Source organism: Pollachius pollachius, assembly GCF_949987615.1.
Source record: "Pollachius pollachius genome assembly, chromosome: 2".
Taxonomy (NCBI): domain Eukaryota; kingdom Metazoa; phylum Chordata; class Actinopteri; order Gadiformes; family Gadidae; genus Pollachius; species Pollachius pollachius.
In genome coordinates this window covers 27,373,861-27,445,949 of record NC_136935.1, presented here as the reverse complement: position 1 = coordinate 27,445,949, position 72,089 = coordinate 27,373,861, and the positions used below count along the sequence as shown (strand labels likewise).

Genomic DNA, 72,089 nt, shown 5'->3' with positions numbered 1-72,089 from the left:
CTGCATGGCCTTATACAACCAGTAAGCCATTAACTAAGAGTTTTCCCTCAATAACCTCAGAATTATTGCTTATTAGCAGTAAGTAAGGAAGTTGTTGCATACGAATTATGATCTTAATATGCTTTGCTTAGTATGGACTTTATAAGGTGGTAGTACCACAAGAATAGTTATTCTCCCTTAATAACACTTAATGAATATGGTCTGTTCTTACATAAAAAATACACAAAACTACAAGTGTTAATGGTGTCCAAATAACTCTAAATTAAGTCTTTGTTACTTAGAATATGTTCCCCATACTAAAGTGACATCTTGATCATTACTAACTCACTAGTAATTGAACACTTATTAACCAACACATGTTCCCTAATCTAAAGTTGCCTCCTTTTTACACTTAGTTAATATATTATAGCACATAACTACTGCAATGAACAAGCGATGGGTTACACCTTTGAAAAAAATGGATCTATCTATAGGTTCCCTCTCATTCAGTGGTAGAATAACAAAGACAGCACAAGTACAAATACCTCATTTATTAAACCACTGGTTCAGGTTTTCCCAAGGCTGACAACAAATACTGCCTGAAAATTCAAACACTGACAAGTATCAATGTTTATAAACATGTCATACAATATGGTATCAAATGTATAAGCAGGTCATACTGTATGATAATACAGGTACTCTATTGTTGAACATCTGTGTGATCCTTTAACCAAAATCTGCCTGCTTAAAAAAAACACAATATAAAATACTGCACAATATTAAGTACAAAAATACAATAAATTGCACAATCTACAAAATATAAAACCTGCACAGCTCAACATGAACTTGCTCTTCATCAGCTAAACTACACATGTCAAAGCTTAGAACAAATGTACTGAACTGTACAAACATTGCACTTTCACAGCCTAAACTTGCTCTATAATTACTGCATCAGGTTGATTTATTTCCCGTGCACAAATATTTCACTTTTCCAATACAATATAACAGAATTTTAACTGAACAAAGAAGCTCACTTGCATTTTAATACTTTAACAAGGGAAGGAGTTGGCCTTTGGCCTTCATGTCCATGATAATAGTATTTTTCTCAGAGGTAACAGTACATTTAGTGTGTCGAAACTTTTGACTGGTAGTATAAATATCAACTTGATATCTGCATCTACATTTCAGACAGGTTTCATACTGGATATTTTTTCCTAATGTCATGCAAAAGCATTCCAAGTGTTCCGTTATTGTGATGTTTTCCACGCCAATAAGCCCACTCAATTACATCTAAGTGATCCCTCAACAGTTTTTGTGTGCGGTTCCCTCTTTGTCTCCAGATAGTTGACTTGCAAATAACCCAAAATCTCTCCAGGTTTTGTGTATGTGCACCTGTAACAGGGTCGACAAAAAAATCTTGATGGTTGATAGTCAGGTGATTGTACCCTTCATCCTGAAGACAGCGGTAAGACCTCCACCCATCTGAAATGACAGAGCTTCAACGACGAACATACTTCTTTATTAGAGGCAAGAGATGCCTGACTGAACGGTGATGCACAATCTTAAGAATGGGTCTCCTCCTGTCATTCTTAATCCCTAGCATTCCGAACACCCAGGAACTCCTGTTGCTTGCCCATCCTCTGTTGTACTGAAATTCACAAGAGCAAATATTTCAAAATGAGGACAATGGCACTCACAATACAATGATTCTGCAATAATGGTGGGAAATGGGAGAGAATAAATCATAAGTCAAAAATTCAAAAGTTCTCTCTAGCTTTGGAGTAGTGGTGCATGTTTACAAATATTGAACTGTTCTGGGGTGTAGGAATAATGTGGTTTCTTAAAACTGACATTCCCCTCTATTGCATCATTGAACTACAATGTATCTTATTTCATAATGCAATTACTTCTCGAGATACAGCAGATACACCTCCAAGCACCTCAGGCAAAAACAGGTTTTAAATGTATGTATTGTCTCTACTTTCAGTAGCAGAGTTTAGCTCAGACTTAACCAACATCGAATACATGTTTTTAGACACAAAATCATGTATTTGGCATCAAAGTAATACTCATAATTGTTTAAGTAACTGCTCTTTGTCAGTTCTGCTTGCCTCTTCTTCTCATTCTTTTCATTCCTGATTTGCAAACTCTCCGCAGCTTGTCTGCAAGTTTACTCAGAGTTGCAGAACTCCGAGTAATTCCTTCCTGCAGCATGTCCACTTGTCTCAGTCGAAGGCCTTGGGCGAATCTGTAATAGATCAACCAGATAAATATTTCAATGACACAATTTAGAAGTGGGGGGTTAAAACCAATTTCTTAAGTTGTCATAATTATAACCATAATTTCTCATTTGCAGTCCCACTTGCAGACACAGCAGATACTCATAGCCTGAATACAAGAGTGTATTTAACCGGAAACAACAAATCTCAAAAGCAAAGTAGGGTGAAGAACATTCCCTGTATGAGGGGAGGAATGGAATAAAATCCCAAAACAAATTAAATCTGCTGTATCTTTGAAGAGTTTTAAGAAACAACCGAAAAAATGGATACTGAGTAAATTAGCACAGTTTAGAAAAGTTAAGTTCTTTTGAACTTGTGTGGGTTTTTTTCTCGCCAATGAATTAAGTTATTTTGAGACAATTTCCGGGAACCACCTAAAACCTAAAAATCCACAAGACCTTTGTACTACATTGGACTCTTCACAACCCAGTACTTATACAATTACACATAGTTGATAAATTCGACCAATGTTCAGAATTCTTCCCATATAATGTATAAACTCATGTCTCGTAAGCACTGGCTCTTATAGGACCCATCCCAACCAACAGTATAGTGAGAACATTCAAAGAAAACAATATGGTCCGAGTTTGTCTTTGATGGCTTTTGTTATTATACAATGTAAAACCACGCACCTGTAGATGTAATGCATCCACGTATGCAGTCGAATGTGAGAATTCTCAAACATTGAGCCACTTCGGATGGACCTCGACACCGTTTTCCCTTTGTGACAGGAATCTCGGCATGTCCTGATGATTAAATCCAAAGGTTAATGTAACAAAATAAAAACCTATGATACTGTGCTGATTTCACTTAATAAAAATGTAACATAAATGAAGATGGAGAGGGGGACATAGATGTTTATGTATAAGTGTTGAAACAGCTAAGATTGGGATTGAACAAGGTAGTAGTCCTTGTGATTCCCTCCCCCCATGCAATCTCAAAGCACAACAGAACAGTCCCATTTCTAGGCCTACTTGACAAGTAATATCTACAACTGTTACACCTTAAATTGGGACATTTGAGTAAATTTAGCTGTGTCTACTCTACTCTACTTGTCACCACTTGTGCTTACGTGCCACGCAGCATGAAAAGGGTGATATCAATCAATTAATCCCTGTGCATGTACAAGTTTAAAGTCAAGCTGATTGGTGGCATGTATTGTTAAATAGGTGAACAATATGACCAGGAATGTGATCTAAAATTGGTAAAAAGGCATTTTTCATTTCAGATTTTGTACACATATAGAACTTTGTGGAAACATTAACACCCCTATCTCTACCAAATAAAAAGTAGCTAACTTAAAAATTAAAATTTGCAGCTGTGTGTGTGATTTGTATTGTGACTGTCTAGATGTGACTTAGCATATTTTGTGTGTACACCACTCATAACTTCTGTATTAAAAAAATTGTCGTAAAATATAGGATTTGCCACTGAATTCTAGCAGATATAATTGGATGGCTGCATGCTGCACACTCCCCTATGCTTACACACAAAGAAAGAATTAATAAATAAGGCACATGTCTAGTTGTTCTACTCACCATGCTGCCTCCTTTTTGCCGTAGGACCGTTTCAACTTCATAACATGAGAGCAAGAGGGGCATTTCATCCATTTTCGAAGTAGGCCTTCTTTCATTAACCATCTGGTGAACTTGTAGTTTTCCTTGGGGCACCGTCAAATGTATTCGACTCAAAAACTCGTAACCCAACAACATATTTGTTAAACCTATACCTATGGAATAATATTAGATTCAAAGCTCATAATATTGCCCCGCGCACCCATCTTCTTTGATGTCTAAATGTGTAAACAGTCTCGCAGTCCTGCATCAAAGAATGGCGCGAAGTGCCATTACAGTAATTGACATAACAATCTACCAATCCGTAGGCGTGTTCGCCGTTGCTCTCATCCAATCATTGACTGTTACTATGCTGTCATGTGACATCCTCATCCAATCATCCAAAGGGAGCCACCAGTCACGTCAAAGATTCGGAGAAGGTGGGTATTTGCCGTTTCGTTCACAGTTTGGAGAGTGAAGAGGGAAATTCATGTAACAAAAATGGTAAGTTAAGCGCTAGCCTGTTAATTGAAACTCCCCCTGAGTTTTGTAAGCACATCATAACGCCCGTCCTCGGGCCGTTGACATAGTTAAAGAGTATTAAACCCTCCTATTTATCTGCAGTGTGTAGGCTAATTAGCTAATGTAACGTTAAGATAGCTGAGTGCGTGAGTGTGCACGTGAGCTGGGTGAATATTAGGAAAGAAACTGTAACATTAACATAAAATGTGAATGTAGGTGCATATGTAATGCTTTAGTATGAACCATATTTTTTAATGAAAAATAAATTATGCACTATGCAGTCATTCGAACAAGAAGAGCTTTTGAATCTTGTGTAGATTATTTAAGTTACATTTTGCCGGTTATAGTGACATGAATTTATTTATATTTTTACAGCCTAAGGCCAAGAAGAAAATGTCCCTAAAAGTCCCTAAAAATGACTCGATGACAGAGGTGACCAAAAATGATTTGGATGGTAAATTTTTCTTTGTCAACTTTCAAGTAACTTTAATACCTAAATAATTAGCTTGTCCGAATGTGTTTAAACATTGAAAGTCCTCTATTCATATGTTGATTTTGTTGTACCTATGCCATACTGTAGGTCCTGAAGTTGAAGGAAGCTCTGCTCCAAGTCGCAGCAGCATAAGCAGCATTGGATCAGGTAATGATTTCTCATTTTCTAGCAGTGTATCTTAGCAGAGTTTCATTTTTTGCTAGGGATTTTTCCTGCCTGAGATTAAAGTTGTTGGCAGATTTTGTCAGTATACATGTGCTTACAAATCAAGTTGAGGCAGCCGCACACACCATATCTGGTCCACTACCTTTGTTACATGCATGTCATTCTCTCTTTCTCTCTCACTCACTCACTCACTCACTCAATACTGTCAAATCATAATATTTTTTGTATCCTGCTCTCATTTTTGTTTTTAAGGATCAATCTCCAAAGTGGAGTTCCTAGAAGCAAGGATCCAATGGCAAGAAAAAATAATAAAGGATCTTGAGCAAGAGCGCAATTTCTTGCGTGAGCAAATCATGGGAAAGAAGAAATCATGTGAGTGATTTGGGAGCAACTTGTATCTGCAAAATGTAATGTAATTGTAATGAAAGGTGTGATATGTCTTCATAACAATCTGATCTTTGTCTCATCTATCCTCCTATTTGATCAAAGCTCAACCAAAAGTATTTACTTTGGAGGACGACGACGAGGATGACGATGGTAACATGGATGAAGATGACGTCATTCCCCCATCTTCTCCAAACATCAGTGAGTCCTCGGACAGTGATGTTGTCATCCAAAGACGGAAGAAACGTTGGACACAGCCACCTGCATCTGCAACTGTGGCTGTGCTTGGAAAAGCTCATGTGAGAGGTAAGAATGGCATAACTTGAACCACCTGCCCTGTTAGCAACAAGTGGTCATGAAAAGTAATTATTAATAAAAGCATTGGAAGAGCTGTTAAAAATATATGTTCTGAAGTAATTATGAGGCAAAAATACAGATCTTCAGTTCTAGAGTCTGAATATACTAGGAATTTGATGATAAATAAAAATTAAATGTCTAAAGTAAAAAATGTGGCTTTCATCAAGAATAAAGCTTCATTTTATTTTGCAGCATTCACACTAATTATTATTCAACATCAAATGTATTGCTAGAAAGATTTGTCTCTCAGAAGTAAACATAATTCTGAACCGTAAGACTTACCAACTAAACAGATCTTAGAGTATCATTTTTAGCTACACCCATTTATGAAAGGTTTATTCGATTTACCTCAGAAATTACGAAATTGTTTTTATTTAAGTTGAAAAATTACATGTTTTTCACTTGTTAGTTTCCATGGTATTACCAGGCTCTTATCATATCTATCTATCTATCTATCTATCTATCTATCTATCTATCTATCTCTATCTCTATCTCCCTTTTCCATGCAATCAACACAAACTTGTACCCAGTGGTGGATGAAGTACTCAGTCCACGTACTTGAGTAGTAGTTGAGATACCTAGTGTTAACTATTGCTCCAGTAAAAGTGGAAGGACTCCCTTTAAACGTCGACATGAGTAAAAGTATAAAAGAACTTGGCTTCAAATGTACTCAAGTATCAAAAGTAAAAGTAATTTGGTGTAATGTAGTTACAATGTCTTGCTATGTCCTTTATACACTCAGTCAAATCATTAAAGGTTAAAAAAACACCAACAACACTCTAAATACAATGTTTTCTATTTGTGATATCTGATATTGATATCATTTGAAACTTGAAAATGCATTTCATGCAGAAAAAGCGGTGAGTGCTGTAGTGCAAAGTGAGGTTGAAAATATGTTTTAGTAAAGCCACATAGATGTAAAGAAATATTAAAGTGTGTGTGTGTGCGCTTGCAGGGACACAGCCACAGAAAATATATGTTTGGTACATGAGCTAAAATAAAACAACCCTCAAAATAGCCATGCAAAAAATAATCTTACATTTATGTAGCACTTCAACTTGAAATAATCATACACAAACTTAAAGAACATCAACCTTACAGTCAACACCAGCTCGGCTAAACATCATGAATCAAATCTCCTTACGACTGGCGCAAGGTTTGAGTGACAGATCTGATGGCCCTCCCTCGCCCTAATTACTATTGGACAGGCAAGTATTGTTTTTCACATTTAGCTTCTACCGGGAGTACACCTGTGCCGTGTTCCAATATCCATACTTCCATTAGTACACTTAAACGTAGTACACTATCCGTACTCACTAAGTGCACTAATTTTCAGATGTCAGTGTTGTTTCAAATCGAATACTCCGTGGTGCACTAACCGGAAATTATGATCACGATCTCCGCCGCGGCTCCTCCCCCACAATAAACATCCCGCTTTGTACGGTGAACTCTTTACGCCTAGCAGCTATAGAAAGCTATAAAAGCTATAAAAACTACAAAATTACTATTAATGCAGGCTATGTGGAAAATGAGCAGACTTTGGCTCAGCCTGGCTCCACCATCTTCCGCTACGTAGCTAAGATGGCTGCCGTTGAGTACGAAAAGTGTACATCAATCCACACTTCGCGATTTGACAGTTTTTAGTACACCATCCGGGTCCTTTCAGTACATTTATTTTCGCCCGATCTGAATTGGAACGCCCTATGTACTCAAACTAAGGCTAGTAAGTACGGATAGTATGGATATTGGAACACGGCACTGGATATGTAGAAAGCACCTATCCTCTAGCCATATAAAGGGGGGTCCCCACAGACAAACATCCGATATATCACAATCATATTTCCAATCTATTAATAATTTTAACGTATAACGTAACCGTTTAGGCTTGACATGGTGTTTCTAGGTTGAATATTGACGTTGTTTAGGCTCCGCGACGTCCGCAATGGTTAGCTGTGTCTATGGTCATGCATGCATGTTGTGGAAAGGAACGTTGAAAGGAATGACAGGTTTTTGGAATGTCGTGGCGTAAACAGTAAGACCCCCCTACGAAATGCAGTCGAGTAAAAGTATAGAGTCTCACAAAATAATAATACTCAAGCAAAGTACAGATACGCTAAAAATTTACTTAAGTACAGTAACGAATTACTTGTACTCCGTTACTGTCCATCACTGCTTGTACCATATATGTTTTGCAACGTCGTTCACCAGTAGTTAAGCACTTTAATTTTAGCTATAAAACCCCAAACCACTGTTGATGAAAGCCATATTAAAATGAAACAAAAACAAAAGCTTATCTTTCAAACAATGCATTTCCCACAAACAGGCACTGAAGCTGTCCGCATCAACTCAATTTTAATGTTACTGATGCTGTTTTGATCAAACACTGTTGTGTTTGATAAAAACACTAGATGACAGTGTTATGGCAAGTGACCAAAATGCAGACTGCTTCAACCTCTTGTGGCATCCCGACCCTTAAACCTCGGCCCGGGCGGGTCCGAAGATCAGTGGTGGACGGGGTATACCGCCGCCACCCACTAACCGGCGACAGAGGGCACCACTTCTCTCTCCCCAATCAGCGAGATAGGGGACACCTGGCCGGATTGAGGAGAAAGCCCAGGAGCCATCTTAAAAGGGACCACAGAACGGGAGACGGCAGAAGAGCGACACGCGGAGACTACTCGACACGCCAATGGATTAGAGGCTCTCGGAGACCCTAGATCGAGTACTTGTGTTCTGACTCTTGTTAAAAAAACGCTGTGTGTGGCTTCAACACTGACTCCGCCGTGAACTCTGTCCTTGACCCCGAGACATCGGGGAGCGGGTACCACACTCTACAATTTGAATAAGTGGCGAATGCCATGCAGCAATCTGCCTAGGGGAGCATCTTTGTGGTAATTCGCCAACCAATGAGTCCAATCGATGAATGAGAGATGGCTCTTTAGTGTCCTCTCTGTGCGGTTTCCCCGCAATCTCCACAGCTGGGATTTGAAGGCTAGCCTAAAGTAGTAGAAGACAAGAAAATTAACATTAGGACTGTCAATTAATGAACATTTCTAGAATATGTAAAACTCAAAGATTATTTTGTTTGCCAGTTAAGAAAGGATGCTGGTCCTTTGCGGAATCTAGGGCATTGTGTTTGGTCATATAAAAAAGAACCTGGACAGACCTGTTAGCTCCAGTTAGCACTTTAGCATTGAGCTAGCGGAGCTTCTGTCATTCAAAAAACTCGGACATGTTGTTTAAAACCTATAACACCCAACTTATTAAAATATCCAGATTTAATCGGGCTCTGTACCATAAATACAGTTAATAGGACGGGAAGGGACAGGCTCTGTTAGCCCCGGTTAACGTGTTGCTAAAGAGCAGCTCTACCGGAGTTAGCTGCCTCAGCAGGTACAAGTTAGCAGCCGGCTTGATATTCGCCGGATATTCGGTTTTGATTTTCCACGCAATCGGATTCAGAAAAATGAGCCTTGATGAATGAAGTTCTCCACCGGGATTTGATGTTGGATCTCCTGCTCTGGTGTGCACTAGAGATGACTCGTTCGCGAACGAATCAGTTCGACTGAACGAATCGTTAAGACGAACGAACTGAACTGCTTCCTCTCTCTCGTTCGTCTAGTTCGTCTCGTTCGTTCTCAGACTCGACTCCTCCCAGACCCACTTAGTCGCTGACTCGCTGACAGTTCGTTCACTCACTGTGTGAGTGGTGAGGAGGGACCGACTGAGAGACGTCACGACTCACGAGAGCCAGCCAATCGTATGCTGTTCTAGGACTGAGTCTAGGACGCTCTCGTTGAATTTTAGCCAATGAGAGGCAGAAATCAACCGATTTCTTGGGGAAAAAAAACAAATAGGTTTAGTGAGCGAGCGTACGATAATACGATTAAATATCAGTGAAATGGTAAATGCATGTTGTCTTTGTATTTTCTGTGTCATGCCAGATTAATAAAATATTTCAATGTCTCGTCAATTTGTCTCATTCTTTCATGGTTCGTTCTGCCGCACGCGACCCGGCCGGGACCCCCACCATGGGGGATCTTGATCGATTCTTGAGTGGGGGTGGCCAATGCCATCTTCACAAGAGTGTTGTTACTGTTAACCCAATAATATTCAAATATGCCCAGAATAAACACAACTGTACGTAAATTACTTTTCAACTCCATCATTGCTAAATCAAGTCTATTATCTTGCTGATATGTTAAACATCCGATATTCAACTACACCCCCCCACCCCCTGTTTGGTTTGTCTAAGCCAAACTTCACCTTGAATTGGGGGAAGGGGGCATTTTGACCCATAACCTATTAATTTAAGGACATGTTATTATGCATACATTAAATAAAGCTGTTGAATAACTCAAAGGCCATTAAATACAGATGCTAACATATTTAACCAGACACAATGTTGTATTTGCTAGTTTCACACATTTATTAACACCCATCAACCCCCCCACCCCCCACCCCCACCAGTTGGTTGGTCTGTGTTGAACTGTAACTTGATCTCTGAACTGTAACTTTCTTTCGACTCGAGTCGACCTTCACCTGCAAAGATAAGGAAAGATAGCAGATCAACAAGCACTGACAGGACGAAAGAAGAGCGCTGTGTGGACTTATTTTACAACAATTGTGGGTTCAATAGGTACCTGTAATATTTGCAAGTCAAAGATTTCATTTAAAGGAGGGTCCACTGCCAATTTGCACCGGCACATCAAGACAAGGCACCCTGGGGTCCGGCTTTGCGAGGTGAGGAGAGAGCGATCGTCACACAGCTGACAATTTGTCTGAACATCTGCTGAGGATCACGCGGGAGTGGGAGATCCAGGACAAGGTGGTGGCCTGCGTTACCGATGGAGCGTCCAACATCACCCTGGCGATTCAGAAGTGTCGATGGAAACACCTGCATTGTTTCGCCCATACGCTCAATTTGATTGTCAAGGGGGGGTTAAAAAAGCTGGCCGAAACCGTGGAAAAGGTCAAACATATAGTTGACCACTTCCATCGAAGCTCCTTGTCGGCAGAGAAGCTAAGGGCCACCCTCCTACAAATGGGTCTGCCAGACCTGAAGGTTCTGCAGGATTGTCCCACCCGGTGGAACTCAACCTTCTACATGCTGAAGCGTTTTGTTAAGCTGAGGGATGCAATCAGCACCACCCTGGCTTTGGTGATTCCAGCAGTGACCACCTTGACCCATGAGGAGTGGGAGGCCATTGAAGGGGCATGCGAGGTTCTGCAGCCATATGACGAGGTGACAGTGGAGAAGGGTATGTATTTAATTAATTAATTAATTTAATTTATGCAATTAAATTTATTGGGGCATAATAAATGACATGACATATATTGCATGACAATACATGGTAAATAAATAGATAAATGTATTTCAATAAATAGATACATGGTCAATAGATAAAAACATGGTCAATGAATAGATAAAAACATGGTCAATAAATAGATATACATAGTATTTAAATAAATAGATGAATACATGGTAAATAAATAGAGTAACAAATTCTTAAATATTTTATTTCAAACACATTTAAAAAAGGTTCCACATAACAAAGATGACCCACTGTAACTGTGTCCTTTCTGTGTCCTATCTGTAGCTACGTGTCTGCCTCCAAAATAATTATTTTGGCACAGGGTCTGCAGAGGCTCATTGCAAATCACCTGAGGACCGGCCGCTTCAAGCAGCCTATGGTGGTGTCCAGGGCTCTAAATTAACTTTTTTGATCACCAGCCAATGTGGCTGGTAAGTTTCTGAAGTTACCAGCCAATCAGAATTTCCACTAGCCACATTTTTCCCGTGCAAAAAAGACAGATTATGAGAGCCACTGAATTCATTTGATCATTTTATTAACTAAAGCTTTAAATTCATCTTACAGTGAAGTTGGGAATGTATTTCCAATTAAAATTAAATCCTAACCGCCAGAAGGTGGGGCTGGGGCCAGCGTTTTTAAACTTAAAACTTTAAACAACTCTAAACATGTTTTAGTGCAGATAATGTACAAAATTACACAAATGTATTATGTACAAAGAGACAGGTTAAACATCATCAGAGGCAGAGCTCTCTGAGGACTCTGACTCAGAGCCCCCATCTACATCAGTTCCATTTTTCTTCCTCACAAAGTGTGGCCGGCGTGTGCGCACACTGTCACCATGCCAGATTTCTATGGCTTTGCGTGGGTCGAAGTCTTTGATGTCCGGTGAGCACAACTGTGTTTTCAAAAGGTCAGCTAGTGTCTCCCCTTTCAGGCTTGAGCGCCAGTCACTCTTAACCTGCTTCATGACACTAAACCCCCTCTCACAGTCAGCTGTACTTGTCGGAATGGTGAGCAGGGCATCAAACAGGTGTAGGACATCAGGACACTCATGGCGCAGCATTCTGTTTACTGCAGGCCATGTCTTCTCAATGGTCCCTGTTGCAGGGTCAGACAGACAATACAAAATGAGATGTTACGGTATGCACTTTCAGTGACTTTCAAGCACATGGAAAACAAATGCAAATTTAGTTAGTAAAAGATGGCATCACATTTGGATTGTACCTTTAACAAATGACCTACTCAAGACTATTTTTAAAGAGTCACATCAGACTTCATTTTCTTAAACTTCATTCAACAGTACCTTGGCTGAAACCTGCAGTGTAAAGTTGTGTTTTCAGAATGGTCCATTGATCTGGAATCAAGTCAATATCCACTCCAGCTGTCAGTAGAAGAGGTCGGAAGTGACTAATAACCTGGTCTACATCATCATCACCAAAATCTGAGAACAAAGGGGAAAAACATTGATACAAAGTTAAAGCTGCAGCCTATAACTATTTTTGTGTTATATTTGTTATATTTATATCTGTGGAGAGGGTCTTAGAAAGCAGAGCTGCAGCACAGCAGAGAGGAAGGAGGAGGGACCTGGAGGTTGTACTCATTCAAATTTTCTGGCTAAGTCCACTTTTTTCTCCAAACTACAGACTGCAGCTTTAAGGAGTTGTCTTAAAACATAAAATGGGAATATATTTGTTCATTACATTTTAATTATTACTGACCTGCACTTGTGTCTGTCTCTGGCCAGCACTGGAAATTTATCAGTCGCATTGCCTTCAGGACACCACTGTTTACATCGGCAAACCTAGAAGTGATGCACTGGCACATGGCATCTATGAGATCATTCTTGGACTTGTCATGCTGGTCAGGCTTTGTCGGTTTCAGAAGGACTCCCTCATAGATGTCCGTCTCCAGTGCTGCTCTCAGCTTAGGCCCGGGTCTACAGTTGTGCAGAGATGAATGGATGGATTTGATTAATTATCTATCTTTACATACATATTGTGAAAAAAGTGTGAAAACACACTAACACAACCTAAAATCAAATAATGAATTGTATGACATATGATACATATCTTATACATACATATACATAATACATACTCAACATATTTTAGATGGTGATTTTAATTAGTATTTATTGTTTTTATTTATCATTATACCGAGACCTGAGTTCTGCATTTTGTTCTTTTCATGTCTCATGGGCAGAATGAAAAAAAGTATTCTATTCTATACCTTGACTTGTACTTTTCTATGACAGCCTGAGTGGAGGACAGGCAGCTATGAGCCTCAGCCAGGGTTACTGCTGACTTCTGCAGTGACTTGGAAAGGTTGCTCAATTGAAAGATGATGTCATGGAGAAGACAGCAAAACCGTAGGACTCCGCCATCCTTTGCTATGTTAAGGAAGCCCTTGGCCTTTGCCCTCTGAACACTGACAGTGGTCTCCTCCTGGGCCTACAAACAAAACAACAGCATTAAATCACAGACAACATTTACACTGAATTCCAAATTATTATGCAAATATGATTTTAGTCTCATATTTATTTTGTTTTTCCAATGCAATTCTTGGCTTGTATTGTGTCTCCTACCTGTTTATATCACTGAAAGACATGTGTTTGACATGTAAATGTATTAAGCAAGGCACAAATATTAAATTATCCACCTACACTGTTGGTTTTAGTAGGCTATAAATTATCATACCTTTTCCTGTAAGTGGCGTACAACAGCAGCATAGCCCCTGAGGAAATGGTCTAGTGCTTTGAGGAGATGTGGCAGCCACCTGGTTCCACCTACTCTGGTTGGCATCAAAGCCTTCATGTGGAGCTCCCCGAAGTGTTGCTTTAGGCTGGCCCTGTTTACTCCACTCTTGTGATACAAGGTGTAGAGTCCACTCAATAGGTCCTCAACCTTCTTGGCCATCACATTTTTCCTCACTGCATCTGAAAAGGCGAGCTCAAGTCTATGGGCCATGCAATGGATCCCCAGCACATACGATCGGTCTGCACGCAGCTTGGTAACTACACCATTGTTGACTCCTGTCATTACAGCTGCTCCATCTGTGGTGATGGCCACCAGCTTGCTCTTCCAATCAGTGCTGACTTCACTCTCCATTACATTACACACAGCTTCAGCTATGCTTGTAGCATCTGGCTTTGAAACAGCTTTTATCCCGACAAAATCAACTTTGATCTTCCCCTCACTGGCACTCCTGGCATAGACCATCTCTTCTTCAATCACTGCACTGTCCAGGGATCCGTCTGACATGACAGAGATGAACTTGACATCTGACAATCTTGCCCTCATCTTTCTCCTCACATCCTCCGCTATGTAGTGAATGAACTCTTTTGCCTGATAGTCATTTGTGTATGTCTCTCCTATCTTCAAGCCTTTCTTTCTATCAACCCTGAAATAAATAATAACCAAAAACACATACATAAAAATGCTTGTATTAGGGCAATCGTGGTGGCCACATGATATATTCATGTTAAACCTTTGCATGTTATGTGACTGATAAAGTGTTAGGCTGAACTTTAAAATAGTTACTAAAATAGTACTGTCAATATACCGTATAAAATGAAACATGTAAATAATAAAGTTAATCCACTTACTGACACATCCATGCGAAGTTGGTGAAAGGCCTGCCTTTTTTCCCGATGGCGTGGGCATTGCGAAAAAGTAGCTCCATCTTCTCGAACTCGGACGTCTTCATTAAGGCAAGGCTCCTTCCAGCTTCACTCTCTTCGATACGACACGTCTTGGCGGTTTTCGTCCTCAGGCTCTCCTGATGACTTCGGGCACTCTCATGATCCTTTACTGCTTCTACTTTGAAATTATTGGTTCCTACCACGAAATTATTCGTTTTGTGTTTTTCTTTAGCATACATTCGGCAATCCTGACAGAACATTACGCTGTTTTCGTGATCATACACGAGCCACTCACGACCAGTTAGCCATTTACAGTTAAATTTCCTTCTTTTTTTTTCGCGAGGTCCAATATCCTCCTCCTCCCCTACCTCTTTGGTAGGAATATCCTTTCTCTTGATGGCCGGCTGTCCCAACCATCGCCACATCTTGTTTGTGTTTGTGTCTGTATTTGTATTTGTACCGGCGTCTATCGTTTTTTCCAACCCAAGAGTGACCTACGCCCCCTCCCCTAGTACGGCAGCCTCGACGGATGCGTTCCCATAAAAACCGTGCTCACGCGTCCCGCGAAATAGATGGTAAAGTAACTCATTTATCACCGGCTAAGCCGGCTAGTGAGTTTTTTTTAATACATGCCAAAATGAATTTTCACCCGCATTTGGCGGGTTGGCGGGTGTTAATTTAGAGCCCTGGTGGTGTCCCTTTTGACAGCACTGAGCGCTGTGATGGCCAAGCGTTTCCACAGGATTGAGTTCAACTCCTTGCTGTCTGAATCCTCAGTCCTTGACCCCAGATTCAAGAGGAAGACTTTCTCTGATGACCAGGCAGCTACCGAGGCCTTCCAAAGGCTCACAAATGCTGCCACACAGGCGACCATCTCCAATCCATCCCAGCAGGAAGCTCTGGTGGAACAAGGAGCTGCGGGGGGACGACCCACAGAGGAGAGCATGATCTGGGGTGACTTTGACGAGCAGGTCTCAGGGCTCGTCAGTCACATCAGTGCAGGTGCGGAAGCGACCCTCAAGATCCGGTCCTTCCTGCAAGAGGCACTGATCCCTAGGTCCTCCAACCCGCTGACCTGGTGGAAAAGTAGATTGTTGATCTATCCGCGGCTCACTCAGCTGATGATGGAGACATTGTGTGTGGTCGCCACGTCAGTGCCATCTGAACGCGTGTTCAGCAAAATGGGGCTGATCATTTCGGAGAGGCGCAGCCGTCTGTCTCCTTCCAAGGCGCAACAAGTGATGTTCCTGAATGCAAACCTGAAGTGAACATTCAGGCTTCTCCAGTTTCCCAGAGGTTCCTGGGTTTTCTTTCTGCCATCACTGTTGGTCAAAGAACCAAAATGTTAAATGGCAATGTTCAGTTTTATTTATTTTTCTATGTTTGTGTGTGTGTGAATTATTTCATTATTTCATTATTTAGATATTATTAAAACATTTCTTTGTTCAAATCTATTTGATCTCAGAATGATTTCATAGTCAAAAAGAGATGTTAAAGTCTGTGTGTTCCACAGTTGACACAGTAGCTCATTCAGTGTTGAGGGATAGGCCTATTGTAGCCTAAGGTTCAAAAGGAAAACTCAAATGTATTATATTGGCTTTGATAAAATAATACACATACATACTATTACGTTCTTAATAGGGTAACTAACTTGTAACCTTATCGAATTAAATTTCCAAAGTAACCTTCCCATACTGGAGCTGAATAAATGGCACACACTGTTGCATGCACTGCACCAGGAGTAGGTTACATATTAGTTATTAATACTTATTTAGCTTCAACGATACACGAAGTCAACATAATTGGAACGTCCATGTAGGCCTACGCAGCAGCAATACGCACAGGTGATGCCGCATGATATGCCGCATGGCATATCATTATTAACTATCGTATTATCTCTGAGGTAAAGTAAAACGTCAGGTGGTTACATCGTTTCCACCAAGAACTACATTTTTTGCAATAGGCCTACAGCTGGGCATTTTCTTGTCGAGTAGCCTGGTCTTAATACATTTTGGGGTTAGGGTTGACGCATTGTTCCTTTATCTCTGGTAATTTTCCATATATAAAATGAACGATATTGACTCACCTTTCATGATAGTCAGCAGCTGACGTACGGGGCCTGGGCAACAACATCCCGATCCTGAACATGAAGCTCTCCTACTCAGCTGAAAGGAATTGAGTTGTAATGTTGTTATGTTGATGGCTGACTTCCATGATCGTTTGAGAGTCTGAGTCTGACTGACTCAGCTGAGAACCGTGCATTCCATGATTCCATTCACCGCTAACGGAAACTCGACTGAACGAACGAACGAATGAGGGAGGGAGGAGCTGAGTCCTACTGACTCAAAGAACCGTAGATGATTCGATTCACTGCTACCGGAAACTCGACTGAACGAACGAACGAACGAACGATTCGCGAACAACTCCTCTTGCCGAACTGAATCACGCAAACTGGTTCGCGGAAACGAATCAATACATCCATCTCTAGTGTGCACCATTGCCGGTCGGCTGGTCAGCCCCCGCCTCTGAACGCTGCTCTGAGGGCACTTTAACTCTCATATCTCAAGCTCAACAGAACGGTGTCTCACGTCCGCTGTCCTGTCTCCTCAGTGCCTCACCTCCTCTGTCCTTTCTCTCCTCGTGTCTCAACTCCTCTGTCCTCTGTCTCCTTGGTGTCTCACCTCCTCTCTCCTCGGTGTCTCACCTCCTCTGTCCTCTGTGTCTCACCTCCTCTGTCTCCTCTGTGTCTCACCTCCTCCGTCTCCTTGGTGTCTCACCTCTCTCCTCGGTGTCTCACCTCCTCTGTCCTCTGTGTCTCACCTCCTATCTTGTATGTGTCTCACCTCCTCTGTCTCCTCTGTGTCTCACCTCATGTCTCACCTTGTGTCTCACCTCCTATGTCTCCTCGTGTCTCACCTCCTCTGTCTCCTCTGTGTCTCACCTCCTCTGTCTCCTCCTGTCTCACCTCCTCTGTCTTCTCCTGTCTCACCTCCTCTGTCTCCTCGTGTCTCACCTCCTCTGTCCCCTTGGTGCCTCAACTCCTCTGTCTCCTCAATGTCTCACGTCCTCTGTCTCCACGGTGTCTCACGTCCTCTTTCTCCTCAGTCTCTCACCTCCTCTGTCCTCAGTCTCCTTGGTGTCTCACCTCCTCTGTGTCTTATGTCCTCTGTCCCCTTGGTCATGTCCTCTGGCTCCTCAGTGTCCTCTGTCTCCTTGGTGTCTCACGTCCTCTGTCTCCTCAGTGTCTCACTTCATCTGTCTTCTCTGTCTCCTCAGTGTCTCACGTCCTCTGCCCTCTGTCTCCTCTGTGTCCTCTGTCTCCCCGGTGTCTGTGTGCCTAATTGACTCCATCTGCAGCTTTCTTACTCTTAAATGGCCTTGGTCAGACTTGCAGGAAACAGGGCTGAACGTGTGGACTTTGTCTTCCCATATACTGCGGCAAGCTGCATCCAAAGCTGTAGCCTATTTTCCCTGCAGGGTGCTCTATTGACTTTCCGCCATTGAGATTGAATCAGTCCAATTAGCGTGCTTTCAATGCCCCTTAAGAGGAAGATGACTTGGTGTGAGGTTAGCAATGAGATGATATTTCACAACTTAATATGCTTTTCGTCACACTCCATTAATGTCTGCCTTCTTGTCATAAAGTGACTGGCGGTTAATGGAGGCATGCCAGGCCTGCATTGGATTAGGAGGAAATCTGATCCTTCAGATGTGCGTGCGTGTGTATGTGTGTGTTTGTGTATCTTTGTGTGTACAAATGTGCATTCTTACACATTTGTACGTGTGTGTGTGTGTGTGTATGCGCACTTGTGTGTGTGTGTTATTTCTAGATAACGGTCAAATGCAATTTGCTGAGTACATATAATAAGAAAAAGAAAGCTAGGGCTGATGTTTGTGCCTGATGATCTAATTCTGTACATTTCATCAATCATGCTCCATCGTTCCCTGCTGTCACTCCTGCCATTAGCCATGGTTTTGCCATGGTGAACAATTGTGTAGATAGAATTAGCAAGGAAGCAATTGTCATTGGAGTCGACTGAAATGTTATACCACGGATATGGCTTGTGGTTGGTGTGTGTGTCTGGGGTGTTCGTGTCTGTGAGTGTGTCTGTGTGTGTGTGTTTGTGTCCGTGTGTGCGTGTGTGTGTCTGTGTTTGCGTGTGTGTGTCTATTAGAGTGTTTGTGTGTCTGTGAGTGCATGTGTGTGTCTGTGAGAGGAGGAGGAGATAAAAGTGTTTGAAGGTACAAAGCTCCCTAAGTTACAGAGAGGGTTTCACTCTCTTGCAGTCCAGCCCTTGAAACTGGAGCAGGAATTTGAAAGAAACAGCGGCTGGTATTTGGACACAGGGACAAACAATATATTTTTTCCAGCTCTATTTTACCGTTGGACCCTATTGAAATCCCCTTTTAAGGCAGAAAGTAACACAGGATTGCAAGAATTTATCTATTTTTTATCTTCTTTAAAAGAAATAAAGGGAGTCCTCACCTAGAGGAAGGAAAGTTTCTTGCAGACCAGAATGCAACGCCTCTCTGACTCGACCCTCCAACAGGCTGGATTTCTGCATCACTAAGCCGCGCGTTGGCAATTGATTCCTTCAGCCCTGCAGATACAGACAGACAGGCAGACAGCCCACAGAGAGACAGCCCACAGACGGACAGCCCACAGACGGACAGCCCACAGACGGACAGCACACTGACAGACAGCACACTGACAGACAGCACACTGACAGACAGCACACTGACAGACAGACAGGGGCATACCATGTGGTCCTGCATCACAGACTTCTTCACCTACGAAACCACCAAGTCGGTGGTGGTGAAGAGCTGGACCATCGGCATCATCAACCGCGTGGTTCAGCTGCTGATCATCGCCTACTTTATTGGGTCAGTGCTGATGATAACACATCATATTATATTATTTTACTGGAATATGATGATAATGTGTGTGTGTGCATGCGTGTGTATGTGTTTCTGTGTGCGTATGTCTGAGTATATGTGTGTGTTTATAGCATTGGTCTGAGAGGCTGTGCTTGTGGTATAAGGAAATTAAAAATGTCATTTTCTGATAGAAAGTAGAGTTACAGAGGTGGTTTGAGAACATTGGTTCAACAAGCAAAACCAGGTTAATAACCAAGATCTGCCTGTCAGCACGATCAGGTAAATGTACATAAATAGAGCTCTTTAAATTGTTATGGTGTCAACAAGGAACTTTACAACTTAACGTTGAAACAGAGTCCATGCTGATGTCAGAGATAATAGCATGACGCGCACACACACACACACATACATACATACATACATACATACATACATACATACATACATACATACATACATACAGTGGGGCAAAAAAGTATTTAGTCAGCCACCAATTGTGCATGTTCTCCCACTTAAAAAGACGAGAGAGGCCTGTAATTTTCATCATAGGTAAACCTCAGCTATGAGAGACAAAATGAAAAAAAAAATCTAGAAAATCACATTGTCTGATTTTTTAAGAATTTATTTGCAAATTATGGTGGAAAATAAGTATTTGGTCACCTACAAACCAGCAAGATTTCTGGCTGTCACAGACCTGTAACTTCTTCTTTAAGAGGCTCCTCTGTCCTCCACTCGTTACCCGTATTAATGGCACCTGCTGAACTCCTTATCAGTATAAAAGACACCTGTCCACAACCTCAAACAGTCACACTCCAAACTCCACTATGGCCAAGACCAAAGAGCTGTCAAAGGACACCAGAAACACAATTGTAGACCTGCACCAGGCTGGGAAGTCTGAATCTGCAATAGGTAAGAAGCTTGGTGTGAAGAAATCAACTGTGGGAGCAATTATTAGGAAATGGAATACATACAAGACCACTGATAATCTCCCTCGATCTGGGGCTCCACGCAAGATCTCAACCTGTGGGGTCAAAATGATCACAAGAACGGTGAACAAAAATCCCAGAACCACACGGGGGGACCTAGTGAATGACCTCCAGAGAGCTGGGACCAAAGTAACAAAGGCTACCATCACTAACACAGTACGCCGTCAGGGACTCAAATCCTGCAGTGCCAGACGTGTCCCCCTGCTAAAGCCAGTGCATGTCCGGGCCCGTTTGAAGTTTGCTAGAGAGCATTTGGATGATCCAGAACAGGATTGGGACAATGTCATATGGTCAGATGAAACCAAAATAGAGGTATAATATAGGTAAAAACTCAACTCGTCGTGTTTGGAGGAGAAAGAATGCTGAGTTGCATCCAAAGAACACCATACCTACAGTGAAGCATGGGGGTGGAAACATCATGCTTTGGGGCTGTTTTTCTGCCAAGGGACCAGGACGTCTGATCCGTGTGACGGAAAGAATGAATGGGGCCATTTATTGTGAGATTTTGAGTGAAAACCTCCTTCCATCAGCAAGGGCACTGAAGATGAAACGTGGCTGGGTCTTTCAGCATGACAATGACCCCAAACACACCGCCCGGGCAACGAAGGAGTGGCTTCGTAAGAAGCATTTCAAGGTCCTGGAGTGGCCTAGCCAGTCTCCAGATCTCAACCCCATAGAAAATCTTTGGAGGGAGTTGAAAGTCTGTGTTGCCCAGCGAAGGCCCAAAAACATCACTGCTCTAGAGGAGATCTGCAAGGAGGAATGGGCCAAAATACCAGCAGCAGTGTGTGAAAACCTTGTAAAGACTTACAGAAAACGTTTGACCTGTCATTGCCAACAAAGGGCATGTAACAAAGTATTGAGATGACCTTTTGTTATTGACCAAATACTTATTTTCCACCGTAATTTGCAAATAAATTCTTTAAAAATCAGACAATGTGATTTTCTAGATTTTTTTTTTTCATTTTGTCTCTCATAGCTGAGGTATACCTATGATGAAAATAACAGGCCTCTCTCATCTTTTTAAGTGGGAGAACTTGCACAATTGGTGGCTGACTAAATACTTTTTTGCCCCACTGTACATACAGAACAGAGAAGGACAGTTGTGTTCCCTGGCTTATCCATCCTACAAAATAGTCAAACAAGTGGTACAATATCTTTAATGTTTACAGAAACACCAAGCTGCCTGAGCCCTATCCCACGAGCCATGCCCCCGTGTTCCTTAACAACTGCTTCGGTACCAGTTAGCTCAATGCTCATGTTTAAGGGACCCGCCATCTCACCGCTGAATAAACACTGAGCCACGCGGCGTCCCTAAGGGCCTACAGAGCTGCTTCAGAGCGGGAAACAGAAGCATTAGTGCGCATTAAAAGCAAGATGGGAACTGGTTGCAATAACGTTCAAAGAGCTTTTTCACTTGTGGGTGAGACCAACTCTGTGGTGAGGGCTCCTGATCCACACGGAGCTCCTTCTGGTGCTGATGTGTGTGTGACCCTGCAGCTGGGTGTTAGTCTAGAGAAGGCCTAACAGGTGCTGATGTGTGTGTGTGAGCCTGAAGCTGGGTGTTCGTCCATGAGAAGGCCTACCAGCTGCTTAAGTGTGTGTGACCCTGCAGCTGGGTGTTGGTCTAGAGAAGGTGCTGATGTGTGTGTGACCCTGCAGCTGGGTGTTGGTCTAGAGAAGGTGCTGATGTGTGTATGACCCTGCAGCTGGGTGTTGGTCTAGAGAAGGTGCTGATGTGTGGGTGACCCTGCAGCTGGGTGTTCGTCCACGAGAAGGCCTACCAGGTGCGGGACACGGCCGTGGAGTCGTCGGTGATGACCAAGGTGAAAGGATTCGGCATCTACAACAACCGGGTGATGGATGTGGCTGACTACGTCACCCCCACCCAGGTAAAACCCCACCAGGGCCGACAGGGAGGAGGGGGGGGGGGGGGAAACAAAACGGTTTCCCCGTTTTGTTTCCCCCCCAGTGGAGTGTGGAAAGAACACTAGAAAGTTGGCCAGGAGGAAACAGAAAAATAATAATTTTAAATCAAATGTATCCCAGTGGATGGATTGTAACATTCAGAGGGCAGCCAAGTCATCAAGTTTGAAGGAGAACCCAACCCCCTGAGCTTCTTCAGTCTGGGGACTCAGGGCTGCCGGCTCCCCTGTTACCCTCCAATCTGGTTCAACAAGCGAGGAAAGGTGTGTCCAATCAGCACTTAATCATCAGAGGCTGGGTCACCATATCAGCCAATCCCAGGCTCTGCATGCATGTGTTCAGCATAGAGAGGGAGTCATCTTATGCTAGTTGTCCTTTAAGTCTACCTGGAGGAGCGTACCCTGAGACACTGTGTGACAAACCACCTGTCTCCCCCAGGGGGCCTCTGTGTTCTGCATCATCACCAAGCTGATCACTACAGAGAACCAGGTCCAAGGCTTCTGCCCAGAGGTTTGCTTCCCTTGTGCATGTAGTTCTGTCATCACAGCTTGTGTGCCTGTACAAACTGTGATTACCATACCATGCCAGGGGTACCATAATATCCTACCAGTAATGCAATCAGATACTGCCACTATCCCTCATGCAGATACTCAACACTCCTAGGTGTGTGTGTGTGTGTGTGTGTGTGTGTGTGTGCGCGTGAACTTGTGCTTGTCCCTTGACCAGAGTGAGCCCAAATACCAGTGCGTCCACGACAACAACTGCACCAAGTACCTGAACAAGCCAGGAGGCTATGGTGAGCACTGCCCCCTGCTGGCCTCTCCCTCCTGTCCACTCTGAGGCTCCAGGGAGCCGCTCTTAGCTGCTACACCGTGCAGCATTCACTATATCGTTATTACAATATGTGTTTGTATACGTGTGTTTTTCTGAGGGTGTGTGTATGTATGTGTGTGATTTGTATTTGTGCCTGTGTGTGTGTGTTTGTTTTACATTACTTCCACGTCCATTGCAGGGATTCCGACGGGGAAGTGTGTTCGTTTCAACGACACCATGAAGACATGCCAGATCCAGGGCTGGTGCCCGGCAGAGATAGACTACATCAAGACGTAAGATGGTTGACCTGTCTTTCCTTCTGCCTTGTCCCGCTGCAGTGTCTCCCACCTCAATCCTTCCCTCTCCCGTCCTCGTTTCTCTCTTTCAGCGAACCGATGAAGGAGGTGGAGAATTTCACCATCTTTATCAAGAACAGCATACGTTTCCCACTGTTTGACTACACCAAGTAGGACCCGTTCCAACCTCCATCCCAACCTCCATCACTCAGCATACCCATGCCTCGAGCTGTTTCATTCTTGTGTGTGTGTGTGTGTGTGTGTGTGTGTGTGTGTGTGTGTGTGTGTGTGTGTGTGCAACAAAAACGGTAGTTGTAGTTTATGTCAAATTGCATAATACACAGTCAAATCAGTGTATTTTATATGGAAAGAATGTTGCTTATTTCGTGTGTGTGTGTGTGTGTGTGTGTGTGTGTGTATGCACGCCATAGGGGGAACTTTCTCCCTACGATCAATAAGAGCTACATCTCTTCCTGTAACTTCGACATGGTCCACCACACGTACTGCCCCATCTTCAGGGTCGGAGACGTGATCCAATACGCTCAGCAGGACTTCATGAAACTGGCGCATAAAGTAAATATTATGGGCACATAAATCATAACATAGCTCTCTCTCTCTCTCTCTCTCTCTCTCTCTCTCTCCCTCTAATATGTATTGTATCAGTAGCTCTCTCCCCTCCTCACATGCATCCCCCTCTCTCCAGGGAGGGGTTATAGGGATCAAGATCGCATGGATGTGTGACCTGGACCGGGGAGACGAACACTGCAGCCCGTCTTACTCCTTCACCCGCCTGGATGCCATGTCCCAGAATAACCCTGTCTCCCCCGGTTACAACTTCAGGTTAGTACTCTCCAGTGGTGGCTGGTGATGAAAAATGTTGGTTGGGCGCATTAATAGAGGGGTGGTCCGGGGGTCCTCCCCCAGAAAAAAATATTTTGGTAGATTAGATTTCCTGTATTCAGGTGCATTTTGGGCATGGCCAGTACCTATTACCTATTACCTACTATTAATTCAGATTCATAGCCTACATCCTGACTTGCAGGCCCTGGACAAGCTTACACTGCATATACAGACCTTCTTTATCGCCCTTCCACCAGCCATTCCTATTTGACCTATTGTTGTTATTCTGATATTGAGACAAATCATGATTACTGTCCTATAGCGTCCATTTTTTGTGAGTCTCAAAATGCAGTTAGGAATATGGGACAGTTGCTTCATTTTGTTTATAGGCTACAGGCTGAAAGACTAAATGAATATGTAACTTACTTGCTCCTTTTAAAGGAGACATATTATACCACAAGGTGTAGCCTTACAAGCCCTTTCGAAAATCTGCCCCATATGACATCACTAGTGGGCGTGTCCACCTAGATCTGTGCTGGATAGATCAGTCTACCAGCCTACCCAATGGACTGAAGTAAACGTTGCTCATCTATCCAGATGTTTTCGGAACAGCTTGTAAGGCTAATCACACTCACACCTGGTTGTATATAATGTCTCCTTTAAGTATAACATTGCTTGGGGAGTCCAAATCCTCCACTGAAATGGGTGTAAAGTGCTTACCACTCTCTGCCAGTTAGCGATCTATCTCTTCTCTACATGTAGTTGTGTTGCGCGAATGCTGCTTAGGAAGGTAGCCTATTTGATTGATTTGCTGAATTGTCCAATCATGTGGTGATAACAAAAAAGAAAAGCTATACCATTGGCCTAGGGCACACACTGGTGCGACCCGACGGCACATTTTCTTGCGCCAATGAAAAGCTGTCTCTGCTTGGTAGACAGCAAAAAGTTTGCAAACTTACATTGACTTCAACGTGGCCGGCGCCCCTGGATTGGAGGAGGGCTTTATTTTGAATGACCAATAACTAGCCTAGCCCAAATCATTGACGTTCAGACGCATTTAAATGGTTGCTGGCAGTGGCAAGTAGCCTACGGTCTCTCACACAATTAAACAAGGATAAACATTATGTATTTTTGTTTAACTTTTTCATATTTATAATAGTTGATTCATAGTTGGCAGATATATTCAAGTGAATATTTCAGGGGCGGCGGCGCCCTAGTGCCCTCTATTGACCCACTGCCACTGGTACTCTCCAACCCAGATCAGGGATATTGGCCTTTTATTAATATATATATGTGTAGATAAATACTTATTAGGTAAGTGCTGCAAGCAGCGCTCAACTATTCTTTACAAAATTTCTAGTATATATGTCCCTACTCCTTCCACAATTTTCCACCTAGACACTACATTCCACTTTTAAAATGTTCATATTAACTTGGAATACTGCGCTAGCGTTGATTTTTTTTTCTTTTTTTATCTCTGACAATTCAACTACTTAAGACTTTGCAACTTGGCTGATCTTCAAATATATCAAAACAGATTTTCAGTATTGATTATTTCAGAATCAACTAATTAATTTTAAACCCGCTTCGTATATTTTCAGTTGGTCTCATACGTTGAGGCTAGAGCTAGTTATGACGTCACCCGCTCTAGCCAAAGGTAGCTATAACAAAATCGTACCATTTTGGACATTGCGGAGCCTATCAACGTCACCCTTGACTCACACGGTTACAGTATTTCTTCTATTTCTTGTTTGACTGGCGCTATGACGATTAATTGATTGGGAATACGATATTTCTACATTGGGTGTTTGTGTGTGGGGACCCCCGTTTATATAGCTAGAGGCTAAGTGCATCTTACATATCCGGTGTACTTCCGGTAGAAGCTAAATGCTAACGCAAACCATCTTTTGCAAGGCATGCTATCTAGACAAACAATATGTCGATGAAAGAGACTCCAAGGAGTCTAACGGTACAAGCCTTATTATTTAGTGAGCTTATCTCGATTAACTAGATGCAAAAGAATAACGTCAATAACACAAGTGATGACCCACCAACACACACACACACCCCATACCACACCACACCCGCACACTTACTTACACTTGACCGTAACACTGACTTGACTCAACCATTTCAAACTTATCATAACAGCTCAGCTATTCTATATTTGATCTAAAAAAAAGTTATTTTACTTCAGTGTTTACCAATGCATCATTTATGCAAAGTAATGGCTCTGCTCACTCTAATTGTCTTTTTGTATGTTAAGGTTTGCCAAGTATTACAAAATGGACAATGGGACCGACTATCGTACATTAGTCAAAGCCTATGCTATCAGGTTTGATGTGCTGGTCAATGGAAATGTGAGTGAATGTTTGTGCGTCTGTGTGTGCGTTGGTCTAAGTTTGTTTGTGACTGTGTGTGACTGTGGATGCGTGCATATGTGTGTGGGTCTGAGTTTGTGTGTGTTTGTTTCTGTGTGTGTGTGTGTGTCTGTCTGAGTGTCTGTATGTGTGTGGATGTGTGCATGTGTTTTTTTGTGTGGGTCTGAGTTTGTCTGTGTGTGGGGGTTTGTGTTTGACTGTTTTCTTGTTAAACCTTTCTTTAGGGTAGGAGGCATGCTGACCTTATTAAGTGATCGTAAACCTTATCATTCATATGAAATTAAACTAATGCTAAATTAAAAAGAAGGATTCAACTGACTATAAACGAATGGGCACTGGGTCACTAGCGCTCATGTAATAAACTAACTGTATTAATCCACAGGCTGGGAAGTTCAACATGATCCCCACACTCATAAACATGGTGGCGGCCTTCACCTCTGTTGGCGTGGTGAGTCTCTTTTCAGTGTCACATGACCGCGATGCCAGGTTACACCCTTCCTACTGCCTTCTGGTTGGCCACAGGTGTCAGTATCTCGATTCAATATGTAAGCAATATCACACAAGCGGAAGTTCTGATATTCAGTGTAACAGCCCGACCTCCAGTGGGATGTTGCGTTCATACAACAGTTACACAATTTTAGCCATTTATTAGTTAACAGTAATGAGCGACAACAGATTATGATTTGTTTGTTAAATCATTTAATTGCCGCCATCCACACAAGTTATTCCGCAACTGGATGGGGACTGGACTGTTGCCAAGCAACACATAAACATTTTCCTCCACACTAGCTTCTACCTTACCGCAGGTCGCTTTAGTAACATATACAAGGAACAACATAAAGTGTGGGCTAACAGTCTTTTCTGGCTCTTGATTTCAGTCTTGGCCTGCTCTCTGTCGGTGAAATGTGGCAGAGCAGTACGAAGCCAGATCCATTCCTGGGTTTAACTTTATTTCTCTCTCTCTCTGTGCCACCCAGGGCACGGTCCTCTGTGACATCATCCTGCTCAACTTCCTGAAAGGGGCCGATCAGTATAAAGCCAAGAAGTTTGAAGAGGTAAGTCCAGACCACAGCAAGTAGGCGACCATAGCTCTGTCACGTCTCATCAGAACACAATTAACATACACACAACCCTGCACTGCAGCCATCGTTTTTCTTCAACCTTTGAAACGATGTGTCATACTAAATATAACCCATCCACAGCTTTGAACCATTTGGCAGTTCAAAAGCTAGCGGCGGCTTTACGTCCCTTCCTTTCCAGCTCTTAGGTAATGCCCTCTGCCAATATGACCTTCTCTCCTTTTTCTCCACCAACCCATATTGATTCAGATCGAAGAAGTGTTTGAATGAACCCCATCTAGATTGGGGTAGCTGGGTCTCGTTGTTTGGTGGCACTCCCTCTAGTTTTGAACAAAATAGATTTCTGCAGTGAAGTAGTTCCATAGTACAATCATATCGTAATGAACTATCAGCTAAACATAATGATGAGCTTTGCATTCACCATCTGTCTGTTATTTAAGGCAGCACAATGCAGGTGAGGAGTGCAATATTTATCTTGATATTCTTAAACTAAGGTCACATTCCACTGATCATACATGCATGATGCAAAATAAGAGTGTTATGAAATGTTCCAACGTTTTTCTTGAATCTTTTTTTAGGTGTCAGACACCGAGATCGACTCCCAAATCAACGGCTTGTATCGCTCCCAGCTGTCGCTGAGACATGATGAGAAACAATCCACTGACTCATTCTCCTTTGGACATTTTGGATAATGGATTAGGGCAACAGCCAATGCCAGAAGTGGTAAAAGCAAAAGGGCGGGACAAGGGCAGTAAAATGAGATGATTTACGGATCTTTCAAAAGCATCTCATTAGAGGAGAAATTAATAATACAGGCATATATACTTTTACCTTCCTCTAAAAATGTATTCATTAGTTAAGTTATTCCATGAAATATGTAATTGGACGTTATCATTAATTGCAAAATAACGTAGCATTTATGGGAAAAAAAAGTTCCAGCTCTGGGAAAACCTTATTTTTCCATCATATAGCATTAGAAAACAATGTCCATACACATGGGTTGTCAGCATTACGGACTAATATTGTGGTTGCAACAATTATTCTCTGAGAAAAGGGAAAGGAATGAGCCCTGTTTTAGAACTAATTACCGTATTTCCCGCACTATAACGCGCACCGGATTATAAGGCGCACCTTCAATGAATGACCTATTTTAGAACTTTTTTCATAAATAGGGCGCACCGGATTATAAGGCGCATAGCATAGAAGATACTGCAGTCAAACGTTTGACTGGGGATGCGTTATGCATCCACTAGATGGAGCTGTGCTAATTGTATAGCTCGTCACGCGCAACGCAACTGTGAGGACGAGTTGCTGCATTTAGCAGATATAAAACTGGAACCTTTATGACAAAAAAGTAAAACACAATTACGCAGTTCCAAACCTTCGATTTTTAAAATATCTTGCAAACGTGAATGATACAAAGTAGAGCATCGCACCCTCGAATCTTGTAGTGTGGCCAGTCTTCCGCCCGATTTCCTGGCTCTGTGATCGTATAGTGTGACCTTCCTAATAGTGGAGGAATATCTGTCGTGTGGTCTGAACCAGCCATAAAGGGAATGTCAACAAAACAGTCAGACAAAGTCAAACTTTATTAAGCGTTCTGACAACTTTGTTCATTTGTAAACAAGAATTGATCCATATATAAGGCGCTCCGGATTATAAGGCGCACTGTTGTCTTTTGAGAAAATTACCGGCTTTTAAGTGCGCCTTATAGTGCGGAAAATACGGTACTAATGCATTCTAGGAAATTACTAGACTAGACTGACATAATATATAGAACTGAGTAATTACCCAAAGGATTCTGAAAACTGGAAGTGCCTTGAAAAACTCAAAAATTGGCTAACTGAGTTTCCTCTTCTGCAATAAACTAAACATTTGTTTCCATTAAAACAAGTGCCAGAGACAAAGCATGTTTAAAAAGCATGTCAACTATCTAACAAGCCATTTGTCACCATAAATTAGGCAATATCTTGCCTGGTGAACACCCAAATGCTGACTAGTAAGCTGGAGGAATGCCTTTCACATTGGGCAGGAGTACGAGAAACAGTTGTTCACAAATAATGCATGGTCAGAGGCATGTTAATGCCTGGCGTGCCTTCCAACGGTCTCAGAAAGTATCCTGGTGGGTTCAGGTCAAATGACTTATACTAGTTCCATCCCTTTTGGCGTCACATGATAGAGGCCACTGGCTGGCAGGACAGGGCTGAGGAACTGAACCCATGGGTAGACTTGGGTTGACGGGTCCATTATACAGATACTGGTCACTCACACATGCTATGCCAAAATGGATACATTTCTCTTGTCTTGATGAAAATGATGATGATTGGCGACTGATAATTTAGCACATTTAACAGCATCCCTCTTCCATAACCATGTTCTCTCCCTGACAACTTGTCAGGATGGTTTTAAATGAGCTCAACGTGCATCACAATGCCTCTTTATTGTTTCACGTCCTAAATAAAATCTTGAAAAGAAACTTACCATTTCTGGAAAGGGTAATGTTTTTCTGTGTTTATTTTTAATAATGTGCACAACGACTGCATAAAAGGAACCAGTGCCTCATGAATGTGTTTGGATGTGCTGACTTACATGTCTGAGAGCCAACCTCTTCAGAATCATAATCTTGTTAGAAAGGTCTACTCAAACACATTCCACCAAGTCCCCTCAAAAGGCCATGTGCTCTGTTCTATGGGAATATAACGGTTGCTTGTGTGGCTGGAATTTTGAGCCAAGTCAATCATAACCTGACCGAACTGGGTAGAATAAAGAGTCATACCGAACTTATAACAATTACGATCATATAGTTGGGTAATAACAGTACAGTGACATACAACGATCATACAACAAACTAACAACAATCCATAAAAAACACAAACAATGATCCGAGGCCTATCATAAGGGGTCTAGATGGGAGTCCTCGCAAGATGGGAAATCAGCCTGTCGCTCGAAGAGCTCCGCAGGCTGAAGACCCCTGGATGGGAAATCACCCTGTGCCCCTCCAAGAGGTACACAAGCTGAAGACCGATGTTTTGACTTAGGCCCCGTCCACACGGAGCCAAAACGGGCGAAACGATACGGTTTCGTTTTTTGCTGTTCAGGAATATCTCCGTAAAGACGGAGTCATTGCGAAACCGCATCGAGCTATAGAAACGCTGTAGTAAATATTCAAGGCGCTGGTTCTCCACAGAAAAATTGGAGCGCATCAAGCCTGCGCGCTGTATACAAACATTCAGTCACGAGGAGATTCAACCTTTTAAATTGAGCAGAAATACTTTTTAATGTACAGTTAGTAATTAAATTTATGAAGGGGCTTTATTTAAAGCTACAAAAATAACACAAATAAAATAATAAATAAAAAATTCAACGCAACTCTGACGTCCCCCAGCTGGTGGGGGGCTAATGAAATCATCGTTTGCGTCTCAGGCGTCCCACGAATCCTAACACGAAACCGCATAGGTCCGGATAGATTTGAAACCACCTCCGAGGGTGGTTTCAGAAATGTGCGGTTTCAGGCACCGGATTCGCCGGCTCAGTCTGGACGGTCGGCCGAAACGCACAAGACTTATGCGGTTTCACCAAAAAAAATCGGCTTCGTGTGGACGGGGCCTTAAACACAGACTTCTTATACACTTCTGTCAGGACCCTGAGAGCAGCTGTCCCCCAACAAAACTAAACCCTTTGTTAACCAGACGGTAAACTATTGATGAACCTCCTTAGGATGTCATAAAGGGGGTTGACGCCGTGCCTTATGTTACGTATTTTAAGCACATGGGCTACCATACATAGCCACTAGGAAGGTGGATCGAACACATAAGCTGTAATTACTATACATAGCCACAAGGGGGGCAGGACATATAAGCTGCAATAACTATTCCAGCCACAGATGGCAGCACCTTTAGACAGGTGAGGAGGGTGGAGCCAATATGACACATAGGACACACCTACTCGGTATTAAAGCAGGGCCTGGAGCCAACGAAATCAGAAACATCCGGCAGTCCATACTAGGGAGTTAGGTAGAGAGGCTGTTTGTCGCTCACACGCGTGTCCATACAATTCCCCTCCTTTTGCTTCATAGTTACCATACCGAAAAACTTTAACAAATAAAGTGAGTTCAAAGCGATCAAAGCGATTAGACTACTTTCTTCAAGAACGCAACACTTATCAGATGGAACCCTCCGCTTCTCGATGGTCCCCAGGGGGTCAAGAATACAGGCCCAAACCAACAAAAGGCAGCTAGGGAAACGGAATATGAAAATATAATTTTCCCACTACACTTGACCCTCTGTATTTCACCCAGATTTGGCAGATTGAGAATTAGTTGCATATAAATGAGCTTTGAAGTTCTTGCCTTGTGGACATTGCAAGGAACACACAAAACATGGCGATTTGGTTGTGTCACTATCGACTTTCCAATTAGTTTGGCATGCCATGGACCTCTTATCTGGGAAGAAAACGTACATCTATAATCAAAATTTAAATATTTGTTTTTAAGATTATTGAAAAAGTGGATGAAAAGAGACAGTAGCTCAGATAATTATTGGATCAAATACAGAAGTGTTTGGTTGTGTATCAAAAATATTGCAACTGGATGCATAAATATGGAGGCAGGGGCATGGTGAAAGGTGATGGTTAAATATGGAGGCAGAGGCATGGTGAAAGGTGATGGTTAAATATGGAGGCAGGGGCATGGTGAAAGGTGATGATTAAATATGGAGGCAGGGGCATGGTGAAAGGTGATGATTAAATATGGAGGCAGGGGCATAAGGAAAGCTGATGGTTAAATATGGAGGCAGTGGCACGGGGAAAGCTGATGGTTAAGAGCAGGGGCATGGTGGAAGGTGATGATAATTCAGGGGGCCCGAGAGGGACTGGGCCCCATACAGTTCCCTGGAACTTAGATCACTTACTCACTACTTAGCATTGTGTAGCATCTTATCCTAGCTATCTTTGTTGCATACGGGGAATGGGTTAAACTAACAATTGTTGGTGCTTGGCACTTGTTTTTATGAACATCCTTACTGTACCGACAGTGATATATTGTTGTTTCACCTTCTTCTGACAAATGTACTGATTGTAAGTTTCTTTGGATAAAAGTGTCTGCTAAATGCCCTAAATGTAAATGTTAATGTAGATAATATCTGATTCATCAGAAGGACATGAAGTATGGCCCTTAACATTGTAAACAAAAAAATTTCCTATACCGTGATGAAAATAATAAATTCTATGTAGATTGTAATTACTTTTAATAAATATGTTGAGAAAACGTATTGGGCTGCCTGCCATATCTAAGGGTCCATATGTATTTACTTATATAGGGGCCTATTCCCCTATTCACCAATGAAAATGTATACAAATATTTGTTTTAATAAATATAGGTTGATATAAATAAAACAAGCTCATTTAAAATTGAGTCCAGGATTATACGATGAAGAGATAACCTTTTTTGTCGATATTTAAGGCGGTAACTTGGCGAGGGGTGACAGGGAACCAATCAACACTCTCCATCCATCACCACGTGACGTATATTGCGGAAATCCTCCTAGCAGCGGCTGAAGTCCAGTTCCTAGGCCCTATCAATAAACACACGAACATTGCATTAAACAAACCTGTAGGAATGACTGAAGCATTTTGCTCATTATCATCATGAAGTATGCACTGCTTCACGTTTCGCTGCCTTTTTTGGTTTGTGTCGCCGTGGCAAACACAAGTTTATTCAACAACGTCATGGTAGACCTGTCCTATGAACATTACGCAGAACAAGTGGTCGACTCTCTGCCAGGTTTCCTGGCAATGCCTTTTAACTCTATAGTCAATGTGGGTTACGTAGTCATGGGGTTGTACTGGTTGTTCAGGAAGAACTCGAGTGAAGAAACCAAGGAAAGTCGCTACGTAAGACAAGTTTTCGCCCTGATGGCGATCTTTTACGCACCTGTGCAGTGGACGCGCCTGGCCACTATGCGCCGCGCGCCGGCTGTGCTGGACCAGTGGGTCACCCTGCCCATCTTCGCCTGGGTCCCAGTGTGGTGCAGCTTCATTGAAGGGGGGGCTTCATGGCGCCCGTGGTTCGCCCTGACGACCCAGCTGGGCTCCGTGCTGAGCTACGGCCTGGCGCTTGTGCACGCACGGGGATTCGAGGTGGCCCTCGGGGGCCACATCGTTTACGCCGTGCACAAAGGAGTGCGCGTGCACCGTCTGTGCGGAGACCACCTCTCCCAGAGACACCTGGTACTGGCTCTGGTGTCCTGCGGCGGATTCGTCGGCCTGAAGCTGCTGGACCACTGGCTTGCCCGGTACGCGCTCTTCCAGTGTGTGACGGGACATTTCTGGTCCAAAGTGTGCGATGTCCTTCAGTTCCATTTTAGTTTTTGTCTTCTTACTTGCCTCTCTGAACGAGCGCAAGCACGCCAAAAGGCAAGATAAAATGATATATTACAGATTGATAATACGATACAAAGCTTCGTTGACTATGTCATCATTGATTAACTACTGAACGACTTTCTATTTTCTATTATCATGAGAGAAAATATGATTTTTGCAATTCTGTTGCACAATTTGAATAGGACACAAGCTACTTTTTATAGATCAGACATTTTGTGTCAATTTGCTATAAGATTTCTACTGCTATTCAAGTCACAAATAAAATAAATACACAATGTATTTGATCAATTTCATTGTTAGATAAGACAACATTGAATTTGTCACACTACAGTCACACTTATATGTAATAACAATACAATGAATACAATTGAATAGCCCCCGGTCACACAAAATGTATTATATGTATATTACACATAAATGGTTTCATGAATTTAGTGGAGCATCAATATTTTATGAAATCATCCTCGTGAAATTATCTAATGGTTTTGTCCTTATGTGTTTACTATAGCTACCAAACAATTGGCATATTACATTGGCAGATGTGAGCTAATGCAAATTCTTGGTTTGGTGATATTCTTTTTCGGGGGCCCGGACAGGCGTTAAGCACATTCTGAGGCCCCTGGCCATGTCCTATAGGTTTAACTGTGTTATGCCTGTGAGAATGGGATCTGAGAAGGACTTTCTACTGGTCCACAGCAGGGATAGTCCCGCCTCCCTGAAGTCTCGGTGAGAGCAGTAGATGAGGGGGTTCAGCCCACAGTCCAGGTAGGACATGACAGATGAAAAGGTCCTCAGCCAATAAGGAGCCGGGGACAGATCCTGCTTGCCCAGGAGAATCAGCTGAAGGAAAACATGAAACAGAAATGACAACTTTTACTTAGATGGTAGATTTCGGTAGATGTTCCTCATCAAATCATTAATGAGGGCTATTCATTTTCCTGTATTATCAGGATTCCTCAAGTTACTTGAATCTATAACCTTTAAAGATGAATCCGATGGTTTTCTGAGATATCTGACCCTCGCTGATGCTGGACAATGGAAAGGCCAGATCCTGTACAGTCTGGACCTTAGTTGAATTATTTGGTTTGTTTGTGTTTTGTGTAGCATAGAGGACATCCTTTCTGGCTTCCTGCTGACATACTCTCCAACAGTGTGTGTGTGTGTGGTCTTACCCCGGATACGATGAAGGGGTTGGTCTTACCTCAGTCACGATGAAGTGGGTGGTCTTACCTCGGACACGATGAAGGGGGTGGTCTTCCCTCGGACATGATGAAGGGGGTGGTCTTACCTTGGACAGGGCGAAGGGGGTGGTCTTACCTCGGACACGACGAAGGGGGTGGTCTTACCTCAGATATGATGAAGGGGGTGGTCTTACCTCGGACACGACGAAGGGGGTGGTCTTACCTCAGATATGATGTATGATGAAGGGGGTGGTCTTACCTCGGACACGACGAACAAAGGGGGTGGTCCTACCTCGGATAAGATGAAGGGGGTGGTCTTACCTCGGACACGACGAAGGGGGTGTAGCAGAGCAGGTAGAAGGCCACCAGCAGTGGCGTGACCAACGACATATCGTCCTCCTCGCTGAGGCCAAGAGAGGAACATGGTAAGATACCTTCAGAGGTCGAGCCAGGAAGTAAGCTACGTTCATTGGCCTGATTCACAGATGATGGACATCATGGTTCTGAGGAATCCACATCGGGTTTCACCACCAAGCTGGCAGTTAGAACCCAGTTAGCTTGGTGGGTATGCTACTTGCAGAAATTGATTTGTTTCTTACTTCCATGATATGAACACAAACTGAAAAAAAAACTACACATTGTAACTGGGGGTTTTAATGTGATGTTTACATTTTACATAGCTACTTTCTTAACTTTGAAATGATAGCTTGGCTCCGAAACCCTTCTCATCTCACAACGAAACACCTGGAACGGGGTTAGTGAGTGTCTCACAACCAATGTGTGTTCTTGGCGAATGAGAGGGCGGGACTTCCGTCCATTCTAAGGAGGAGGTGATATCCGTTTTAGTTTAGTGGTGAGAGCAAGAGAGAGGGCGGGGCTTCCGATAGAGGGCTGTCTGTTTCCATTACATGTTTCAGACATGGCTCTGTCCGATAATTAAAAAAATAATAAGATTACTCCTCATCTTCATGTAAACATATTTACTCTCCCTGTCTTTGTTGTTGTTTTCATGTTCTTCTTGTCTCGCTCTGGGACAATGGTCACACACGGCTAAGAGGAGGGAGGAGATCACTTCAATGGACCGGAACACCTCAGAACAGAACAGAACTTCATGAAGCTCTCTCAGCCCACTCACTTGTAGGTGTTCCACCGCGGAACAAGGCCGGCTGCGGTCATCAAAGAGCCCAGGAAGATGAGGAGCACGGGGAGGAAGATGCAAACGGAGAAGGCACACAGGATGTACACCATCATGTCTGAGTAGCTGGTCTCCCAGAACACTGCACACAGCATCTCAGCAGGGTCGTACCTACGGTGGGGAGCCCAGCAGCGTTGAGGTGATATTAAGGATCTGTAGGATTTCCCTAACCCAATACAAAGCTAGAGAGTTTTTTGGCCAATATGATGCAAACAACTACTGAAAAAGCAATGTTTAAGAGATTGTAATGCTTTCGTGTAAGTTTAATTAAGTAATAACCTATCTGACTTTTAACAAATTAGATTTTTTAATTGCAGGGTATATTACCAATATCTACCAATTACATTTTAGCCAAAGTACAGAAGATTAGATCGTTTTTTGGTAAAATGTGATAGGGCATTCTGTCTGCTGTTATTAGATTACATGTGGAAGGAAATCAGTTGGAATCGACCCTAAACATGAAATATCAAGCGAAAGAAGCAATCCATAATTCTTTTAAACCAGAAGTGAAAGCTATACAGATACTTGATCCAGGCGTAGACCACAGGGACAGTCCCAAACACCACGCCTGACACCCAGGAGGCCAAGCAGGTCAGCACCAGAACCACGAAGAATACGCTGCCCCTAAAGGGCATGCCCAGCAAGCGCTGCACACACAGGATGGCTGCGAAGGGAAACGCCTTACGTCACGAGTCACACCGGGATGCAGGGATAATTTCCCCGGAAAATGCTATTGGTTGATGTTCTTAGTACTAGATGCAGGGTAGCATAGGGTCATGTAACCACACATGATATACTGGGTCTTTGAGGTTTCATATTAAGTTCACTGTTTGAGGCAAAGTGTGACGATAGCGTGTAGCTCGAGTGACTTTATTGAAAACTATTAATAAAAAGTTGGACATATGTCAACCACTGACGCGTATAGTTTGCAACCGGCTTAATGATTTACACGTTTACAAAATGTGTTGTTTCATTCTTGAGGCACTAACATATTCTAACGTCTATTCTGCAATACGACAATACATTCATGTAAAACAAAACGTTTTTTCTGTTTTAGCAATTTAATCGTGTCATCGTATAGGCTCAGTGCGCCTTGGTTTGAGTTGGGGTTGAAAAGGTTCATAAAAAGTGTATAAAGAATGGCACACCTGTGCTGGCATGTGATTACGTTACCTATGCTTCCAATAGAGGAGGTAATGAAGGCAAACTTTAACAGGCTGACCACCTCACACCAAGGAGATGTCTGACCGCCGGTCAGCATGGCCAGCAGGGAGCCAGAGATGATGAGCGCAGAGGAGCCTGGAGGACACAGTGTTACTACTTGCAACACGTGGAGCTAACTCAGACATGGTGTCATAGGGCACTGCCTTGTAACCGTGTCTGATCTGGTTAGATTTGGTTTGACTTTGCAACACATAAAAAATCCCAGAGGTTTACAGAGGTTAGGAAGTGTGAACACTTCCAACAGTGGTGCGAAACATATCTATAAAACCTTTACCAGGCTCAAGATGTGTCTCTCACCCTGCTCTTGTACAGCTCTCTGCTACACACAAACGCACACACACACAAACTCACACCAACAAATAACACACTCACACCAACACACACAAGCTTGTTACACTTATTTTATATTAAGTTGTGGAGATTCATCGACTGCATGTTGCCATTGGGTATAATAGTAATAATATATATTTTACATAATAAATAAATTAATCTATCAATGATCAATGGACTGAAGTCTGGAGAGTGAATCAGAAAATCTGAGAGATACATCGCTGATATGTTTCTGTGCGTAAATCCAGTGGTACCCTTACCTAGGTCCGACAGGGTGAGGCTCAGGAAGGGAACCCAGTAGCGACAAGAGTACTGCTTACTGCACTAGAATGAAAGAAAATGATGTACTACACAAAGGATTAAATTAGGGAACAAGGAAAAAAAATAAAACTCAGAAAAGAAAGATCATATTCTATGACTATGGATGAGGGATAAACAAAATAACTATCAATGCATGTGAGAAACTTCAGTCTCCATTCCAGTTGATCAACGTTTTCTTTATGATTGTTGATTATGTTTTGTACAACTTTCAATCCACTGCCCAATAAGTTGTGTTGCAGTACTGTTATGGGGATGATGAGGATGATGATGATGATCTCTGGTCCTTTATTTATCATTTATTATTACCACATCTCAGTAGACTCAATACATGTTCGGATAGTACATCAGTGTTACAAATAAACTGTGTTTTCGTAGTAAAATGCACGTAAACTTACAGTGAAAGAAGGCAATCATGCACATACAGTGTTAGCTTATATCACAAAATACTTACAATTTTACCAAAATAGGCTAATCTTATAAATAATAAAACAAACTAGCCTGGATGAATACCCAGATCTCAGATAGGTCTTGATTCAGAATGCATCATGGCATCCTTGGAGGACTCAAGAGTTGTAGCATTGTAAACTCCTAAATCAGCGTAAATACACTGTAACCTAGTAGGCTACAACGAAACTTTGTTTTGCCAGGTCCCACATTGAAACGCTGAGGCTGTTTCAAACACATCAATGTCTTCCCGGAATGACAAATAACTCACTTTCATGACCCCTAGGGTTAGGGTAACCCCTTCCTATACTAACAGCTACATACACATTGTGTATTGTGCAGTTTTACTAATCATTCTGTAAGCTTGTAAGAATGACACGCGTCTATCTGTGGAGAGGAACAGAGCAGAGGACCCTCAGTCCCAGCGTAAACATATCATCGTCACATGACCTCCTGTTCATAACCCTTAACCCTAACCCTATTCACATCTGCTCCGATCCTTATAATCCCTTGACATCTAGGAACCCTAAGATCATCCAAGAAACAGCCACACCTAAAGGCATACCCCAATTTGTAAGGCACAACGGATCACAGGAAGACACAGAGAGAGACGAAGAGCGACAGACTCACAGCCCTACCATGACTTTGATGAGCAGGACAAGGCAGTTGCCCACCACCCCCATCACCATTTCCAGCCCCAACACCGTCACCAACACCCATTTCTCCACCTCCGTCCAGGGTCGCTCCACTGCACTGTCGTTAAGGTACTTATTCACTGAGCGAGATGAGTCGGGGTCGGGGGTTTAGCCATTTCAAAGCACGTTAGGAGTTCAGTTGGTCATGTTTTTGTTGACGTTTTTATTGTTATTATTTTTTAAATATAAATTCTTCAGAAGTAACCACTTCATCAAGGCATCAATGAAAAGAACAATACATGCTCACATTGTGTATTTTGAATATTACTACTCTACCAACTACATTTCTTTATCATTCATTTTGGTTCAGGGAGGATGATAACGCTCCATTCCAGCGTCATGTCCATTACAAGTGACTTGTGTTTAGCTAGAGAAAGGTGTGCTGTCCTATGTTGAATAAGTGTTGGCTATTAAATTCTGCTGAGAACAATCGTAATTGGAAAATAAAATAATGTTCACTTACTTGTAGGAATAGGATAAACCGCCTGCCTTCTACCTTCAACAGTGCTCGTAGCAGTGCTCACTTTGAGTGTACCCATCAAATCAACCACACCTTTCCAATTAAAACTGGCATGCTTCATTAAACTGAACAAGAACAGCTTACAATGCAAACCGAGTGTATATACCTGCAACAACACTTCTGCAGCTCTCAGCTCAGGTGGACTGGACCTCAGTCTCCACACATCAGTTGCTTGAGCATACAGGAAGACATTGATTTATCAAACTGATAAAGGGCTTCTATATTCAATATTAGGAGGAATGCTAACACCTACAGATGAAGAGAATTTGAATATATAATAAGAAAAGCAATACATGTAGGTGCTCCGGAATATATATTTTAATGTATTTATTATTACTACCCCACTGATATTTCAAACGATCTGGACATTTTTTTCCAAACATGAAACGTGGAAACCAATGGCTCTGGGGTATTCTTGTACAATTGAACTTTAAGGGCTCACATTTAGCTAATTGTGTGGTTATCAATGTCTTTTGGGGGTTCTACTAGAATAGGCTAACATGATTTATAACTTTTCATTTCTGATTTAGGAGCACTAATCCTCCGTCATGGCCCTGCTTATTTTTCCTTCTATCATGCCTTAAATGGATCCTGCCACAGCTAATCCTTCAGCATCTTGTTTTTCCCCATGAAGTGTTTTTGCTGATATTTTTGGTGATGGCCAGATAATTCCATCACCCTCTTGCTGAACGGTCTCCCAATCTGCGTTCCTAAATAACTAGTTCCCAGTGCCCCCCCCCTCCCCCCCCTGCTCTCTGAGTTCTAATGATTTACACCAGACTGGATAGTGGTCCCATAGTCCCCCCCCCCCCCCCCCATGCTCCTCCCAGTCACATACTGGTGCACTGGTGTTATTTGACACCAGAGTCAGATCAAGCACAGATGACCTTCCATTTTGGATCTATTTTGGTCCCTGAACATCATTTAAAAACACCAGGTTTTTCTCATCAAACTCTATATCCTCCCCCTTGTTATCCATTCTCTATCTCCAACCTAAATTAAACATGTTCAGATCCCGTACCACATTATGTTAGACGTGTATCGTTCTTCTAGTTCCTCTAGCTGCCTAGAGGAACTAGCTATTATCTAACTATTTTAAAATGAAATAAGAGGTGTTTTGGCCAGAGGACAGTTTAGCCAATGAGGGCAAAGGTTGATTGTAGCCCTGTGCACATGCCCATAAGTAGGTAAGTAGGTAAGCTAGGTTTGGGTACCCTCTCATGAAGGGGTAGAGGGGAATGAAGTGGTGGACAGACTATACTGAGGCCCACGGTAATATGTGTGTTCAAAACATCTGGCAGTAGTACTGGGACCACATTGAAACAGTCTATACAACACTAATCTATACAATATATAAAAACAAATTGGCAATAGCAATAGCTGTGGAGTGGGTCGGCTTAGCTCAGGAGGTAGAGCAGGTTGACGTGCATGCTAGTTCGATCCCAGGCTCCTCCTAGATGAGTGTCAATATAGTGTCTGAGTGTCTAGTCTGACCTCCGTCGAGGTTCCATGAGATCAGTGGCCTGTACTACGAACCTCGATTACTGAGTTAGCGAGGTATGTTGTGCTCAAAGCCTGGGTTAGCTGGGACACGAAAGTCGATCTATTTTAGCGTCGCTGTATAACCATGGTGACTTATGCCCTCAACCAAACCTGGTCGGGAGGAGCAGGTTTTCAGCTAGTCTATCGGGTAAGATCGGCGTGCGCAGCCTTCTAGCCCCTCTTTTGCAGTAGGGCCGAACTCTCTGAGTGGCCAACGGCGTGCATCGCGACGTAGGTCGCATTGGTCGCGGCGTCGGTCGCATTGGTCGCTGTGTTGGTCGCTCGTCTGGCTGCTTTCAGTCGCTGTGGTCGCTGGATGGCTTGGTCGCACTAAGTCTATGGGCGGTCGTTAATCATTTAATCTGCATGTTATTAACGTTTTTTTTGCGACAGTTGAAGTACCAGAAAGCCATGCTCTCTGGCGAAAGCTACCTACAGCTCTTTATTGCCAATATTATTTTAATATTTTTCTATTCAATTACAGTTTAAAATGATGAAATCGTTGCTCTATCAGTATCAATAAAATGTATTAGTTGTAATTTGGGGCGTATTCAAATAATGTATTTTATATATTATACATAGCCTACTTGTTTTGTTAAATGTCATTAAGCCTAATAAGGTATATTATGTACAAAGTTATTCGTTATAGAGTGACATAGTTAAATATAAGTGTAACGATTGGAGGACAAAGCGGTAGTGACGCTGTGTTAATAATCAATAGGGCAATTCTTCCACGGTCAGATATATATTTTGCTCTTTTAGTAAAACTTATTGCCGCAATCGGCCTCTTTCATTTTAACATTTTAGTATGATTTAGAACGATGGTATGATAATTATTCGACGTAATGAAGGGCTGCGACGCCTGGCTGGTATCGGCTGGCTGGCTGCGACGACAGGCCAGCCGCGGCTTGCCCCGGCAGGCTGGCCCCGGCAGGCTGGCCCCGGCAGGCTGGCCCCGGCAGGCTGGCCCCGGCAGGCTGGCCCCGGCAGGCTGACCGACTAGGTCGCGACCATAAAAGCGTCGCGACCCTTTTTGCGGCAAATAGGTCGCAACCAACCAGAGGTATGGCTGAATGAGCGACCTGTGGCAGCCAGCCATTGTCACCATGGCTACTACCACAACCAAAAGTCTATGTTATCAGTTAACATCTCATTGAACAGAATAAATATACGTGCATCAGTATAATAAAAACATACATACAATAATATATAGCTTAGATATTGATAGACCAATAGGCCTTTTTATAATATATATAAATAAATAGGCCTATTGGTCTATCCATCTATATTTAATTAATTTCAAATTAACTTTGTAATGCATTGATGTGTACGAATTTGTATTGATTATATTGTAGGGCCTATTGGTTTGTTAAATGTCAAAATATAATAAAATATCCTATGAAGAAAGTTATAGTATAATATAGTTTGAAGTGTAACAACGGCAGACATGAAATCTACAGCGGTGCAAGTGGTAGTGACGCTAGTTTAATAATCAATGGGTTGTGTGTTTGATTCTCTCCAGGGTCAGATGTGTTTTTGCTCTTTTAGTCAAACTTACTGACGCAATCGGCCTCTTTCATTTTAACATTTTAGTATGATTTAGTACGATGGTATGACAGGCCAGCCACGGCTGGCCGCTGGCTGCGACTGGCTGCTGGCTCTGGCAGGCTGACCGACAAGGTCGCGACAATAAAAGCGTTAGGACCCTTTTGGCGGCAAATAAATCGCAACCAACCAGAGGTATGGCTGAATGAGCGACCTGTGGCAGCCAGCCATTGTCACCATGGCTGCTACCACAACCAAATGCGTATCTTATCAGTTAACATTGAACAGAATAAATATACGTGCGTCAGTATAATAAAAACGTACATACAATAATACATAGCTTTTGTGGGGAGGGGGCTGATTTGTAAAGCATTGAAATGCTCATTATGTAGGAGTGGCCAATTGTATCAGTGGGCACATCAACACAGATAAGATAAGATAAGATGACAAAACAACTGTAAACTGTCATACAATTGTTAATCAACTATTAATATATAATCCATGACTGTATTACTAATTATAATAAACACGCCTATCGTGGCCTACATACTGTATATCTAACCAATATATTATTTTATGCAGGCCTATGTTTTTACTATACTGACGCACATATATTTATTCTGTTCAATGAGATGTTGTTAACTGATAACATAGGCGTTTGGTTATGGTAGCAGCCATGGTGACAATGGCTGGCTGCCACAGGTCGCTCATTCAGCCATACCTCTGGTTGGTTGCGACCTATTTGCCGCAAAAAGGGTCGCGAAGGTTTTATGGCCGCGACCTAGTCCTTCAGCCTGCCAGAGCCAGCAGCCAGCCGCAGCCAGCCGCAGCCAGCGGCCGGCCTGTCGTCGCAGCCCGTCATTACGTCGTATAATTATCATACCATCGTACTAAATCATACTAAAATGTCAAAATGAAAGAGGCAGATTGCGTCAATAAGCTTGACTAAAAGAGAAACAATCGACCGTAGAGAGAATCGAACACCCGCCCTCTTGAATATTAAACTAGCGTCACTACCGCTTGTACCACTGTGACATTTCATACAATTTTTTGCACTTATATTGTAGTATATAACTCTTTAACAAAGAACTTTGTACATAATATACCTTATTAGGCTTAATGACATTTAACAAAAAAATAGGCTATATATAATATATAAAATACATTATTTGAATACGCCCCAAAATACAACTAATATATTTTATTGATACTGATTTCATCATTACAACGATTTCATCATTTTAAACTGTAATTTAATAAAAAAATATTAAAATAATATTAGCAATAAAGAGCTGTAGGTAGCTTTCGCCAGAGAGCATGGCTTTCTGGTACTTCAACTGTCGCAAAAAAACGTTAATAACATGCAAATTAATTACAGCCCATACACTTTGAGCGACCAAGCCAGCCAGCGACCACAGCGACTGAAAGCAGCCAGACGAGCGACCACTGCGACCTACGTCGCGACCAAAGCGACCTATGTTGCGACGCACGTCATTGGCCACTCAGAGAGCTCGGCCTTCCTCCTCTTTTGGCAATGGCGCGACCATTTGTGGGTGTTCCCGTTGACTTCGGAGCCCGTATCGTACTGGGGTCTCTCCGACAGAGTCTCTTTCGGGGCCGATCCCTAAGCATTGCCTGAGAATATTCTTTATGAGAGACACAGGTTCTCATCTGAGGGTATTCGCTATTTCATCATCCTTGTTGGACCTCATGTAGACAGGTAAAGCTCGCCAGGGAGGCAAACATGAACACACATTCATGAACACGCGCAGTGCACCCGCACATGCATGTCGATGGAAATTATTTTAGTCTATGCTATTTCTGATAATATGTATCAGGCTAACCACAGTTATGAAGGGTTTCTTCACCACATAATGGATAACACCATATAAGGTTTTAATGATTTTATAGATAAGTTATAGACTACAAACATGGCCACTTTGCCATTTCCGTTCAAGCCAAGGCAGACCAATAAATAAGAACATTTAGGCGTGGCCTATTTACCGTTCCGCCCACTCCCAAGATAACTGTTTGTTTACCTCATGGACCTATTATAAGATGTGTTCGAAATCGTATATAGTGTTTATGATATAGTGCACTATATTGGGAGCGAACAAACGAGAATTTGGACAATACGCTGAACATTTCTAAACGTCATTTGCGTCAGTAAATGGGCCGGGTATTTGTGTGACGCAGACAGATGCGCCGACATCATGTAAACAAACTGGGCACTCACAAGGAAAGCTGGAGGTTGTATTGATGTTGAGTGTTACATTTCCTTGATCTTTTTTTTTAAATTAATTTTGAATGGAACATTTTCTATGTTAAATCCCAAATAAATTGTTGACATGGCATAAAGATAATTATGAGCCTTTGATTGATATCATTTTTTGCGGAGACACATTCCTGTTCACCACTTGTATTGGATTGAACGGAGATATCTACTTCTGGGTCCCTTGAATCGAGGGACCCGTCCACAGCCCGCTTAAACAGCTGCAATACCAGGCTTGGCCGCTGAGCACTGGTGGATTGCGGAAGTATGCATTGTTCCTGGGGGCTTGGTTTACTGTGTTCGTGAGATGCTTCATGATCCACCTCCAGAGCGCAAGCCCGTATACCTTGTGTCTCTGTTAGAATAAACCACGTTGTTGAACATTCACCACTCTCCGAGTCATACCTAGCACGAGGCCACCACACCACAAAGGATCAAATTAGTTTATTCCACATCAGATTTTGGTCGGAATTGAGACTGAGCCTTAGCCTGGCGAGTTAAGATGGTACTGTCGGTGGAAAATAGGCATTATTGTGTCTCCATTTGTGTCCCCGAGTAACACACTTCATCGTAACTGCTCCTGACGAGCTGGCTGTTGCCCATGCATGGTTGACTCGGACGCCGTTGTGTGTCAATGTGTGTCAATGTGTGTATTAACCGTTGTTAGTTGCTTTGGATAGAGCGTCTGCTAAATGTAAAATGTAAATAAGACAATTATGCATGTCCTTCTATAAAATGTCGGACAGTAAATCGTCTTCTTGGTCAGCCTGCAAAATAAAGTGTATTTAAATGTAATCATGGAGATAAACCGGTGTAATATACAGAGTTTTTTTTATTTTTTCATTTATCTATTTAAATTGAAGTCACTGCTCCTGATTTCTACTCCAGTCCAGTTGGCGGCGGTAATGCTCCCCAAAACTTTTAATGCCCATAAATAAGAAGCAGAAGAAGGTGAAAACACATCCCTCCGGAGGACCACAGAGGAATTACATCAAACATGTCGTACATTGGAGGACAACCATACTGCCCGAACTGTGTAATCCCTGCTTCTTGTTTTCACCAAACAAAGTAAAACACCAAAGTAGGAAATCTCTAAGTCTGGCCTAGCATAAATAAGAAACCCCTTTGATTTATATATTGAAATCTAAATTAAGTTACAACGTTAACCAATCTATTCCAGTGCTTAGTGATTGTTGGGAATATACTAAAAAGGCCAATGGATTTGGTTGGAATATTGACGATTTAGTGAATGAGTATGGATTGAAAGAATTAAAGTATGGTCCAGCATTAGCTTTAAGTTGTATTCCTCCATGGCTGCTCCCTGATCCAGAGGTAAACATTGATTTATTAACAGAAAAAAGCGAGCAATGAAATTGCTGATTAATTAGCTAAAACAAGCACTGGAGATTTTCACATTCCACTGGTCAAAGGTGATGGAATTAAATTAGAGGTTATGTTAAGGTGGCAAGATGAATGGGAGTCAGAGAGTTCAGCCAGATGGGCCTACTACCATAGGAACCAGAGCAGAGTTGGAGGGAAAATAATCACCTCAAAGGGGCTAAACAGACATGAAGAAATTGTAATAACAAGGTTGAGATTAGGTCATACTGGACTTAATTCCACTCTAGCAATAATAGGTAAAAGTAATGGTGTATGCTCTGAGTGCAAAGTTGTAGAGGATGTTAATCATGTTTTAGTTAAATATAAGAAATTTGACCAGCACAGGCAGAAATGGAAAGAACTGGATGAAGAAAATGACATTCACAATATTTTACAGGAGCAAGGTATGGAGGGACAAAGAAGCAGGTATTTTGTTATGTATCTTATTGATACTGAACTAATTAGAAATATTTAACCTTATATATATATTTAATTTATTTATTTTGTTGTGTTTCGTTTGTTTGTATGTTTTTTCTCTGAATTTATTTTTATGATTTAAAGTATCATTTGCCAACGTCCTTGTTACACACTCTGCGTAGTTGTCCAGTAGGTGGCGGTATATAGTGAAAAGCTATGTCCGCCATTAAACAGAAGAAGAAGTTTCAACGTCGTTTCCGGTGAGCTGACTGAACACGTCTGTCGTCACTTCCTGCACAGTGGTATACTCGTCTGCTGTTCTGGTTTAGAAGGCCAAATAGCGACAGATCGGTAAGCATATTACGTTCAAATGTCTTATTACAGTCTTAAAAACGTAGGTGGTTTCGTCAGGCGAAACTTAAACAATTAATAATTTGTACAGGTCCAAGTTGATTATTGTTGATGGTATCCGTCCCTTAACCTCCCATCTCGTCCTTGAGATGTTGTGGTGTTAGAGTTACGAAGCCTAGTACTGGAGCTCTGTGTCTGAGGACTTCTACTCTGTCCATGAAAGCTTTTTGAAGATCACTTTCTGCACCTGGTCAGCAGATTAGCACTGCTAACAAGCTAACGATGCTGAAGATCATATGTCTTGATGTGATTTGGCTGTGGACATTAATAATATTGTTGTCAGCTCAAGTTTACAGTCCGGAACTGGTTGTCAAATGAGATATATTCACTCATCGGGGCTGTTGAGTGAACTGGTTTAGTCGCAACATTCATCACATGAAGCGTTGATGTACATTCAGAACTAAACCACTGCCCTTCAAACGGGCCTGCGAACAAACCAGCAGGGGGTGCTGCCTCATCGCGCATGCGTGGTGGCGCAAATAGGCTCAGCTTAGTGTTGTTGTTGTACAATCCAATTTGAAGTAGACTCTTCTGTGAAATAGTCACAAATAGTTGTGTTTATTTTGTGTGTTCTTCTCTCCTGACACATTTGATTTTCGCTTCAGCGTTTAAACGTGATGGCTGCAACTCTGCGTTTGCTGTACTCCACGTCCAGGCAAGGTAAGGTTTCAACAGCCATGGATTCAGACACCGCTACTGTCTTGCCTTATTCACATTGTCACCTTTAATCTAAGTCCTTCTAAAAGGCTAAATGTTGAGTTATACACATACTCATTACTTGTTTGCCCTCTACATACATACATACATACATACATAAATACATAAATACATAAATACATACATACATACATACATACATGTACTGTATGTATACAACATGTAGACATCTATACCATGTTTTATATCCAAATGTCCATTAGAAACCTACTTATGTACAATAATGATTTGTATTTATAGCAAGTACCAGTATACAAATCATGCTGTTGTAGCTCAGCAACACTGCATTTGATTAGTGAATTCTCTGTAATTGTCTTATTGTTCCAAGTATCCATATTCCCTTGCTCATGTTTTATCTATATTGGGATGAGAGTGTGATTTCTACCGTTACTTTGCAGTGGAATAGCACAATTAGAAATGTTTACCTTTGCGTCTTTCCATTGGCTCTTCTTATGGGGTCTAGCTTTTATTTTCTCAACCATCTTTGTAGCTGTGGCAATGAATCAACTCCAGAGCCTACCCGGTCACTTTTCTTCTGTTTCTAACTGGAAATGTATGAAGATTTGCCCTTTTCTGTATGATGATGATGACGATCATGTGTTTTTCTTTCAGGGTCGTTTGTGACTGGCCAGAGTCTAGTTAGGTGCTTCAGTGTGTCCGGGCAGAGAGAGAGTTTTAGTAAGTACCACTTTGACAAAACATACCAATTCATTCACAGTGAGCTTTCATGCAGTGTAACACTGTAAAATACTATTCTTATTTGCATCACAACCACACGATCTCTATATATTTATCTGTCAAAAGAAATTGTACAAAAGTCCCTTCAAATTAATTTTACATCAGATGATCCCCTGCCACACATATAAAATGAATTACATTCAACCAAGACCCAAACAAAGCGGTTAAGCACAAGCAACAAATTCACAATTGAACACAAACTGCAGACCATCTCCAGTGAGGCCCGAGGCTACTCGGCAGCCATCATAAGAGTTCCCATTTGTGTTTCAGGGTTTCCCTTTGTGTTACAGAGTTCCCCTTTGTGTAACTGGGTTCCCCTTTGTGTAACAGAGTTCGCCTTTGTGTAACAGATTTCCCCATTGTGTTACAGAGTATGTGAATGCCCAGGAGGCTTCCCTGGACATTAAGGCCATCACAGACCGGGCCGCTCAGACTCTGCTGTGGACAGAGCTGTTCAGAGGTCAGTAAATGGAATTATTCTAAGTCGGTTCGGATAAAAGCGTCTGCCAGATGCCCTAAATGTAAATGAAGAGCAACCTGCTCCCGCCTGCCCGCTATTTCAGCACTTCTAATCTGTGCTCCAATCCTAACACTTCATGCAGTGGGATTTAATTTCTATATTTGTATATTGTTAGTTGTTTGCTGTTATCATATTATTCTGTGCAGACATTTGAATCCCAACATTTACTGTGCATTGATTTTCTGATCTATCGTCAGCTGCTTCTTACTTTAATTTACTTCAATTTAATTTGGCAGACGCCTTTCTCCAAGGCAACGTACAACATATTCGACAACAGAAAAAAAAAAAGACATTAATTACATTAACAACAAGCAGTAACATACAACATAACATAAAAAAAGAATCCACACATGATAATCAAATGAAACGTTTACTAAACATAAGATAGTCCAAAGCTGACAATGTATGTGGTCGTACTGAAAACTTGTAAGCAAGTAGAGAATACACTAAATGAATACATAAAAGAGGATGAGTAAATAAAAAATAAAAATATAATGGTCTTAAGACATTAGATGTGGCTAGATCAGTTAAGTCTTAAAAACAGGGAGGAACTGGAGAAGAGATGGGAGAAGCGTCTTCAAATGTTTTTTGAGTCCAAGCTAGTGGCCGAGCGAATTCCGCTTGGCATCTCGTTCCACCTTTGGGGTAAAAGAAATGAGAGTCTTGATTGTGACCTAGTGGTGACATCGGCCCGACATAAGACTTGCTCCTCGGAGGAACACAGTGATCTAGCGGGGGTATAGGGCTGGATTAACTCACTAAGGTATGATGGTATGATTCTTGCCAACAGAACTTTGCTGTTAAGGCCGCTACAGACCAACCAGATTATCGGTCGTCGGACAGTCTGGCGAGATCGGTGACCTGAGTCTGTTTCATGTGTGTTGTGCGATCGGCCGTCGTCAACGTCGTTGTGATCTTTTCAAGCCGTTAGTGTTCTTTTCCGCCGATTACACATGTTTTGTTATCGGCCCTAGCCCTTGACTAGCGAATCAGTGAACAAGAGGAAGTGACAATTACTGACGACGGCATGCTCTGTGTTTTGGTCTAGAGAGAAGTTCCGTCATTTCTAGCTTTCGTTTTTTTGGGCCACAATACAGATTAGTGCCGCCTGCTCTTATGAAGACATGTCTCGCGCAAGCGCAGAATGTACGCTCAAGTCGTTAGACAGTCCTGTGTGTGATGCACACCTTTTTGACCGTGTCGGGGAGAAAAGCGCAAGCTGATCGGCCCGACTGCCTTTTCTGCCGAAAATCGGCAGTCGGATTGGTCTGTATGGACTTTTAGATGTTATCGGCTGTTGTTGTATTTATCTGCTAGTCTTCCTACTACATAATTGTATTATACATATTATAAATGGGTTAACAGTAGTGCACCCACATGGCTTTCTCTGCAGCCATCCACCCTGCCACGCATGAGCCTTCTCCTTCTCCAGGCTGCTTCCAGAGGGAGCACCGTACTACACACTGAATGTTGCTGAAACGGAGTATAAAACCAGTGCCAGAAAAATCGACCTCCCATTTTGGCTGTAGTTAATGGTTATAAAGTAGATTATTGGAATAATAGCGATATAACAATCCCATTAATCAGCATAAAATATATTGCATACCTTTATCACAACATTGCCAGATGTTGAGGCGGGGACCACACTGCGGTCGATCTTTGAACAGCAGGCGTGGTGTTCTGCTGCATCAAAGCTCGTTGTGTTTTGACCCCTTCTACTGGCCAGGGCTGGGCATGACGATGAGCTACCTCTTCAGGGAGCCTGCCACCATCAACTACCCCTTTGAGAAGGGACCCCTCTCTCCACGCTTCAGAGGGGAGCACGCCCTCCGCAGGTACTGCCAGCCTGAGGTTCATTGAGTGTTTATTTGGTGTCTGAGTCAAAAGTATGCTTCATGGATTATGAATAGTAGGTATTTAGGTAGTGGTGTACATGGGAGAGAACAGATGAACTGTGTGAACGAGGGGTGTAACGGTTCCCAGCATGGCATTCCCCTGACAGATTGAAATACGGTTCAGTGGACAAGACAAAAGCCCTGATTTTATTCAATGCAAAATAATAATGATGATGATAATAATAATGATGTTAATAATAATGAAAAAAATACTTTTACTAACAGGTCATTATTATACTTTACTATATGCGGAGTGAGCATGTACCATTGTTAATGGCGTACAATATACATCAGTAACGATAATGACTATCGATAACGTCAGTTTTTTTTGTAGGTAGGGTGATCAGTAGAGAACAGAGGGAGAGTGATCAGTAGAGAACATGGAGCAGGTCCCTGGGGTCTGGAAATATTCGATTTCCACATGGACTGGATGACTGACCTATTTCTTTTATTTTGATTTGAACAAAAGCCATGAAGCGGACGGTGGCTCGACTGGGCCTGTCCACCGCCCAGCAAGTGTTCTGAGTTGTAACTCATTGTTTTTGTGATGTTCAAGGTATCCTTCTGGAGAGGAGCGCTGCATTGCCTGCAAGTTGTGTGAGGCCATCTGCCCTGCCCAGGTGTGTGTACATTACTATCAACATGTCGGTGTGTGTGTATATAACTATCAACACGTTTTTCTGTATCAAAATGTCTGTTTGTGTATATTACTATCAACATGTCTGTGTATGTATATTACTATCAACACGTTTTTGTATATTGCGATAGATCTGTGCTGTGTTCCAATATCCATACTATCCGTACTTACTAGCCTTAGTTTGAGTATGTAGGGCGTTCCAATTCAGATTGGGCGAAAATAAGTGTACTAATAGGACCCAAATGGTGTACTCAAAACGGTCTAATCGCGAAGTGTGGATCGATGTACACTTTTCGTACTCAACGGCAGCCATCTTAGCTACGTAGCGGAACAGGGCGGAGCCAGGCTGAGCCAAAGTCTGCGCATTTTCCACATAACCTGCATTAATAGTCATTTTGTAGTTTTTATAGCTTTTTATAGCTGCTAGGCGTAAAGAGTTCACCGTTCGAAGCGGGATGTTTATTGCAGGGGAGGAACCGCGGCGGCAGTCGTGATCGTAATTTCCGGTTAGTGCACCACAGAGCATTTGATTTGGAACAACACTGACCTCTGAAAATTAGCGCACTTAGTGAGTGCGGATAGTGTACTACGTTTAAGTGTACTCATGGAAGTATGGAAATTGGAACACAGCACTGGTCTGCTGCCCTCTTCTGGAAATCAGTGGCAGAAAACTAAAGATGGCCTTTAACTTGCACTGAACTGACCCAGTGAGGGTCAGTTCAGTGGGTCCTTCACCCCAGTGAGGTGAAGGACCCAGACCCTCACCTCACTGGTCGTTACCAGTGAGAGGGTTACCAGTGGGGGGTCCAATGCATGGAAAGCTCTCTTGCTTCAATTGACACAATCAGCTTATTTAAACCTCTGTAACCCAAAACGTTCAGGAAGACCAAATATAAATAGTATTACAACTCCACTCAACACTCAATGCGAGAAGATAATACCCTATGTGCGGATCATCAGCAAGTCTTCAAATCCTTGAAGACTTGCTGTGAGGGAAAGGGTACTTCTGCCAAGGAGCGTATTGGTATCTAGAATACTAAATCAAACCAATTCCTGCGATTTACTAAAATCCTCTGTCTGGTACCGGTTAGTTTACAAATCTTTAATGGCGCATTTCCACCGGAGGGTGCGGGTTGGTTCAGTCTGCAAAGGTGCGGCACGGATCGCGTTACCACCGCCAAAAGTGAGCGTGATCCGGACTGCGCCATATTGAGCCGTACTCGTCTCGCAGTACTCCTCCATTGGGGTACTGAGATGCCTGAAAGGGGGCCGGCAATGTCGAGCTACACATGCCGTCCTTTGATTGGTCAACAGAATCACAAACAAAAACATTACCTGCGAGGTATTTATGCACAACGGTGAAAGCTTTGTTTATTGAAAAAAATGTTGCGCAAAAGTTTGCCATCCTTCTTGGTCGTCCTAAATTGTTGCTCTTTGTTCATTGTGCGCGTTTTTCTTTTTCCTTGGATTTTTAGCAGGCTACACTGTCAGGCTGCTGAGATCAGGATGCTTACGTAGCTGCCGTGACTATCGCCATACGGCTTAAACCCCGCCCTACTATAAGGATACTGTCGGCGGTGGAAGCGCGAGCCGTAACTGAGCTGGGCTACACCGCACCCTCACCACTGGGCTGAGGCGTGCTGGGTCCGAAGCGTACCTGCTGGTGGAAAAGGGGCATAACCTAATTGTAGCTTCCTGGCCAGGCCTGTGCTGTAGGTCCAGAGGAACGAGGCAGGTCTGGTCCCTGCTCCTATAGGTGGGCCTTGTATTGGTGTGGTTGTGTTGAGCCCTGACCGGCGGTTTGTGTCACCAGGCCATCACCATTGAGGCTGAGCCACGCGCCGACGGCAGCCGGAGAACCACCCGCTACGACATCGACATGACCAAGTGCATCTACTGCGGCTTCTGTCAGGAGGCCTGCCCCGTGGACGCCATCGTCGAGGTGACACACAGACACAGACAGAAACAGGTTTCTGTATCATGATGGTTACTTAACTTCCCCTATCATTCCCCCCCCCCCCCCGTGAATCAGGGCCCAAACTTTGAGTTCTCCACCGAGACCCACGAAGAGCTGCTCTACAACAAGGAGAAGCTGCTCAACAACGGAGATAAATGGGAGGCAGAGATTGCAGCCAACATACAAGCAGATTACCTCTACCGATAATACCACACTCGCACTCACGCACTCATATATATACAAACACACACACACACACTCAAAAACACAACGTCCATACTGTACTTTAAGACATATGAGCTTCAGTTGCATTCAGGCATTCGTAAATTATTGAAGTAAACAATAACAGTCCAGTCTGGCTTCGCGCACAGTTTTGCTCAACCCAACCTGTGAACCATTTCAAGGCGTGGCGCAGTGCAGCATGCACTTTGATTGGGCAAGGTCTACTGCCTATGAACTGGGTTAGGAGGCGGGGTTGTCCATTTGATGTAGCTAGTCAAGTATGAACTGTTCTTATGGCCCCTCGCTGGGCTCATTCTGCAGCATCGATACCCATGGTTTTCACCAGGTTCATTTCAGGAGAATTGTATAAAGGGTAAAAAGACTTGTGGACATGTAATGAGAAAATAAACTGTTGTTTTGAACTTACCTTTCCAATGCGTTCTGATTTGGCCTGTTTGAGTTTTCTGCCTTTGTTTGTATCTATATAATGATGTTAAAAGTTTATTTAAAGTTAGGAAAGTTTTAGTCCCAAATGTCTCCATATAGAAAATCGATGTCCATATGTAACGTGGTTTAGCTTGACAGACACTTGCTAGGCTAATCAGGAGATCCGTAGGTGGGATAGAGCAGCCAATCGGCACACGCAACAGGCCTGAGTGGACCGAACAAACGTCCTCAATAGGCTAGTCATGAGAGAGGGCGGGGCCTTCAAACGGCTTTGGTGGGAGTGCTTTCTTTTAATGGGTGGAGTGCTGAGAGAAGGAGGGACCTCTGTTAACATTTCATGTTTTGGATATTGCTTTGTATAATTCTTCATCCAAATACCAAAACCTACACCCCTGTGAGTTAGGACAAACAATGAACTGGTGAATGTGCAGAGGGGCAGGCCATTGTCCGTCACATTGTTATATTAATGCTGAGAGAAGTGTGAACATTGCGGTACGCCTCCCACGAAACCCATTTGTTTGTTGAACTTGGCCAAAGTTTAGTGATCAGAAGCAGGAGCCCACAAAGTGCAGTATCATGTTGTTAGATAGTCTGTAAAACATTTATCTAGACTGGCAGCATAGCAGGCAATATCAATCTGCTGAACAGCATGAGTGTCAAACTAGCGGCCCGTAGGAAATTGACTGATTTCCATTTAAGATAAAAAATATATATTAAAATATTAGTTGAAATTTATTGCTGGGCCCCCCTGGATAAAATGAGCTCCAGACCCCTTAGTATATATTTTGTGGTCAGTGGCTTGTGCTTGAGTTGCCAACTCTGTATAAACCATGCTGTTACAGTAGTTTTAGTTTTGCTATTCATTTAAAGGGGACATATCATACCACCAGGTGTGTAATGGCTTGTAATGGCTAATCACACTCCAACCTGGTGGTATGATATGTCCCCTATAAAGGGATGGGGCAAGAGGATCCAGGAACGAAATTACACAGAAATGTCCAAAATGTAAGTAATAATCTCAAACTCATCTTATTCATTTATTCGAAGGCTTCATATCGTAGAATTATCTCTGATTTCTGTAGTTTGCTTTATAGAAGCGCAGTAGCCTCATTCGGCTGCACTGTCGCTGTGATGGGAATGTTGGGTACCGGTGACTAAATCCATTGTAATCTGAAATTACTTCAGATTGCAATGGTTTTCTGGATCAATTGTCTGATGCTTTATGCACACCATGATTACACTTACAATGAAAGTGAACCCCCTGTTTCAGCTCACAATCAAATACTATGAGTTTTGGGATGAGAGACATGGAAGGATGGGGGCATGCTATTGCCATGGTTACGACTCAGGCCAACTTTGTTATACTCTTCTCAGAACCACCGTTGTGTATCAGTGTTATTTGGAGCGATGTATGAAATGCTTCACAGACTGACTTTACGCTATAAGTTTCCGTGTCTCTCTCAGACACGGAAAATCAACTTCCCAATAAAGGCTTTGGGTTCACTGTGATAACGTAATTAGATGTCATTTAAAGATTTCCCATCCCTCAGTTTAAGTTTACCATTTAACTTTTTCTGGGGGTGAGGAAAACAAAACGTGAATTATATTTTCAACCCTTCACAAACCATGGTCGATAATATACATCTGAGATGCAAGTCCACACCGCTCCAACAGAACAAATATGGCCCCATCCAAGCCTTAAACACTTTTCTATTGTTGCATCAGTGATATGTTGATGGCCATGAAGGGGGAATCACCAAGCATCAAAACCACACGCAAACCTGCGTAGAGCTTGTCGTCTGCTAAACACTTCCTGTCACGTTTCCTATTAAACCACTAGCCCTGACAGTCTGGGGCACATTCATTCTGTGACAGCAAACCAGTCAACAGCAAAGTGGACTTTTGAGGCAAGTAATATATCTTTAGCATTTAATGTGATTATGATAAAGTTATCTGTACGTCTCTACCAGTGATGTGTCCAGTGTTTGTTTGGTATCATGAAAGTGTCCTTTCTTGTGTAGCAGACACTCCAGAGATGCGTACCATTCTCTTCTCCTCCCTGCTGCTGTCTGTGGTGTTGGCCTCAGCGCTACCAACCCTGGATTCAGCGAATGATCTGAAGAAGACCGGCTTTGGGCTTCGTCAATCTCATCACGGCCTCACGCTGCTGAAGTGGTACGTTAAGACGTGCCTGGGTCAAAATAAGTCTCTGTGCGACCCTGTAGCCGGAGCATATGGATTTCACCGGTACGAGAACAGGGATAACTTGCTGCCCGGCCTGAAGCGCAAGAAAAACCTGACTGCCTACTACACCCTTGGCAACCTCCAATCACCCCACGCCGAAAACCTGCCGTGTTACGTGAGGAAGGACTACAACTGCACTCAACCTCAGAGCAACCAGGACAGAGTGCTGGTGGAGTACACCAAAGTCAACAAGATGATCTCTAACATCTTCATTTCCGAGCATTACAACAAAAGCAAAACCTACAGAATTGGCCGCAATCTCCTTGCCTTCCTTAAGAAGCTAGTATCCCGCTTTTACATAAAAATATGATTCATTTTACTTTCTGCAAAGTTTAAATAATTTTAATATAATCAAAAGGCTTACTTAATGAATGCATTTCATTGTTTTGTATTTGATGGAATATATAAAAGCAGTAGTTGAAATAAATAAATAACATGTTGTGTCATCTATGTTTGGACAGGTAATGGGAAATACAATATGCATCCTCTATAGAGTAATCGATAGATTCCTGAGAGTGCTGTTCCCTCTTTTCTCACTGTTCCTGAGTAGGACAAGGTCCCCACACTATGCTCTTTTCCCGTTTCCTTCAGCATCCATCGTGAACCGCTGCCTGAGCTGGCCACCCACTGAAGGGCATCTTACTAATGAGGTCTGTCTGGAGCTGGTTTAGATGTCTCCGGACAACTACAGCATATCAAATGGCTCCTATCGTGGATAAACACAACATTTGTGTTTTTCTAAAGCAGACTTTTCAAAGATGAAGACCTTATTATGACCTGTAAACAAGTTAAAACAAAACCTGAGTCGTTTTGCGAAAAAACTCCTATCCTTGAATCAGGCTTCATGTTTTATTTCCAAAATGTGTGGATCCCTCATCCATGCACTGACTAATCACAACACCCTATGCATCAGGCCTAGAAATTAGGCCCCTCCCCTGTGTCCCCTCCCCAGTTCCCAACTAACTGAACACTCTTACTCTTATTCACCTTCTCCGGATTCTTTTTAGATTACAACGTAACCAATCTTTAAACATTACAGTTGTATCAGATGTAAGGCAGTCTAGCGAGTTCGAGTAACGAGAGCAGGCGGGGTTGTCGTTCTCTCCGCAGGAGATCGGTTTATTGCGTTTAACCGGAACAGAAAATATTCAAACTACAACACAAAGGGTCCATTCGGAGCCGTCTCGCGGTGGATCGGGGTAAGTTCCCTTCGCTCCGGACCTCCGTGGTCCGTTCGCTCCTGGGTTTGGTCTTTTTCACTATAACAGAAAGCAGGCACATAAGTACACCCTCCCTGATTGACCTGAGTGCAGACACCTGCTCACCACCAGGTTCAATCCCCCCCGGCCAATCCCGTGCGCTCCCAACCTGTCCATACTCCCCCTGCAGGCCAGACGTCGCACATCCCACCACACGCCCCCACCGCCCGACACAGGCCGGGGTCACATCCGGCCGCCGACTCACTCCCCCCCCCCCGGAGCGGGAGAGGAAGTCTGCCACGGCCATTTGTGCCCCAGGCCTGTGCACAACCCGAAAGTTAAAGGGCTGCAACACGAGGTACCACCGGGTGATCCTCGCGTTGACGTCCTTCATGCGGTGGAGCCACTGGAGGGGGGCGTGGTCGGAGTAGAGGGTGAACGCGCGCCCGAACAGGTAGTAGCGAAGGGCGCGACCCCCCACCAGATGGCGAGACACTCCTTCTCCACCGTGCTGTACCGACCCTCCCGGTCCGATAGTTTCCGGCTCAGGTACAGCACCGGGCAGTCGACCCCCTCCACCTGCTGGGTCAGGACCGCGCCCAGCCCCCTATCCGACGCGTCCGTCTGCAGGGAGAAAGGGAGATCAAAATTAGGAGCGCATAGGACCGACTCTCCACAGAGGGCTGTTTTAATAGCCTCAAACGACACCTGGCATGGCTCCGACCACTGGACTGTATCTGGGGCCCTCTTACGGGTGAGGTCGGTCAAGGGGGTGGCCAGGTCCGAGAAGTGCGGCACGAACTGCCGGTAGTACCCTGCCAGCCCCAAGAACCGCCTCACCTCCTTCTTGGTTCTGGGCCGAGGGGAGGCGGCCACCGCCGTGGTCTTAGCAACCTGTGGCCGGACCTTCCCCTCCCCAAGGTGGTACCCCAGATACTGGATCTCCCTCCGCCCGATCACGCACTTCTTCGTGTTGGCCGTGAGCCCCGCCCGTCTCAGCGACTGAAGGACGGCCGCCACCTGCCGCACATGCTGCTCCCACGTTCCACTATAAATGACCACGTCATCAATGTAGGCAGCAGCATACGCGGCGTGTGGCCGTAACACCCGGTCCATCAGTCGCTGAAACGTGGCCGGGGCCCCGAACAACCCGAACGGAAGCACCTTTGACTGGTATAAACCGAGCGGAGTGGAGAACGCCGTTTTTTCCCGGGCTGCTGGAGACAGCAGAATCTGCCAGTAGCCCTTCGTGCAGTCCAGAGTCGTATAATAGGTGGCCATGCCAAGCCGGTCCACGAGCTCGTCGATCCGAGGCATTGGGTAGGTGTCAAACTTTGAGACCGCGTTAACCCTACGATAGTCCACACAGAATCGGACAGACCCGTCCGGCTTCCCCACAAGCACGACGGGACTGCACCAGTCGCTGTGGGACTCCTCGACCACGGCCAACTCTAACATGGTTGCTAATTCGCGCCGTACCACATCTTGTTTGTGGACGGGCAGCCTATAGGGGCGTGTCCGCACCGTTAACCCGGGCTGCGTCTCGATGTCGTAAGTAATTAGTGGGGTGCGACCGGGCAGGGGCGAAAAGACGTCAGCGAACTGGAGTTGCAGGCCGGCAACGTCCCGCGCCTGACTCCGCGAGAGGTCCTCGCCCCGACCTACCGGAGGGGTGGGACCTGGGCCCGGGACTTCCGGCCCGAGCTCTTCTCCCTCCGGCAGTGTCGACGCAAACGCGACAGGGACCACGTCGTTCCACCTCTTCAGGAGGTTGATGTGGTACACCTGTTTGTTTTCGCCCCTGTCCGAACACGCTACCTCGTAATCCACGTCCCCGACTCGCCGCGTGACCACAAAGGGCCCTTGCCACTTTGCGAGTAATTTGGTGTTAGAGGTGGGCAGCAGTACCAGGACCTTGTCCCCCGGGGTGAGATCGCGTAATCTAGTCCCTCTGTCGTACAGGCGTCTCTATCTCTCCTGGGACGTGGTGCAAATGCTCACGTGACAATACCCCTAGTGAGTGAAGCTTTGCACGCAGGTCCATGACGTACTGAATTTCGTTTTTGCTGTCACTGGACCCCTCCTCCCAGTTTTCTTTAATGAGGTCCAGGACGCCCCTGGGCTTGCGCCCATAGAGTAACTCAAATGGGGAAAACCCTGTGGAAGCCTGGGGCACTTCCCGCACTGCAAACAACAGAGGGTCTAGCCATTGATGCCAATTTCGAGCATCTTCATGTACGAACTTGCGGATCATGGACTTTAACGTCCGGTTAAACCTCTCACACAAGCCGTCCGTGGCTGGGTGATAGACGCTTGTGCGAACGGCCTTGACCTTCAACAACCCGTAAAGTTCTCTAATCGTGTGTGACATGAAATTGATGCCCTGGTCAGTGAGAATCTCTTTCGGGATTCCCACCCGCGATACGACATGAAACAACGCCTGCGCAACACTCTTCGCGGAGATGTTGCGCAACGGAATTGCTTCCGGGTATCGGGTTGCGTAGTCGATCAGGACTAACACAAATCGATACCCTTGTGCGAAACGTTCTAATGGCCCGATAATGTCCATGCCAACGCGGTCGAAGGAGGCTTCCACCAGGGGGAGGGGCCGTAAGGGAGCCCTGGGGACGGCCGGGGGATTCACCAGCTGGCATTCGGGGCAGGATGCGCACCACCTGCGCACTTCCGCCCGAATCCCCGGCCAATAGAACTGGGCCATTATCCGGTTGAGTGTTTTCTCGTACCCCAAATGGCCCGCCATTGGGTTGTAATGCGCCGCCTGGATGACCATTTCCCGGCGGCTCCTTGGCACCAGCAACTGGGTGATCACCTCCTCACTCTGGGTGTCACGACTCACCCGATATAGCCTGTCCCTAACCACCATAAAGTGTGGGTAAGTCAGCGCCGCGTCTGGCCGGACCCGACTCCCATCAATACTTATCATCTGGTCGTAGGCTGAGCTCAATGTGGCGTCACGAGACTGCTCGAGGGGGAAATCCTCCACCGGTGGGAATCTCGGCGCTGGGACCTCGGGGTGAGGACCCCCCCCTTCCCCCGATCCCTGAGCAGCGTCGGACGCCCCCGCCTCGGCGCAGAATACAGCACACGACTTACATGTCCCTAACTGTCGTGTCCGCATCCCCGTAGACCCCTAACTGCCTGTGGAAACCCCGCCCAATCCAACCCAAGAATCAGGGGATGCGAGAGGCTCGAACTAACCGCCGCCTTGACCCTATATTTTCTACCCCCACAACGAATTTCGATGGGGACCAAAGAATACTCGTGCACATCCCCGTGTATACACCTCACCGAAACGCTCGACGCCTCCATCAATGCCTCGGACCGCACCAGGCGCTGGTGGATCATGGTCTGCATGCAGCCCGAGTCCAACAGCGCCTGGTGCGTACCCCGCTGTATACTCACCGGGATACGGTACGCCTCGCTGGGACCGTGGGGAGGAGACGGGGCCCCGGTGATGCGGACGACCTGACCCACCTCCATCATGGGGCACTCCCGCCGGAAGTGGCCAGGCCGCCCACACCGCCAACACCCCTCTCCTGCCGTCTGAGAGGCCATCTGTGGAAGGGGGGGGGGAAGCCACTCATGTTCCCGCTCTGGACCGCCCCCCCCCCATCTCGCCCTCGGCGCCGAGGTTGGCCTCTCCCGCCGTGGGGCAGCCGCCCCACGGCGGGTTACCTACGTGGGCCCGGTGTCGGCGGCCGCTGGCTCGCCGGTGGTGGCTGCAGGTGGCTCTCCGCCAGGACGACCGCAGCAGCGAGGCTCTCGGGCCGGTGGTACCGGACCCAGGCGGAGGTCCGAGCCGGCAGCCCCTCCACGAATCTTTCCAGGGCCACCTGCTCGACCACGTCCTCCGCCGTGTTCCGGTCGGGGACCAGCCACCTCCTGGCCTGGTCCCTCAGCTTCTGGGCAAAGGCAAAGGGTCGGTCCCCCTCGCTGAAGGCCAGCGCCCGGAACCGCCGCCGATGTTCCTCGGGGTAGAGACCCAGCCGGTCCCGGATGGCCCTGGTGATCGCATCGTAGTCCTGCTGGGCCCCGGCCGGCAGGCTGTGGGCCGCGAGCTGCGCCTCTCCGGTCAGGAGCGGTAGGAGCCGGTGCGCCCACTCCGGTCGAGGCCACCCCGAGACCTCGGCCACCCCCTGGAAGGTCTCGAGGAAGGCTTCCGTGTCGTCGGCCTCCCCCATCTTCGGGACGTGAATCTGGGCTGCGGGTCCCGGCCCTCGGGGTCCTCCGCCGCGTCCGCCGGAGGCGAGGAGCTCATGGAGCATGGCCCGATCGGCAGCCAAGGACTGGGACAGCTCCATGAGCACCTCGTTCTGTGCCTGGTGGAGCTGGCTACAAGTCACATGTCACATGTACTTTAAAATTATTAAATAGATTAAATTGTCTGCCAACGATCACTGGCTTGAGATAGTTTACATACATGACAAAAACAATCTTCAGTAAAGTAACAAAGTCTAATCAACGAAAACAAATGCCTATACCACATATACGAATAAACAAACATTTGACATGCATGAGCACAATGATAATCACTTCTACTCAGACAGCAAAGCATACCCCAACCAATTGACAACAACACCACCATATGTGATTGTGGAATGCATTCATAGAGCAGTCAATGTTTAACTGTGACTGTTACATGAACTAACATATAAGTCAGTTTAGGTAACGTGAGAGAAAGAATGTTCTTTGTGTCCGTCATAAAGCCCTCCCCGTCTCCTCCTGTCAGGATGAGGTGAGCCTCTTCTAGAGGTTAACAGCTTTTGGGGCCAACTTGGAGTCAGCTGATTTACAGAGGTTCATCTCAGTCAACAAAGGCCTACATTCTCAGTTACATCCACGTGTCACTCATTTCCACCTCTCGTCGAAGGTGGAAATGAGTGACACGTGGATGTCACTGAGAATGTAGTCCTTTGTTGACCGCATTTCTCACATACTCTACATTTGTTAAAATAATATTACGTTTCGTTTTTTAAAGTCCCTGCTACAGCACTTGACTTTGCAGAGGAGCAGGCCTCTGTCTTTTGGCTTCACATATCGCTGTTGTTGTCATTCGTGGAGTAGAAGTGTGAGAATTGTGGTTAGTGTTTCTTGGAAACATGATCACCTTTGGTGGTGAGAACTCTGCTATAGTTTATTGATCAGAAGCAGCAGACCACATCATGTTGCGATACAGTCTAGACTCTAGATGAACAGGGCCCGGTTTCCCAATAATGTCCACTCTTAGTGCGCTATGAAGACTCCTACGTTTAGACTTATCAAAGTAGTTTACCTATAGGCTTGGTTCCTGAACGGTCTCTTAGGAGTCTTCTCAGGCAACACTCCTTACGTCGTTTGTACAAGGCGCTGTCCAGAAAGAAAGTGCTGAAATCGATTGCTCAGAGTTCGATTTTCCATTTCATACGCAGGTGCCTGCACAGCATTATATAAAATATTGCAGTCTTTAAGAATAAACCATTGCTCGAAATCATTCTAGTAAGCCTAAACATTTATTTAACCATGGGTGAACATATTAGCATAGCCTACACTGATACAAAAATAAATGGAATATATAGAGACAGCGGAGGACATTGGGGCAATTACATCCTTAATTACATCCTTAATTTAAACAAACTTGGAATGAACAATTAAACAACTTGCACATTCTATTTAGTAATCGATAGATTCCTGAGAGTGCTGTTCCCTCTTTTCTCACTGTTCCTGAGTAGGACAAGGTCCCCACACTATGCTCTTTTCCCGTTTCCTTCAGCATCCATCGTGAACCGCTGCCTGAGCTGGCCACCCACTGGAGGGCATCTTACTAATGACGTCTGTCTGGAGCTGGTTTAGATGTCTCCGGACAACTACAGCATATCAAATGGCTCCTATCGTGGATAAACACAACATTTGTGTTTTTCTAAAGCAGACTTTTCAAAGATAAAGACCTTATTATGACCTGTAAGCAAGTTAAAACAAAACCTGAGTTGTTTTGCGAAAAAACTCCTGTCCTTGAATCAGGCTTCATGTTATATTTCCAAAATGTGTGGATCCCTCATCCATGCACTGACTAATCACAACACCCTATGCATCAGGCCTAGAAATTAGGCCCCTCCCCTGTGTCCCCTCCCCAGTTCCCAACTAACTGAACACTCTTACTCTTATTCTCCTTCTCCGGATTGGATCGGATGGACATCTTTAAACATTACAGTTGTATCAGATGTAAGGCAGTGATGTACTCTGATTATAATCCACTAGTCTACTTATTAATTGAACTGATATAAAACAGACATAATATGTCACATGTACTTTAAAATTATTAAATAGATTAAATTGTCTGCCAACAATCACTGGCTTGAGATAGTTTACATACATGACAAAAACAATCTTCAGTAAAGTAACAAAGTCTTATCAACGAAAACAAATGCCTATACCACATATACGAATAAACAAAGATTTGACATGCATGAGCACAATGATAATCACTTCTACTCAGACAGTAAAGCATACCCCAACCAATTGACAACAACACCACCATATGTGATTGTGGAATGCATTCATAGAGCAGTCAATGTTTAACTGTGACTGTTACATGAACTAACTTATAAGTCAGTTTAGGTAACGTGGGAGAAAGAATGTTCTTTGTGTCCGTCATAAAGCCCTCCCCGTCTCATCCTGTCAGGATGAGGTGAGCCTCTTCTAGAGGTTAACAGCTTTTGGGGCCAACTTGGAGTCAGCTGATTTACAGAGGTTCATCTCAGTCAACAAAGGCCTACATTCTCAGTTACATCCACTTGTCACTCATTTCCACCTCTCGTAGAAGGTGGAAATGAGCGACACGTGGATGTCACTGAGAATGTAGTCCTTTGTTGACTGCATTTCTCACATACTCTACATTTGTTAAAATAATATTAGGTTTCGTTTTTTAAAGTCCCTGCTACAGCAATTGACTTTGCAGAGGAACAGGCCTCTGTCTTGTGGCTTCACAAATCGCTGTTGTTGTCATTCATGGAGTAGAGGTGTGAGAATTATGGTTAGTGTTTCTCAGAAACATGATCACATTTGGTGGTGAGAACTCTGCTATAGTTTATTGGTCGGAAGCAGCAGACCACATCATGTTGCGATACAGTCTAGACTCTAGATGAACAGGGCCCGGTTTCCCAATAACGTCCACTCTTAGTGCGCTACGAAGACTCCTACGTTTAGACTTATCAAAGTAGTTTACCTATAGGCTTGGTTCCTGAACGGTCTCTTAGGAGTCTTCTCAGGAAACACTCCTTGCGTCGTTCGTACAAGGCGCTGTCCAGAAAGAAAGTGCTGAAATCGATTGCTCAGAGTTCGATTTTCCATTTCATACGCAGGTGCATGCACAGCGTTATATAAAATATTGCAGTCTTTAAGAATAAACCATTGCTCGAAATCATTCTAGTAAGCCTAAACATATATTTAACCATGGGTGAACATATTAGCATAGCCTACACTGATACAAAAATAAATGGAATATATAGAGACAGCGGAGGACATTGGGGCAATTACATCCTTAATTACATCCTTAATTTAAACAAACTTGGAATGAACAATTAAACAACTTGCACATTCTATTTAGTAATCGATAGATTCCTGAGAGTGCTGTTCCCTCTTTTCTCACTGTTCCTGAGTAGGACAAGGTCCCCACACTATGCTCTTTTCCCGTTTCCTTCAGCATCCATCGTGAACCGCTGCCTGAGCTGGCCACCCACTGGAGGGCATCTTACTAATGAGGTCTGTCTGGAGCTGGTTTAGATGTCTCCGGACAACTACAGCATATCAAATGGCTCCTATCGTGGATAAACACAACATTCGTGTTTTTCTAAAGCAGACTTTTCAAAGATAAAGACCTTATTATGACCTGTAAGCAAGTTAAAACAAAACCTGAGTCGTTTTGCGAAAAAACTCCTGTCCTTGAATCAGGCTTCATGTTATATTTCCAAAATGTGTGGTTCCCTCATCCATGCACTGACTAATCACAACACCCTATGCATCAGGCCTAGAAATTAGGCCCCTCCCCTGTGTCCCCTCCCCAGTTCCCAACTAACTGAACACTCTTACTCTTATTCTCCTTCTCCGGATTGGATCGGATGGACATCTTTAAACATTACAGTTGTATCAGATGTAAGGCAGTGATGTACTCTGATTATAATCCACTAGTCTACTTATTAATTGAACTGATATAAAACAGACATAATATGTCACATGTACTTTAAAATTATTAAATAGATTAAATTGTCTGCCAACGATCACTGGCTTGAGATAGTTTACATACATGACAAAAACAATCTTCAGTAAAGTAACAAAGTCTAATCAACGAAAACAAATGCCTATACCACATATACGAATAAACAAAGATTTGACATGCATGAGCACAATGATAATCACTTCTACTCAGACAGTAAAGCATACCCCAACCAATTGACAACAACACCACCATATGTGATTGTGGAATGCATTCATAGAGCAGTCAATGTTTAACTGTGACTGTTACAGGAACTAACATATAAGTCAGTTTAGGTAACATGAGAGAAAGAATGTTCTTTGTGTCCGTCATAAAGCCCTCCCCGTCTCTTCCTGTCAGGATGAGGTGAGCCTCTTCTAGAGGTTAACAGCTTTTGGGGCTAACTTGGAGTCAGCTGATTTACAGAGGTTCATCTCAGTCAACAAAGGCCTACATTCTCAGTTACATCCACGTGTCACTCATTTCCACCTCTCGTAGAAGGTGGAAATGAGTGACTGAGAATGTGGATGTCACTGAGAATGTAATCCTTTGTTGACTGCATTTCTCACATACTCTACATTTGTTAAAATAATATTACCTTTTGTTTTTTAAAGTCCCTGCTACAGCACTTGACTTTTCTGCAGGCTGCAGGAACGGGTCGTAGGGTTAGGGAACTTAGGGCTGAGGGAACGTAGCGCTAAGGGAACGTAGGTCTGAGGGAATGTAGGGCTGAGGGAATGGATCGTAGGGTTAGGGAATAAAGGGCTGTAGGGCTGAGGGAACGTAGGCATGATGTTGGGAAATTATCCCTGGCTGTTACCCAGTCCAGGCGCTGCAGCAGGCAGCTCCGGAAGCTCACCAGTACTATACTAGGCCTCCAATGTGCAGATAGTGGTGAGAGAGAGGGTGGGACTTCCGAGGGATGGTAAGCTTGGTTTAAAAACACGCCACATTCCAGGTCTCCTGTCCATCCATTTACGTTGGTTGAGGCGGCCACAGGGGTTGTGGTTTCATTCATTTAAATGAATGAAAATTTCTTCTTCAGATACGTTAACACCAAAAAAGAAGGGGCAGCACGAATCCATACCAATTCAGTGCAAAGGCGGGTTTAGAGCCAAATTCTTCGCCAGCAAAACCTGTGGCAGGAATTGATGAATGACGTTGCACGAATATTTATCTGTATTTATCTATATAATAAATCTATAATAAATCTATATTATATAATATCATTGCCAAAAGCTGTGTGCGCCTCCAGATGATATTATGAACCCTAAACGACAGTGTTGGGTTCTTCGAAGTCTTTGGTGCTTCTGCAACAAGTAAAGACTCGTAGTGCTGGTTATCTCGGCCATGGTTGAGAATGAATTGGCAGAAAAAACTGTAGCCCTGACATCGGCAGGGAGCTCGTTCCATCATTGCGGTAGCAAAACAGGAAAGAGTTGGGCCTTTGTTGTTGGACTTTTGCTTGCTCTTAGCAATGGCGGTACCAGGTGTCAAGCTGAGGTTGTACAACAGAGCGCCCCAGCTGGGTTGTGCGGTCTGACTAACTCTTAGAGGTAGGCAGGGGCAGTTCCATTGACCGCCTTGTAGGCCAGTTGCATTATCTTGAATCGAATGTGTGCTACTACAGGGAGCCGCTTGATTCTGGCAGTCTTGAAGGATGATGGAATAAGGCCTGAAGTGAAGGCAGGTCGGTGTTAATACTTATATATATTATTTTTCATCCTTTTCGGTCACATTTAATTTCTGTGCAATATGTTGTATCCGACATCAAAAACATTTTCTCAGTGCATTTTGAGTAGAACATTTTAATTACCGGGTTTTGTCAGGTCCATATAGTACCCTACCGTCCCGGGTCCTGGGTCTCTCTCCTCGGGCATCTCTGAAGAAAACGGGTCGCTTTATATCTTTTTTATTTTCAATGATCAGATCAAATTGGATTTCAGCACACATTTCCTGGGTCCATTAGGGTCTGAGACGTTTTTTCTGGACCTGTAAAAAACCTCTAGAAGGAAGGGGCGATACATTTGTTAATGCTCACAGATCGGCTACACAGGTCAGGGAGGACCTCTAGCCACCCAGAACGGTTTACAGAAATGAGGTAGTAGGGAGTAGTTAGTAATAAGGAGAAGCAGCATGCCTTGAGTAAGAAGTCATCGCTCGCCACTGTCAGATGCAATTCAATGTAGCAAAGTGCATTTTAATAAACATGCTTAAAAAGTGCATGATTGGCCACTCATACAACGCATGACATGACAGGGGAGAGACGCCTCTCTTTTGTAGGTTACATTTGTAGGTTATATAACGATTGACAAAGTTTTATTTTGTGCCATTATAAATCCAATAGGTCATTAGGTTGGTAGGCTACCAGAAAATACAGTTGGCTATGTGTGCTTTGTATGTCGGTGCTTTTGACCAAATGCAACAAACTGGGTGTAAAAAAGGTCCAGAAGAGAATGATTTAAAGAGAAAAAAATCCCTGGATGGATTGAGTTGTGGGTGGGCGCATTTTATTCTTGAAAATTGTTCTAGTTCAGATATAAGTGTTGCATACTTCCAGCATAGATTGTGTTTAAAGCTGGACAAGCAAGGTTGAACAAAACACAGGAAATTGCAATGTGTTTATTATTCAGGGTGGTTTTGGCACAACATGAAAATGTATTTTAATTTTAAATGTAGATAACTAATAAAGTAGAAATTATTAACCATGAATTTAACCATTATTAACCATGAACACTTTATATGATAAAAATGTATTTTATTTACTACATGACATTAGGAGTGTTGTTGGCATTCACAGGTTCAAGTAATTTAAGAAAAACTGCTAAACACATAACTTTGATTGGACACTAACTCTGATTGGACAAGAGTTCCATGAGGGCTGGTATGGAGTATAATAACAGCACTGGGGCTGTGGCTGCTGCCTCCTGATCACAGCACTAAAGTGCAGAAGTGGAAACATCCCAATCCTTAACTGAACCCTCTATATCCTCGTCCAGGTGCCCCGTCGACGCCCCACCTCTCTCCCTCTCCGCCCCCCCCTCAGCCTCTTTGCTCCCCGTCTCTCGGTCCCTGCCGGTCTCTGTGGTCTCGCTCCGGCCCCTCCTTGACTCCCATCCTTCTCCTCTTGTTGAACCTTCCTCTGGTCCAGTTTGGCCCTCCAGTCCCTCCTGCCATAACCTCTGGTCCTGCTTCAGCGAGGTCCTCCCCACCGAGGCCTGGTCCTTTCATAAAAGCATGGCATTGTCAGCATTTTAGGTGTTGTTGTTTGGTTAATCAACTTAATCAAATACATGTCTGGTTATCTTTTCCATATTTTCCATTTTATATTAAGGGGAGATAATTATTCTCACCGGTGCTAAGGTTATAGATGTCTTCCTGGCCGTATTTCTAGAATCAGCAGAGAAGATGGTGTTTAATCCTGTATCAGGAGAGTACGTCGTGCATTAACTTCAGAAAGAGTACTTACGTGAAGCCCTCGCTCTGTCCGTCAATGTCAAACTTCTCCCTGTGGGGGTCCTCAAAATGTTTCTTCATCCTTCTAAACCTGGGAATCATAGAAAGTTATATCAGTGCGACCAAAGTGGACCACATCAGATGATCCTTCTGTGCTCCTCATTGCTGGTCGTAAAACACTAAGTTTTGTACTACGTTGAATTTAATGCATTGTAATTCAACGCATGCTTCTTACTTGACGACTGAGAGGGCCACTATCAGCATCAGAACCAGCATGCTTATGGCCAGCAGTACAGCCAGAGCAATGACAGCCACATCAGAGGTGGGGACGGATGCTTCCTCCTCCACAGCGTATTGAAGCCCCTTCCCAAACACCATCTCCAGCTCCGCCTTCAGTGTGTCCGACTCCCTTCGCAGTATCCTGGGAACCACACGGCAAAGGTGGTGCAAATCCCAGGTGAATGTTACGAGGAAATGGTAATAACACAATAATGTTTTCAAAACAGTTAAGAGTCCTTAATAAATACTCTCAATTCACATGGTTGAAGATAAACATTACACATCGTTTTGCCTTCTGTACAAAAGAAAACCTTTGGCCCACATTTAAACCCCAGCTGTAGTAGGAGAAAGGCCTCACCTTTTAACGTCTTCAGACAAAATGACTTCCACTCCGGCCATGGCGATGAAGCTTACGTAAGTCTTGGGTTCTTGTCGGGATGTGCGAGAAATGGAAGCTCCGCCATTGGTGTTGGACACCCCGATAACGTCCACAGTCCAGCCAATGACTCTCCCTAGTGCGCTGGGTCACATCATATAGACTCAGGTCAATCAATGTTTTGTTTTAAACGCTTACCTTCCCAGGTTACAGTTGGCAATCATAAAAAAGCATTTTATGTGTAGCTATGTATTCTTCGCATAAAATTAATAAATACAGTAAAGCCTTATAGCTCCTGTAATGGGAATCCCCCAATTAAATCCATTTTTACTCCTTCAACAACTCATCACTTTTATCTTGTTTGTTTGTTGTAACAGTCACAGGAAAAGGTGTATGCTTTCCTAATTCACCATCCATGTTGTTGGGTTTGATTCAGTGAATACACATTTTCATGTCAATATGAAAAGATAACTGATTTGAAGCAAATTACCTCTCCACCTCTGGAATTTTGTTTTCCACTACATTTGCAGCCTGGTTGAGGGAGATGACCACCACATTGCTGCTAAAACTACCCTGCACCTCCACCTGGGGGCAGGAAACCAGAGCACACTGCTTATCGGCACACTGACTATTCTGCAATAAAACAATTTATGTAGCTTGGGAACCAGACAAATCTGCGCGCTCATGTTGGAATGTAAGGAGGAGCCTCCTTGGGCAGCGCGGTCGAGGCATTTTCATTCACTACCAAGATGGCTGCCACTGATTTGTCGCACGTTTCCTTGCCCTGATTGGTTTTAGGTCTATCCAATTGCGTCCACAGGGCTGTTGATTACAGCCCTTTGAAATTGTAAACAAACTGAGTGGTTCAAGACTGATATGCATTAGTGAATCGGTCTGGCGATGTGAGGCTACAGAGTGTGTTTAGTAACGAGATAGACTGCACGGCTGTTTGTCACCCTTCAAACATTGAGCATGTTTACGTTCTCCAAGCCAATGGAACTGCAAGTAAAATGGAGGAATTGATGACTGCACCCCAGTGCCGCTGCTGATCACACACAAACCCACCTTCACCGTGGTGGTGACGTAGAGCCCCCCAGGGTCCGTGGCTCTCACTTCCACCATGGCTGACTGGCCGGCCAGGGCTTCTGCTGACACCACGTAGAGAAGGCCAGAGGAGCCGTCCACCTCGAAGTAGGGGCTGGCCACCGGGAGACTGTAGAACAGCTTCCCCTGGTCCCCGTGGTCAGGGTCCGTGGCCTAGGGGTGTTTAAAGAATTAAACCCCACGTACTGCCTGCACTACCCTCGCATACAGCCAAGTTTCATGTACCACAGGTTGAAAAAACAAGAGAAGGATGATCTCCTTGATTTGAAACTACTCCTGCTAAAACAGTTTAGCAGAAATTGAACTTCT

At 43.8% G+C, this 72,089-nt stretch overlaps 4 protein-coding genes across 4 annotated transcripts; 3 read left to right on the top strand and 1 right to left on the bottom strand.

Annotated features, from left to right (window-relative positions):
* Window positions 1–19,449: 19,449 nt before the first annotated feature.
* p2rx3b (purinergic receptor P2X, ligand-gated ion channel, 3b) lies at window positions 19,450–28,578 on the top strand (the record flags this gene model as incomplete). The annotated part of the gene is made up of 12 exons (XM_079730826.1): window positions 19,450–19,571; window positions 22,308–22,443; window positions 22,916–22,987; window positions 23,204–23,273; window positions 23,490–23,583; window positions 23,679–23,756; window positions 24,018–24,159; window positions 24,290–24,426; window positions 26,693–26,786; window positions 27,190–27,255; window positions 27,785–27,862; window positions 28,465–28,578. The coding sequence occupies 12 exons, from the start codon at window positions 19,450–19,452 to the stop codon at window positions 28,576–28,578; spliced, it is 1,203 nt and encodes a 400-aa protein (XP_079586952.1).
* A 4,869-nt stretch (window positions 28,579–33,447) lies between these two features.
* On the top strand, window positions 33,448–34,517 carry tmem187 (transmembrane protein 187). Its single transcript, XM_079730756.1, has one exon. The coding sequence runs from the start codon at window positions 33,530–33,532 to the stop codon at window positions 34,304–34,306; it is 777 nt and encodes a 258-aa protein (XP_079586882.1). The 5' UTR covers window positions 33,448–33,529; the 3' UTR covers window positions 34,307–34,517.
* A 377-nt stretch (window positions 34,518–34,894) lies between these two features.
* Window positions 34,895–40,193, bottom strand: LOC307071302 (uncharacterized protein; the record flags this gene model as incomplete). Its single annotated transcript, XM_079730288.1, has 8 exons — window positions 34,895–35,104; window positions 35,767–35,848; window positions 36,581–36,751; window positions 37,160–37,304; window positions 37,814–37,939; window positions 38,455–38,518; window positions 39,598–39,734; window positions 40,118–40,193. The coding sequence occupies 8 exons, from the start codon at window positions 40,191–40,193 to the stop codon at window positions 34,895–34,897; spliced, it is 1,011 nt and encodes a 336-aa protein (XP_079586414.1).
* A 7,392-nt stretch (window positions 40,194–47,585) lies between these two features.
* Window positions 47,586–54,853, top strand: ndufs8a (NADH:ubiquinone oxidoreductase core subunit S8a). Its single transcript, XM_079759107.1, has 8 exons — window positions 47,586–47,681; window positions 48,347–48,401; window positions 49,071–49,136; window positions 49,567–49,656; window positions 51,443–51,551; window positions 52,168–52,231; window positions 54,062–54,190; window positions 54,281–54,853. Exons 2-8 carry the CDS (start codon window positions 48,359–48,361, stop codon window positions 54,410–54,412), a joined length of 633 nt encoding a protein of 210 aa, XP_079615233.1. The 5' UTR covers window positions 47,586–47,681; window positions 48,347–48,358; the 3' UTR covers window positions 54,413–54,853.
* Window positions 54,854–72,089: the final 17,236 nt, after the last annotated feature.

What these genes read in the sequence shown, in the direction of transcription:
- ndufs8a (XM_079759107.1), top strand. Translation starts at nt 48,359, where the DNA reads ATGGCTGCAACTCTGCGTTTGCTGTACTCCACGTCCAGGCAAG. An exon ending in GTACTCCACGTCCAGGCAAG is followed by an intron (nt 48,402 to 49,070) that starts GTAAGGTTTCAA and finishes TTTTTCTTTCAG; the next exon opens with GGTCGTTTGTGACTGGCCAG. An exon ending in GGGGAGCACGCCCTCCGCAG is followed by an intron (nt 51,552 to 52,167) that starts GTACTGCCAGCC and finishes GTGATGTTCAAG; the next exon opens with GTATCCTTCTGGAGAGGAGC.
- tmem187 (XM_079730756.1), top strand. Translation starts at nt 33,530, where the DNA reads ATGAAGTATGCACTGCTTCACGTTTCGCTGCCTTTTTTGGTTTGTGTC.